General features: G+C 40.8%; 4 protein-coding genes, 1 long non-coding RNA gene and 2 pseudogenes across 11 annotated transcripts in view; 4 read left to right on the forward strand and 3 right to left on the reverse strand.

Annotated features, from left to right (window-relative positions):
• The first annotated feature begins 3,413 nt into the window (after nt 1–3,413).
• LOC121750313 lies at nt 3,414–4,986 on the forward strand (annotated as a pseudogene).
• Nucleotides 4,987–15,352: 10,366 nt separating this feature from the next.
• LOC121751247 lies at nt 15,353–17,442 on the forward strand. 2 transcript variants are annotated; one of them, XR_006040036.1, is made up of 3 exons: nt 15,367–15,767; nt 16,637–16,701; nt 17,208–17,442. It is a non-coding gene; the product is annotated as an uncharacterized LOC121751247 (long non-coding RNA). The 2 variants fall into 2 exon arrangements; XR_006040035.1 differs by lacking the exon at nt 16,637–16,701 and having other exon boundaries at nt 15,353–15,767.
• A 6,920-nt stretch (nt 17,443–24,362) lies between these two features.
• LOC121750625 lies at nt 24,363–29,837 on the forward strand. 5 transcript variants are annotated; one of them, XM_042145197.1, is made up of 6 exons: nt 24,369–24,741; nt 25,611–25,675; nt 26,182–27,005; nt 27,382–28,244; nt 28,478–28,924; nt 29,071–29,837. In XM_042145197.1, the coding sequence occupies exons 4-6, from the start codon at nt 28,161–28,163 to the stop codon at nt 29,236–29,238; spliced, it is 699 nt and encodes a 232-aa protein (XP_042001131.1). In that variant the 5' UTR covers nt 24,369–24,741; nt 25,611–25,675; nt 26,182–27,005; nt 27,382–28,160; the 3' UTR covers nt 29,239–29,837. The 5 variants fall into 5 exon arrangements, 4 of the variants coding, with proteins under 4 accessions (XP_042001134.1, XP_042001131.1, XP_042001130.1 ...); XR_006039901.1 differs by lacking the exon at nt 25,611–25,675 and having other exon boundaries at nt 24,363–24,741; nt 28,312–28,924; XM_042145200.1 differs by lacking the exon at nt 25,611–25,675 and having other exon boundaries at nt 24,363–24,741; nt 29,005–29,837.
• A 7,551-nt stretch (nt 29,838–37,388) lies between these two features.
• On the forward strand, nt 37,389–39,066 carry LOC121752687 (annotated as a pseudogene).
• Nucleotides 39,067–39,305: 239 nt separating this feature from the next.
• LOC121750586 lies at nt 39,306–42,464 on the reverse strand. Of its 2 annotated transcripts, none has more exons than XM_042145145.1 (7): nt 42,253–42,464; nt 41,259–41,413; nt 40,776–40,881; nt 40,403–40,585; nt 39,807–40,274; nt 39,646–39,729; nt 39,306–39,556 (listed from the first exon to the last, which is right to left on the reverse strand). In XM_042145145.1, the coding sequence occupies exons 2-7, from the start codon at nt 41,304–41,306 to the stop codon at nt 39,495–39,497; spliced, it is 951 nt and encodes a 316-aa protein (XP_042001079.1). In that variant the 5' UTR covers nt 41,307–41,413; nt 42,253–42,464; the 3' UTR covers nt 39,306–39,494. The 2 variants fall into 2 exon arrangements, with proteins under 2 accessions (XP_042001079.1, XP_042001080.1); XM_042145146.1 differs by lacking the exon at nt 42,253–42,464 and adding an exon at nt 42,064–42,178.
• Nucleotides 42,465–46,434: 3,970 nt separating this feature from the next.
• Nucleotides 46,435–49,412, reverse strand: LOC121752688. The gene is made up of 6 exons (XM_042147794.1): nt 49,365–49,412; nt 47,394–47,499; nt 47,009–47,244; nt 46,736–46,934; nt 46,597–46,662; nt 46,435–46,529 (listed from the first exon to the last, which is right to left on the reverse strand). The coding sequence occupies exons 1-6, from the start codon at nt 49,410–49,412 to the stop codon at nt 46,435–46,437; spliced, it is 750 nt and encodes a 249-aa protein (XP_042003728.1).
• Nucleotides 49,413–71,316: 21,904 nt separating this feature from the next.
• LOC121750295 (two-component response regulator ORR9-like) overlaps nt 71,317–72,089 on the reverse strand; it is a 2,131-nt gene continuing 1,358 nt past the window's right edge. The window contains exons 4-5 of the mRNA XM_042144811.1: nt 71,969–72,039; nt 71,317–71,889 (exon numbers count right to left, since the gene is read on the reverse strand). Of these exons, the coding sequence (XP_042000745.1) occupies nt 71,550–71,889; nt 71,969–72,039 (411 nt within the window). The 3' untranslated portion in view covers nt 71,317–71,549. The remainder of the gene's footprint in view (nt 71,890–71,968; nt 72,040–72,089) is intronic.

Raw genomic sequence — 72,089 nt, forward strand, 5'->3', positions numbered from 1 at the left:
CTTCTTTTTTTTGTAATTTTTTTAATGTACCTTCTTTTTTTTAAATTAATGTAATTTTTTTAAATTAATGTACTTTTTAAAATTTAATATATAATTGAATTTTCCGGTATCTGTGTCGTAAATTTAAGAGCACCCACAACCGTGCTCTTGCCAGCGGCACGGTTGTGTGCCCGGGCGGTACTATTCATGCCTGCTCTCTGCCAAGAGCACAACACCCACAACTGTGCTCTTCCGCAAGGACGAGCACAATTAATATAAAATTCAATTACACAAAAACATTTTCATAATACTAAAATTCATTAAAAAAACCACAATAAAAATTACAAATTACAAATAAAATAAAAAGACATAATTAAAATCCTAAAAATTAAAAATTACATAATTAAAATACTAAAAATTAAAAATTACATAATTAAACTCCTAAAAATAAAAAATTACATAATTATTGGCTAATATTACCCGAGGAAGACTACGCATCCGGCGGCACCAACCCCAATTGTTTTTGGAGACCCAATATCATGGACTCGTGCGTTTGAAGTTGTGTGGGGGGTCATAATTGACCTATCGGCCATATTGAGTTGGGCCAAAAAGGTCCACAACGAGTTGTTCGGGGGTGGAGGTGGAACATAGGGTGCGGGTTCGGGAGCGGGGGCAGATGGAGTCGCGGCGCGACGGCGTTCGGCCGCCGCCTTCTTTCTTCCTTGTGGTCGGCGTCGGGAACCGCTTGGTCCGGCGTCGGGGCTACCCAAGTTAGCTTCGGCGAGTTGGCTAGACACTTCTTCGCCGGCGTCGGATAGGGATGCCGACCGTGAGCGTTTGGAGGAGCCGCTAGAGGAGGATGTTACGCCTCCCAGATACTTCGGGTGCGTCCTCGTTTCCTGCCAAACATTAAGGTACTGAACGACTTGCCGTTCATGGATTAATAGGTGCTCAGCGCGGCAGTGATGATGTCGACCTCGCTCCGCCCGCTCCCGGCATTCCGCGACTCCTGGAGGAAATAGCCGTTGAACTTGCCAATTTCGTCGTTGGCTCGGCCGATGCAGTTGCGCACCATACTCTCGTTGCGCTCGATCGTTCCCGGCAGCCGGTTTGCTTTGTACCGCCGAGAGACGCGCCACCAAAAGTGATCGCCGGATTGGTTCGTGCCAACCACCGCATCTTCGGAGATTTCCAAGTACGACTTGAACAATCTATCCCTCTCCGCCGGTGAGTACGGTGTGCGGACACCGGCGCGAGATGGAGGAGTCTGCATTTGGGAAGGGACGGGAGGCCTAGGCTCCGGAGTCCACCCGTATCGCCCATCGGAGCCACCTTGGTCGTCGACCGGGTATGGCCGGTAGCCACCCGGAACGCCCGAATCTTGGGTTTGAGGAGGGGCCGAATATTCCGTATTCGGACTAGGAAACGGTTGCGAACCGAACCATTCGGGGTTCCAACCGTGGGAGCCGCTTGGGTTGTCGTCGTGACCGGACATAGTGGTGTTGTAGGGTGTGAGAGGAAGATGAAAATGGATATGAGAGATTGAAGATGAGAATGGAGATGAGAGAATGATGATGAGAATTGTGTAGTGAAAGTGTGAATTTTTTGGAGTGAAATTGGGGATATTTATAGATGAAAGTGTGTATTTTTGGGGTAAAAAATGAAAAAAAATTAAAAAGGTGTAAAAAACGGTTATAAACGGATATATTTTTTTGGGGAAGTGAATTTTTTTTTTATTTTTTATCGGTTTTTTAATTAAAAAACCGATTTTTTTAAAAAAAAATAAAATTTTTTTAAACTCAACGGCTATGCCGTTGACGAATGGGAGGGCGACACGTGTGCGTCCGCTGGCACGGACGTGCTCGATACATCGAGCAGCGCCGTGCCAGCGGCGCGGCTGCAGCGGCGGCGGTCCTTCGCCTTGCCAACGGCGCGGACGGCGGTGGCGACTTTCGCCACCGCTGCGGATGCTCTAATTCCGTATTTTGGTGTGATTGTTAATTATTTGTTTTATATAATTTTGAGTGATGTGGCTAGGCTATTGCTAGACTATTGATGGGCTATTTACTTGTTTTGATGATGTGACAGGATGATTTTTAGTGCTGATGATGTGGCATGAGGAGTTTGTGGCTAGGCTATGTAGGGGTGTGCATTCGGGTTTCGTTTGGTTTTTTGCCCAAACCGAACCGAAACCGAAAAATCGAATTTAGGCTAAAATCAAAACCGAAAACCGAAAAACTGAAATCCTAAAAATCGAAAACTGAACTAAAAAAACCTAACTAAAATTGAAAAACCGAAATGATGAAAAACCGAGAACCAAACTGCAATCATACAATTTTACACAACATTTATCAAAGAAATCACAATTTTACACAACATCTATGTAACTGAATAATGAAATCATGGCATTTTACACTACAGTGAACATACAATTCCTAATTTCCTATCAAACAACAATCATACAATTTTGCATTAAAATGAACATTCAATTTCATCAAATACAGAAACATAAATACATACAAAAAAATTATATCAGATAGCGTTTATCTTTTTCTCGAGGCGTGTCGTGGATGGGTGTGTAAGGCTGGAGACGATGGCGTGAATCTAGAGCTGAAGGCGTGGAGGGGCGACGGCGTGGGTGGAAGGGTGGAGGAGCGACGGGCTGAAGCTGTCGTGGGTCTTCTGGAGGCGACGACGACCGGCGTGGATGGCTGGATGCTGGAGGGCGGGTGGACAGTACAGCTGGTGGCTGCTTGGAGTGGAGGTGGAGAGATTAGGTTTAGAGAATAGAGTAGGCGCAAGCGTGAGTGAAAGTAGGGTTAGTTTTTAGGATTTTATATTCAGCTACAATTAAATAATAGTAATATATATATATATATATATAATAAAAAATTAAATAAATTCAGTTATTCGGTTTTTTTCTTCGCCTGGACCGAACCGAACCGAAAAACTGAAATTTTTGTATTTTCAAAACCGAACCAAACCGAATTTCAAAATTTCGGTTTGGTTCAGTTCGGATATTCGGTTTCCGGTTTTTTTGCTCACCCCTAAAGCTATGGATGGGCTATTTTTATTGTGGATGCTCTAAGATAAAATGTTGACGTGCAAGAGGAAATGATATATTCATATATTGTGGTATGGGCTATGATATAGACTCTCACCATTGTTAGTGCGCTTATGTCTCGACTATATTATGTTCCCCTGCACTTCTCTTTTGACGTTCTCTCAACTCTACGTCATTTGTTATATTTTTAATTATTATTTCAATTTATTATTATTTTATAAAAAATATTATTGAGTAAAGTAAATGACATTAAGTTAGCTAACCAAAAATCTCCCAAAAATAAAATATAGCACCATATTTTTTTTTGTATGTCGCCCCTGAATTAATTATCAACATCTTTTACTAGTATTCTCTAATTATTCTAGCTTACCATTTCATTTATTTGCTTATTAAGCTAGCTATGCGTATACCAAGTAAAAAAGCGGTAGGAATATTAGCAAAATTTCTTTGAAGGGATTGCTTTGGTAATCTCTTCTCCGCCTAAATCTTAATATAACAAACCCTACATTTCTCGTCGGTTTTTTCGATCGTCAGGCACTGTCAATACAACATGGCCGCCGTTGCGGCCGCCAGAACAGTCCTCCGTTCCGCCGCCACCACATCAACTCGCATTGCCTCGGCGAGACAATCCGCCTCCATTTTCAGGTTAGTTTCTACTCACTGAGCCTTCCATCCATACCTCCTTTAATAATCGCACTTTCATCACCAGATCTCAGAAATTGACACCTGAATTATTGCAATTAGATCTCAACTCGGCCAATTCGGGAATTTAGATGGAAGAAACTTCTCAACTAAGACGAAGAGATTTTGATTTCAGCGCAGAATCGATATGAAGCGAAGCACCTCGGCTACAGGAATCGTGGAAAGGATAGAGTACGATCCTAAACGAACTTCTCGGATCGCTCTAGTACGATGGGAAGGCGGAGCTCTCCAAGGAAAATCCATGGCCGCGGAGGATATCTCGCTGCCGGCGGAGAGCCTCGAATCCACTGTTGCCCCACCCACTGGATGACAGAAGCTCAGCTTATTCTTCTAAAGGAGGAAATAAGCAAACTGCCAAGTCTACATATGTAATGGTTGGAGTACCTTCGTCGAAAAGCTGCTTTAGTGAAGGTTCAAGAAGCAGAATTACTAACGGGAAGGATGTTATCGTCTCTGCTTTCTCTACAAAGGCCAAGGGAGAGAATGCAGGTATATCTGATGGTTTCCCAAGGATAGCGGTGGCTGGGTCGAGGCCGGCTTACTTCGTTTTGGGAGAGAAAGAGGAAGTAGGAGGGAAGGATGCGTTCGCTCTTGGGGAGGTACAGAAGTGGAAGAAGGATAGCGCTCGATGGATGCATAGGATCAAGCGTAAAGGGGCAGTTTCGTGGTCTAGTTTGATGGGGCAAGAGAAGTTAGGGCTTAAGGGATTGAAGCCGAGGAATGGTGGCAAGGCAAAGACTGGAAGCTCGGTGATGATCGTGTTCCTGTCACTTATATCATAGCTAGTCATCAATTGGGAGAGGGAAACTTGGTGATGAATTGGTCCGGAGCTTCGAGTAGCAGCTCGTCTCAATATGCTCAATATGGTAATAGATAGTAACTTTGAGTAGAAGAATAACAAATGCCAATTTTACTTGTGCTTTGGTTAAGCTTTCTAGTTGAGCCGATCTTTATATGATTGTAATATACAATGTTTTAGCACTTCCTTATTGACTTGTGTTACCATTTCTCGATTGCCACTGGGGAACAGTTGTGGAGCGAAAGCAAAGATTGTGTTGGCTTCATCGTTCTCTGTTTCTTCTCGTGGTAACAGTATTTTTTTCTTGAATTCCCTTTCATAGCGTGGATGGTTTGGCATTCTGGCCCAAATGCTAAGGAATAGGGAATATGGATAATGGGTTAATTCATCTGGAGAGAGTGATTATATAAATGCATTGCTATCTTGCAACTGTTGAGGTGAATTTATGGTGTTTCTTTTTTTTTCTCTGAATTATTGTTCTTGAATTGTCTATGGAAGTGTTGGTGCATTAGGTTTAATAGTCTATAACTAGTGCTTGATCTTGTATAATGTGGCTTCCATTGATTTTGAGTTTATTTTAGTGTCTAATCATGTTTATGAAATGTGATTCGTTATAAATACTCACATTTTGTTAACTCGGTCTTCGATGGATAATCCTGGCGGATTGCTTGAATGAAGCTTTATAGAAGCATTTACCAGTCTCTTGTAATTGGATTGTTCAAAGGCCAAGTTTTTAGCAGATTTTCTGCGTGAACAAAGATTCTAGTTGTTTTGAGAAGCCTGTTGTTGATGTTTAGTCTTGTACAAATTACAATAAATCAAAACCTTAAGCCCTAGTTAGCAAGTTCAGATCCAATGCTCAGACTTAAAAGGCAATATCAGGTTGATAATTTGGAGTTTTTCGGATGCGTGGGGCACTCTACTACTATAATAACGAAAATGTACCCATTTTGTTATTTCTTCCATCTATGGGAAAAACGCCACCCGTATTGGCGGTTTAGTAAGTAAAAACGCTAACCATGTTGGCGTTTTACAATGTCTTTTTGATTTTATGCAAATACAGTATTTATCGTAACACACCCACTTGGTTGGCGTGTTTATTTTAAAAAATGCCTATTGTAATGGCGTTTTTATAAGCAAATTTCGGATAAAATAAATCCTAAATTAAAATTTATACACGCCTATCGCGTTGGCGTGTTTAATAAATTTACAAAAAAAAAAAAAAACTAAATTAGAAACGCCAACGTCATTAGCGTTTTTAGACAGAATGAATGATATCAGATTCTCCTCCCCCAAATCGCGAAACCCACACACAGCGGCAGCTTCTCGGTGATTTTGCCCTCCCTCCATCAATTGCATCAACAAGGAGTGAATCAATGCTATTCTTTTACATATTTGATATATTTTTCGGTTAGTATGCTTATTTTTTTACAATATTAGAGTAATTGTTTGATAGTTATTTAGGGTTTGTAACGGGTAGTAAATTGAGTTGAAATTCTGTGTTGCATTATTATTTAGCATATTGGCTTGTTTGAATGGCATTATTGTTGATTAATAGTTGAGATATTGGTGTTTAGTTAGGGTATAAATTTGATTAAAAACCAAACTAGGTAGCGTTGTTCTAGCTTAAAAATTGGGCAACTTGATTTGGTTTATGTGGGTTTTAAATTGGTGTTGCATTATTTGGGTTTAGGTGTTACATTATTTGATATTGGGTTCAATAGTGACAAATTATTGAAATTGTTTAGGTTTATGTATATTGTTTAGTTTGAATTGTGAATGTTGTGTAAGTGAATTGTGTTACAATTTTGTGTAATGTTGTGTAGGTGAATTTGTGTAATATTGTGTAGGTGAATTTGTGTAATGTGGCAGACACGAGCTATTGCGCATTATTTGATATTGGTGTTCCATTTTGTGATATTGGGTTGAATAGTATCCAATTATTGAAATTGTTTAGGTTTGTGTATTGTTTAATTTGAATTGTGAATGTTGTGTAGGTGAATTATGGCAACTTCTTCAACTTCTCGTCGAAGACTCTTATGTGGTCCTGAGGACCCTTCCGTATTGTATCTTCAGAGACAACATGTCTCTCAAAATATATGGGCAAGAGTTGAATCACAAGACGTACGATGTAGAAGATATGAAGGAATCATTTGGGATATTCCCATACATCCCCGTGTTTTGACAATAATAGACAAGATGGGCTTTGGCGGCATATTGAGGTGTGGTCAACCAAAGGACATTGACCACCATCTTATCACCGCGTTGATTGAACGATGGAGGCCAGAGACTCTCACGTTTCACTTTCCAATCGATGAAGCGACAGTTACATTGGAAGACATGGAGGTCTTATGGGGCCTCAAAGTTGACAGTGATGCTTTGACGGGTTACATCCCCACTAAGGATGCCAACTATTGGATGCAACTTTCTTTGGATTATCTTGGATTTACACCAGATACAGTTGAGTTGAAAGAAATGGTTTGGAAACAGACAAGCTTATCAAATCAACTAAGGATTGAGTTGAGTGATGAACACGACCACTATATATATGTTCAACGTGCTCGTGTTTATTGTCTGCTTTTACTTGGTGGTCTGATGATCCCGAACGCCTCCGGAAATAAAATTCAATTCTTCTACTTGCAATTTTTCATGGATGTAGAACGATGTTCTAGCTATAGCTGGGGTGGTGCGACTCTTGCTTGCTTGTATCACAATTTATGTGAAGCTTCCCTTGATAGGAGGACCGATGTCGGGGGAGCTTGTACTTTACTACAATTGTGGGCTTGGGAGAGAATCTCAAATATTAGACCGAAGATGATAAATCCCGTGCATGTAGACTACACACCATGTGCAGTCGCGTAAGTTGTTCACTAATTAATTTTAAGCATAATTTTCATTAATTTTTTTACTATTCGCTCATAATTTAATTTTTTTAGATGGTGTGGTCCGGCGTCATATGTAAAAGCACCCGGGCATTGCATTGAAAATTTCAGAGATCAGTTCTCTAGAATGCACGCCAATCAAGTAATTTATGTAACTTAAATTGTTTTATATTTGTTGTTTTGATTGAATTTATTTTGACTAAATTTATTTCATATGTAGTTTATTTGGAGGTCTTATGTCATGCGAAACTTGCCGGATATTTGTGTTGACTGTCGTCCTATATGGACGTCGATAACATCCCTTATTTGCTGGAATTTGGTTGAGCCACACATGCCACAACGAGTGTTGCGACAATTTGGGATCGTCCAACCGTATATCCCGATTCTCAACCGGTTCCACCCGGAAGAGTTTGTGAAATAGGATTGTCGTGGTAAATCTGGCCGAAATTGGGTTGAGTACCACCATAATTATATACAGGAGTGAGACAATAGGCACAACTTGGTATGGACTGATTTGGAGTACTCAAATGAGCCTATTGCATAAGATGAATATATGAATTGGTTTCGTAGAATAGTTGTGGTGTACTTAACTAAACCTGGCGTGCATGCTCAAGAGGGCTTCCATGAAACGACATCTTCTCATAGCTTCGAGGTAAATTGAAACAAATATTAATTATTTAAATTCATATGATGAAATGTAATTAACTTTGAAAATTTTAGGTGGAAACGCTTCAAAAAATACGTCACTTTCTAAGTGGTGTCGCACACTGTGTTGATGTAATTGACCACTCATTGAATCATTCTATTGTCCTCCAAAATGTCATATCAATGCAAGCTTTGATTGGGAGTTCTCTTGCGCCTCTCAACACATTGTTGTAAGATTCCACCATATTAGTGGTCACCTCACCCCATCTTTTGTGTTTACCATACGCCAAATTCTATTTTTCTAAATCCACGGTATCAAGGTACTGCAAAGCTTCGTTGTTGACGTCTCGAAGTAAACGACATCTTTTCTTAAACTTGCACTTTTTGGTAGCAATACCCATTTTCCAAACCAATCTTTTAACCATGATACCTTTGTGATTCTGCAGAACATTCTTTCTAACATGTACCAAGCAAAACCTGTGATGGCCTTTAGGTTCTTCTTTCCATATGGGAGAATTCATTGCATATATGATTCCCACATGCCTATAAGAAATTACACATATTTCATGCTTTGCTACATGAAGTCTTATGCGTTCCATAAACCAATTCCAACTTTCTTTGGTTTCCTCATCAACTATGGCATATGCAACAGGCAAACATTTCTTATTAGCATCAAATCCAACGGCAATAAGAATTTTACCTCGACATCGTCCACGTAGATGAGTTCCATCAACTGTTAAAACTGGTTTGCATAGTTGAAAAGCCTCCATAGCTGGTCCAAAAGCCCAAAATACGTACTTGAATACATTGTTCATACCGTGGCTTAATCTGTCATCATGCAACCATTCGACAATTGTACCAGGATTTTGTCTTTGCATTTCATTCAAATAAGACGGTAAAACTTTGAATGACCACTCTCATCCACCATATACAAGCTCAATAGCTGACCTTCGAGCATACCATGCTTTCTTGTAACTAATTTTCACATGAAAACTATTTTCAATATCCGCCACAATAGTTTTTACCTTGTATTCAGGATTATTTTCTATCTGATGTCGAACACTCAATGATATCATGGACGACGAAAGATTAGCGTGCCCATTATAATTACGATCCCCCATACAAGTATGAGCAGTGCTAAACACTCTAATTTGCCAGTGTTCATCATGCTTTCTCAATGTTGTTCGACACTCCCACAAACATTTCGGTAATGACTTATCTTCCGAATTTCCTTGTGGCTACTTACAAACCGCATGCCATCTCTTTCCTTTACTTTCAGCAACAGTATATTGTCGGATTTTTTTCAAATGCCAAAAAGTCACGGCTGTCTTCAATTCCAACTTCGTTCTAAATATAGTATGCAAACCGACATTGCTAGGATCTTTTTCACTCCAATAATGCACACTGGGATCAACAACCTCAAAGTTCTTTGGATCAAAACTATCATATGTACCTGGTAAGGTGCGAAAATAGTTCATTCCACACTGTGGGAACTGTGGAACTACTCTTTCTCGAACCACTGTTTCTCCAACCACTGTTTCTTCAATGTTGTTTCTCCAACTAGAATGGATGGTCTTGAATCAACAAATTATTCATCATCAGACGGATCACCATCGGAGTCTGTACTAACAATTATTCATCATCAGACGGATCACCACATGACAATTGTCACTGTCCCCTAAACGCACGCCTCCAACATCAAAATTTTGTGTTGCAGCGAAACTTGGTTCTTGGACTCTCGTAGACGTACCAACATCATAACTTATGACATGATGACTATTTTGTTGAGTAATTGCCGAATACTCAACAAATAATTCAATTTGACCTCCTGAAGCCATACTCTCATTGAACATTAGTGGCATGCATACTTCTTCTAGTAGAGTACCTATAAACGTGACTCCGGATCCAACGCATATAGTACGTTTCCATATTATTTGAAGTTTGTTTTCAAATATGCTTATCCTCATCCTTTCACAAATTGTACCCACAAGCTTATTGTAGGAAACACTTTCATCCAACATAAGAGCATCTGCAACGGTGGACGGACGTCGTCCGTCCGTCAGTGCCGCTGGCAAGGACGATCTCCGCCGCTGGCACGGCGCTGCTCGATGCATCGAGCACGTCTGTGCCAGCGAGCAGCTGACGTGGCGGCACGCGATTGGGCAACGGCTATGCCGTTGCCCTTGAATATTTTGATTTTTATTTTTTAAAATTCGGTATTTAATTTTAAAAATCGATAAAAAAATAAAAAAATATATTTTCTAAATCCCAAAAATATGACCGTTTTTTTGCCCATTTTTCTGAATTTTTTTTATTTTTTTCCCCAAAATCATCTATAAATACACACATTCATCATCTACTTATCACATCAAATCATCTCTCATTCATAATTCTCATACATACTATCTACACCTTCATCTCTCACTCAAAACCTCAAATGGATTTCACCCATCTTATGGCGGAAGCGGAGTACGAAGAACAAGAATACTACGAACAACATCGTGCCGCTTACGAAGCATATGTCGCGGCGAATACCTCCTCCTCAACGAACTAGATCAACTCGCCGCTACATCCATCGTGACCGGGAGGGAGCCCACGAAAGGCTCATTGCCGACTACTTTGCCGACCAGCCGTGGTTTCCGGCAGATTACTTCAGGCACCGTTTTCGCATGTCAAAGCGCTTGTTTATGCGAATTGTCAACACATTATCCGCACGTGTTGAATTCTTCCAAAAGGTCCAGATGCAGCCGACCGGCAAAGTATCACGGCGTTGCAGAAGTGTACGTGTGTCATCCGACAACTCGCTACTGGGCAAACGGCCGACCTCTTCGACGAGTATTTGTATATCGGTGAGTCCACTGGAATCCTTTGTCTAAAAATTTTTTGCGAGGGCGTTCGTTCAGCTTTCGGTGATGAATTCCTTCAGGTACCCACCACCGATGATTGCGAACGGTTGCTTCGTCTTCACGAATCAGTCCATGGCTTTCCCGGAATGCTTGGCAGCATTGACTGCATGCATTGGAGGTGGAAGAATTGCCCGACTGTTTGGAGGGGGCAACACCTAAGCGGTCACAAAGGCAGCGACCCAACACTTATCCTTGAGGCGGTCGCCGACTACCGCCTATGGATTTGGCATGCATATTTCGGCGTTGCCGGATCCAACAACGACTTGAACGTGCTCTATTCTTCACCACTCTTCAATGATGTGATGAATGGTGTAGCACCGGCGATCGACTTCACCATCAACGGAAAATGCATACCACATGGTTTACTATCTCGCCGATGGTATCTACCCAAGGTGGTCAACTTTCGTGAAGACGATCAGCAACCCGCACGACCCGAGACGGGTTCTTTTTGCACAGCGTCAAGAGTCCGCGCGGAAAGACGTCGAAAGAATCTTTGGGGTCCTTCAAGCCCGATTTAACATTGTGAAGGCCCCGGCTCGGCTCTGGTACGTGAATAATATCGCCGACATCATGTACACGTGTATTATCTTACACAACATGATCATAGCCGACGAAGGACCGAGGGCGGCTAGCTTCTACGACGAGGATGAAGCCGGAAGCTCAACCGCGAGGTCTCCCCCACGCCGATGTGTGCATACGACGGTGGGCCAGAGGATCGAGACAAGGCACACAATGCGCGATACCCGACCCACATTGAGCTACAAGAATACCTAATCAAACACATGTGGGCGAAATTCGACAACGAGTAGTGGTTTTTTTTATTTTTAGTATTTTAATTATGTAATTTTAAATTTTTAGGATTTTAATTATGTGGTTTTATTTTATTTGTCATTTGTAATATTATTTAGGTTCTTTAATGAGTTTTAATATTATGGAAATGTTTTTTTTAATTGAATTTTAAATTGAATTGTGCTCGTCCTTACGGAAGAGCACAGCTGTAGGTGTTGTGCTCTTGCCAGAGAGCAGACAGAAAAAGTGGGGTCGGGCCAACAACCGTGCTCGCTGACAAGAGCACGGTTGTGGGTGCTCTAATGAATCATTTTGAAAAAGGAGGATCATATGAAATAACTGCTCCGAGAATTATCTTTCCACCCCAATATAAATTGACACACCACGTCATACTATCTGCAATAATGTAAAACATAAATAAATATATATTATTTTTACATTCATCATTATGTAGAGGAAACTTTATATATCATCATTATTTTTCTATTAATTACACTACAATATATACTATCATAACAATCCATCAAATATTAGTAAAAAATTATATATACTAACCGAATAGGAAGACTAATGTGTGGAAGAATGAGCCAAAACCGAAATCTTCACTCTCAAATCGCCGATTGCGTCGACCCGAGCAAGGGTTTCGCGCAACTTTAAGGGTTTTCACATTTGGGGAGGGTAAAGGATTTCGCGATTTTGGGGAGAGATGATTTTGGGGAGAGATCTGACTGATATCTGTTTCAATGGTAACACGCCAACCAGATTGGCGTTTTACTGTTAAAAACGCCAACGTAATCGGCGTCTATAATTATGATTATGGATTTTTTTTTCTTATATTTGCTTAAACACGCCAATGTAGATGTTGTTTTATAATTAAACACGCCAACTCATTTGGCGTGTTAAAATAAATATTGTGTTTGCATAAAATCAAAAATAAATTGTAAAACGCCTACTTGGTTGGCGTTTTTATTTAATAAGACGCCATCTAGGATGACGTTTTTCTCATAGATGAAAGAAATAACAATCTGAGTACATTTTCATTATTTTAGTAGTAAAGTGCCCCACAAACCCGAAATTCTATGATAATTTGTAGGGTTCTGATTTTTCTTTTAGAAATAGGTGGCATGCTCGTCCGATCTTAAAAGCTGATAAGTCAGTCACCAAAAAAATCAAACGAAAATCATCATCAAAACACAAACAATGAACAAAACTTCCAATTTTTAACTCCAAACAAACCTACCCAACTTTGCCAGACTCCAAGGAAGCGTTTTCTCGCATTTTATACTCTTTATGCATATTGATATACCTAATCTTGAAAGAATTTTATGTATACAGAACAATGGTTAGTTGATTTCTCGCTCCCGCACTTTTCTTGAAGAATCCGTTCCCCTTTTTAATGTTTAATTATTTTCGAGCCACAATTTATGTGGATAATTGATTGAATAAAGATGAACATCTTCTTAGATGCATCTCATATTAAAATATTATTCATAGAGGTGTTCGGTTGGCAAGATTAAATCTCATGATTAAATATGTATCATGTTTGGTTCATAAGATTGAACCCTTCAACTTAATCCTATATGGATAGTCTCATGATAATTAGTCATAGCCTCCCCTCTCCAACTAAAATAATCCCACAACTTAATCCTAGATGGATAGTCTCATGATATTAGTCATGGCAACCGAACTCCACCATATAGTATTAATAATAAGCGCAATAGTATATGGCTATATTAATCTTATTTGTGTATTAAAGAAATTTTTATAGAATTTTTTGGATAAACTTGAAATGTTATTTCTGGTATCCAAATATGAGTAAAATATCATACTCCCTCCGTCCCAAAAGAGTATGAACTTTGAGTTTGTCACGAATTTTAATGTATTATTGGTAAAGTAAGAGAGATAGATAGAGAAAGTTATTTAAGTATTGTTAGTGGAGAATGAGTCCTACCTCATTAGAGAGAAGAGAGTTTCCAAAATTGAAAATTCATACTCTTTTGGGACGGACGAAAAATGAAATAGTGTCATACTCTTTATTAGGGCTGTCAAATCGTGCGGATTGGGTCGTTATCGGGTCAACCTGATAATGACCCAACCCAATAAGGCCTAACCTGAACCCGACCTGTTAAGGAAACTATAAATCCGAACACGAACCCGACCTGTTACCTTCAAATCCGAACACGACCCGCACCCGACACGAACCCGTTATCGACACGATATAATATGGGTTGACACGACACGATAACAACCCGAACCTGATATTACACGATTAAAACCTAATATTACACGATTAAACCTTAATTTTAACCTAATTTACACAATTAAAATTCATTTTATACTATTTAAACCTAATTTATAAGAAATTAAAAAATTAAAGTAATATATATATTTTTAAATAATAATAAAAATAATAATATTATTTCTTAATGGGTTACCCGTATCCGACCCGCATCTGGCCCGAACCCAATCCGAAATTATCGGGTTCTTAATGGGTCAACCCGATAAGGACACGGATCCAATAAGACTTGACCCAAACCCAATAATTTCGTGCGGATTCGTGTCGGATTATCGTGTCGTGTCGAAAATTGCCAGCCCTACTCTTTATGGATGGAGAGTATTTAATATTTGGGTGAATCATTATAATATCATTCTAGATATCCAAAATTTATCCAATTTTTTAAATGACCAAAAAAATAGTAAAAAAAGTGAAAAATATCAATTTTAAAATTAGTGATTATTTTTTGTTCATTTCTAAGATATCATAGTCTATTTATGTAGTTCACTCTTGGGTATAGGCAGTGATGCACTGGAGGGCAAGGAAATCTCGAAAAAGGAATTTTATTTTTCCTGATTTTAGTGCTTCTGATAAATGTTGGTGAATTTTGCAATAAATATTAGGTTAAGTTCTATGGCAATACCAACGTTTAACATGTTCAGATGCAAATTAGGAATTGCTATTCAAGAACTGACTTTCTGGGAAAACTAGAATTGTAACGCCCCACTTTTTGAACCCTAATTTTCGAACCCTAAAATGTTGTATTTATTGCTTTGATTGCAGAAATTAAATGACGAATTATTATGTGTTTACTTTGGTGACCTAATTTTGTTTTGACCAAGTCAAATTCGTTGATTCTATGACGTGGCTTAAATTAATTGATGTGGAATGAAATATATTGCGGTGAATTATATTATCATGGGGAGTGAGATTTAATTAGAGGCATAAATAATCACCTTGCCCTTTTCATTGTGGAATTTTCGACCACTATTAATTTAAGGAGGTGAATTCTATTTTCTTGGATTTAATTATTTGCTTGGGATAATTATCCAATTAAATCCAAAGCTTAATTACCCTATTTCTTGCTTTAGAAAATCGGCCCCCTATTATTTTCCTAAGGAGATTTCGAAATCTCCTTACTTGTGGGAGAAGAAATTGTTCATTATTTATTTTGATCCCTTAATTATTTCTTTCCATGTTTTAATTGGAATATCCTACCAAATCATTCCATATCTTTATTTATTAAAGATTTGGAAATTTATTCCTTGTGGGAGGAATTTAAAACACACGCCTAATCCCAATTGTGGGAGGATTTTTATTTAATTTTTCTTGCTCCGTATTATTTTATTCTGCTCCGTGAAAATACCAAATTAAATTAGAGGCTAATTAAGTAGCCATTTTCAAAATCCTCCTTATTCTCTCCCCAAAAATCACGCCATTCTCCTCCCAAATCTCTCAATCTTTATTTCAATTATTCTCCCATATCCTCTAAATTAATTGTGGAATAATTAGTTTCCCTAACTCTATAAATAGGGACTTAACAAAATCCCTAGCCCTAGCCACCCTCAAATCACACGCCCACTTCTCAAATCACACGCCCCCTCCCACTTTTCATCTCCTCCCACACTTGTTCATCCATTCTACTCAAGATCCCATCAATTCCCCAAGAGATTATTGAAGAACCAAGGTTTTGTTCGCTTTCTACCGATTGTTTCGTCCAAGAGAGGTAAAGATCGGACTCTATTCTTCATTCCTCTCCATCTCAACTCTTCTTTATTTCCCTCATGCATGTAGAGAGTGTAGGGAATGCAGATCTAAAGGTTTGATCGGTGGGAATGTGTAATCGTTTGTGTGAATGCGTTTTGATTTCAATTGGTTGATGATTTAATGAATCCTCGGTGAATGATATGTGATTTCATGAAAATATGTGTCTAAAGACCCTTTTGAGCATGCTTGTATGTTAAAACCATGAAAAGGTTGATTTTGAATAAGTAAGGATAAACCCTAATTCGAATTCCTAAAAGCATGAGAAACTGTGATTTCCGAACAGTGAGTTCCGACTCGTTTTTGACTAACCACATGAACTCCGATTTGATCGATTCTTTTTCCTGAGTGAACCTCTTGATGTCTTCTGTGTTGTGTGTTAATTTCAACTCATTTGGACGAAAGATGAATTTATGGTGAATTTTTAAAGTTGACTGCGCATTTCTGGCAGAAAGTGTTTTCTCGACCAGTAGGTTATGCTTTCTGTTTGACCGACCTAAAAAGGTTATTTTGACATGAAATTTAAACTGGAAGTTATTTGATGAGTCTATTGCTTGGTCGTAAAGTTTTAGCCCCAACGGAAGTCGGATGATTTTTAAATGATTTTTATAAAATGGTTGCGCAGTGCTGCCAGATTCCTACCTTTGCAAATAACTATATTTCTATGTTTTGAGTGGCATACATGATTTATATATGTGACGAGAGGATGTGATATGCAAAGATGTTATGCTATGATGTGATTTCCATTTGTTGTTGGGAAAAGGGAAGAATTAAGGACATGCATAATATTAAGTCCATGTTGGTGACTAATTGAGAATACCTTATCTAAAGGTGATAATTCGTGCGCTAAACGTGATATCAAAGGAAAAGCGATACTTGAAATCTAAACGGTCGAGGTGGGCTTCTTTTCTACCCTACACTATGTGTGGGTTTTTATTTTATTAAAATCTTTTACGTATGACTGTGGAGAGATAAGGGTGGTTTAAAGCGATTATCATGCCGTGATTTGTTTTGACATGCCTATCTGATGTGGCTGTTGCCACTGTTATATAAATCGAATTCGGGTCCTCGTAGGGCCGCAAACCCTACGTGGATTAGTGTACACCTATGGTAGATCGTGTGCTAGCGTACGGGCTGGCCGGTCTAGTGACCTGGTTTGCGGCCGCATTCCTTGTCATGTATTGGCAGATATGGTTGATGACGATGGGGAAAAATGACTGCGCAGTCGCTATTTTGAACAATGGAAAATGTTTCGGTGCCTCGGGTCTTTTAATCTCAAACCCCGATGGTTACCTACGTATGGCATGATAATAATATGTACTCTTACTTAAAATGTTTTCGGCACGAGCCACTGAGTATTTTCAAAAGTACTCAGCCCTGCATATGTTTTCTCTATGTGCAGGTTGAGCAGCGACGAGCGGTTGGTGGTGTTGAGCAGAAATAATAATATGGTTATTTTGAAACTTCGAGTGTCGTTGTGTCTTCACACATGACTTCACTCTTCTCTTGGATGCTTCCGCTGTGATATTATCTTTACTTATATTTTTATTTAACTATGAAACTGTTTGATTGAATGTTGAAATCTCGTACCCTTTTTTTATAAATGTCAAACCTTTGGTCTTTGCTTTTATTTTAAATATCTTTGGCCGTTTAATTAGTAAACTTAAATTCTTGGTCAAACTTTTATTGAAACCCTAGTCTTCTATGTCCTTTCATTTAAACCCCTTTAAGTCGCGATCGCCCGCTTTTATTAACCCTAAGGGGCGGTCGTGACAGTTTGGTATCAGAGCCTCAGTTCTTTCCGCTCTGGACCCAAGAGTCTTGTTTGAGTCAAAATCTATGCATGTGTAATTTGGCTAAATGATAAACATCGGAAGCTCAACACCACAACTCGTCCCTGCCCAACCACGAAGAATGAGGTAACAAGCGTTTTGATAAGTTTGATCTGAACCTGTGAAATGTTGGAAAGTGTGATGGAGATATTTCTTCTAGTGGAAAATGAAATTATTTCGATGGGAATCGAAGATAATATGACGTCTTTGAAAATGTTGTTTGAAGTGTGGGATGATAAAAATACATGGATATGAAATTGCTTAATACGACTATGCCAAAAAATTATGAATATTATTGTGCACACCCCGATAAGAAAAATCGGTGAATATGTGATTGGACTTCTATGAGTTTGATAGATGAAATTCTTAATGATTGAAAATTACATGAATTATGAAACACGAAGTATGATTGTGAACTTGTATTGGTTGATGTTGAGATTTTCTATTACATCCACGAAACTGCGAATTTTTTTACTTGAAGAAAATACATGTTGCTTCCATGAACGACAAAACTTTCATGCCTAGGTGGCTAAAATTCCATGACTAGGAAACTGTGAAATTCAAAGCATGATACGCGTGTAGTTGCGAATTGTGATTGTAATACAGATGAGCATGAACTGCATGATTTATGAAATGCGATTATATGGATGATTGATTGACTGAGTGTTGCTATTCACATATATTAATGTACGATGTTTGTTATGCTATGGAACACCAAATGATTTACACGAATAAATGTGTTGATTGTGCAATATATGGATGGCGTTTATGTGGTGAAAATTTATGACCGATGAAGTACGAATTATTGTGTAGAACCACTATTAGAGTGAAAGGTGAAACTTTTGAATTTTGTTGCAAACGTAGGAGCCATATGAAACTTGAGTTAGGTAATGATCATATATACATTGAAGTACGAGGCTTCTAGCTATGCTTGAAAGTATAGAGTGCCTAAGAGGTAGGCTAGATTGAACGTGCTAGAACTTAGTTGTAAGTTGACAACTGCAATATCACTTTCCTGAGTGATAAAAACAATGAAAAATATATATATCGAACTTTGGTGTATCCTCACAATGGCGAGATCATACCTAAGATCTAATAAAACTATGCAGTCTTGCATACCATGCCAAAATGGCGATGCGACACAAATACGATGATGTTTACGACACCTTAAGACCACGTGTACAGCGGCAATGTTTTTCGAAAACTACGTGGCATGGCAAGAAGACTTTGAAGATGCGACAATCAAAAGAAATTTCATTAATTTCGACGATACGATGAATCTCAACTTGGAATCCACGATTTCATAGAACGACGTTACCATGTTCCGGCTCGCAAAAAAATGTGCGAGGGAGTGCGACCCTCGTAGCTAGAGTGAACGATTTTTAAATCAACAGTACTTACTTGGATTCTAAGTTCATTTCGGGACGTTTGGAATAAACGTCAGCCCTTGTCTATTTAAACACCTTGGTTGACTCCCAAGTAATGTCCATTATTTTTTCCCTATACCGAGTCATGACTCACTTGACTCGAAAATTTGTGTTTGCCTTTGTAACGTTGGATAGCTTGATTGAGTAGTCTTCTTTGATTCATTATTCATGAGGACAATATTTTGGCCTTATGAACTTCCGTCATTGAACTTCATCCCCAAAATTGTTCACAGTTGTGACCTTCAGTATAATCACACCTCCAGACCTATTTTTTTCAAATGATGGAATATTCTTCTTGGAACTACTGGTTCACCTCTTTATTTTGTGACCATGTATGTGGCAAGTTCTTTCTTGCAGAAGTGAAATTTTTTTTTAGCTCGGTTTCACTACATATATTGTTTCATACTCAATGATTTTTCTTTCGGCAACACCAAGTTAAGGCTATCCTGTCCTCTTCTTCCTTAACGGGTTGATCGTGTTAAATTTCAGAAAAGTTCCATTCACTTTGAGTTGTCTTTAACAAACCCGCGAACCCATTGATGCGATTTCATCTTCTTCCAATCACATGATATTGTTGAACCATTATTTGTGCTACTTCATGACATTTGTCTATGTTTCTAAATCCTGCCGCGACTGATTATTTTAGTCCTTGACATGTTTGAACGATATCATTCATTGTTCTCCGGAATTTTTGCAAATTGTGATCTAGCAGTCAACTATGGAATTTGAGAAATTTTGCAGTTTCATCCTATTTCCATGACCTATCTCATGTTCTTCCGAGCTCTCATCAGAAGTAAACTCTCAAATCTCTATGGGTTTTAATTGATACCTCTAAACCATTTAATTCTCATAATGGACGGGTTGAGTCCAATGGAACGCAATCATTGCATTATTGTTCTTGTTTCCTTGATTAATTTTGGAGCCTTCCCGACTAAAGACATCCTTAGCAATGTTGCGACAATTTGAAATCTGTTCATATCCAAGTAAGACTGTTGGGCCAAATTTCGAATCCTTGTTACTAGACGGCAGGGAAATGCAGAAGTCGATTCGGATATACACAGGGAATATGTTTCTATAGTCAGACATGCTCAAAAAAATGACACACCAACCAGAAGCGTCGACATAACTGACGAGATACATACATGAATGAACGATCGATCGAACGATAAGCGAATAAAGAATATGAGAAGATGTATTTACGGTCACCATCGTGCGAGGAAATTGTAGAGGGAGTACAAGCCCCTTCATAGAGTTTATTGCACAAAATAAATATCGTCAACAAGAAATAACCTATGAAAGGTGACGAGAAAGAGCCACGGGACGGCGATATGATCGAGAAGAGAAATGTGTGATAATACCATGAATATTAGAAAAATCGTGTGGAAGTTGGAAGACAAAACGAGGAGAGTTAATAGAAATTTTCATGGGAGAACTTAAGTTAGTCGCTCACGATTTGCAAGTTATGGCGATGAAGGATATCGACGTAATTCTAGGAATGGTTTGGTTAACCACGAATTTTTGCGACGATTCGTTGTAAGGAGAGACATATATCTCTACAAGCCCCGGGCAAGGAACCCACCTTATGCTATGGAATCTTGAGGAACCGGCGAGCATCTATCCTCTCCGCGCTCCAAGCTAGTACGATGGTAAGAAAGGGGCGTCCTGCTCATCTCGTCTATCTACAAGGAGAGGAGAAAGGAGAAAAGAAAATGGAAGACGTAGCCGTCGTGCAGGAATTTCCGGACGTCTTTCCTGAAGCTTTGCCTGGACCACCGCCAGATCGGCAATTGGAGTTCACGATCGATCTAGCACCAGGGTCGGCACCTGTGTCTAAGGCACCATACAGAATGGCGCCTAAGGAGTTAGAAGAACTCAAGATACAGCTCCAAGAGCTCATGGACCTGGGTTTTATTAGACCCAGTGTTTCACCATGGGGCGCACCGGTGCTTTTTGTGAAAAAGAAGGATGGATCGATGAGGATGTGCATCGACTACAGAGAGTTGAACAAGATGACTCTCAAGAACAAATATCCACTGCCAAGGATAGACGACCTATTCGATCAACTTCGAGGAGCCGGTGTGTTCTCTAAGATGGACTTGAGGTCCGGGTACCATCAGTTGAGAGTCCGAAGAGAGGACATACCGAAGACGGCTTTTCGTACGAGATATGGTCACTACGAGTTCGTCGTGATGCCGTTCGGGTTGGCGAATGCACCCGCGGTATTCATAGACTTGATGAACCGAGTGTTTCATCCCTACTTGGATAAGTTTGTCTTGGTGTTCATAGATGACGTGCTTGTGTACTCGAAGAATGAGAAGGAGCACGAAGAACATCTACGAATCGCCTTGGAGACTTTGAGCAGCGAGAAGTTGTACGCCAAACTCAGCAAGTGCGAGTTTTGGCTAAAGGAAGTAAATTTCCTTGCTCACATCGTGTCGAAAGAAGGAATTCGAGTAGATCCCGCTAAGGTTGAGGCGGTGCAACAGTGGAAAGCACCTTCGACACCAAACGAGATTCGAAGTTTTCTAGGTTTGGCGGGATACTATCGAAGGTTTATAGAAGGGTTCTCCAAGATAGTGAGACCCATGACACAACAACTCAAGAAGGGAGTGAAAGTCAATTGGACTCCCGAGTGCGAGGCTAGTTTTCAACTCTTGAAGGAAAAGCTAACTAGTGCACCAATCTTAGCTGTACCGGAACCTGGAGTGAACTACGTGGTATACACGGACGCTTCGAAGGTGGGACTTGGATGTGTGTTGATGCAAAACAACAAGGTGATTGCTTACGCATCCCGGCATTTGAGGCCACACGAGTTGAACTATCCAACCCACGATTTGGAGTTAGCAGCAGTGGTACACGCCTTAAAGATATGGAGACATCATCTCTACGGAGTTCGATATGAGATCTTTACGGACCACAAAAGCCTGAAATATTTCTTCGAGCAAAAGGATTTAAACATGCGACAACGAAGGTGGCTCGAATTGGTGAAGGACTACGATTGTGGCATCAACTACCACCCCGGCAAGGCAAATGTAGTGGCAGATGCCTTGAGCCGGAAGAGTCATTCCCAACTAGCCACATTTCTCACCAGAGAAGAAAGCTTGGTCCGCGAGTTTTGTAAGATGCGTTTGGAAGTGGTGAGAGCACCAGAAACGGTAGAAGCGTGAATCGCCACTTTGGTGGTTAAGCCTGATCTAAGGACAAGAATCGTTGAAGCACAACGAATGGATGCGAAACTAGAGGGAGTTCGTATAGAAGTGCGAACCGGTGAATCCGGAAACTTTAGTGAAGAAGGTGACAACGCGCTTACCTTCCAAGGAAGGCTATGCATACCGGACGACGAAGAACTTAAAAACGAGGTGATGAGCGAAGCTCATGAGACCCCTTATACCGCCCACCCAGGAAGTACGAAAATGTACCAAGACTTGAAGAAGTCCTTTTGGTGGAATGGTATGAAGAGGGACATAGCGGCCTTCGTGGAGCGCTGCTTAGCCTGCCAACAGGTGAAGGCTCTACATCAGCGACCGTATGGGAAGTTGCAACCACTAGAAATCCCCGAGTGGAAGTGGGAGCACATCGCCATGGACTTTGTGACAGCCTTGCCAAAGACGCAAAGAGGGAATACTGCCATCTGGGTAGTTATAGACCGACTCACGAAGAGTGCGCACTTCATACCGATACCCATGACCTATGGATCTAACAAGCTAGCTCAAGTGTACATAAAGGAGATAGTGCGACTGCATGGAGTCCCCGTGACGATCACGTCAGACCGTGACCCGAAGTTCACGTCAAGGTTTTGGATCAGCCTACAACGTGAGCTAGGCACTCGACTGAACTTCAGTACAGCTTTTCACCCGCAGACGGACGGACAATCCGAAAGAACGATCCAAACCCTCGAGGATATGTTGAGAGCCGTGGTGTTGGACCGAGGAGTGAGTGGGAGTCCGCACTCCCATTGATCGAATTTGCCTACAACAACAGCTTCCAGGCAACGATAAACATGGCGCCGTACGAAGCCTTGTACGGGAGAAAGTGTAGATCCCCGCTCTACTGGGACGAAGTCGGTGAGAGAAGGGTACTCGGGCCCGACGCAGTCGAAGAAATGGTTGGAATCGTCCGACAAATTCGTGCAAGGATAAAAGAAGCTCAAGACAGGCAGAAGTCATACGCGGACGCACGACGAACTGACTTACAATTTCAAGCAGGCGACAAGGTCTTTCTCAAGGTATCCCCGTCGAAAGGGATAACGCGTTTTGGTGTCAAGGGAAAATTGAAACCGCGATTTATTGGACCGTATGAAATCCTTGAAGGAGTGGGTCCTGTTGCATATCGCTTGGCGCTACCTCCGAACCTTGGGAACGTGCACAACGTCTTTCATGTGTCGCAGTTGCAGAAATACGTGTTTGACCCAAAGCACGTGATTCACTACCAAGAAGTCGCGTTGAACACGGACATGAGCTACGAGGAGAAACCCCAAACAATTCTAGACCAAAAGGTCGAAAACGTGAGAAATAAAACGGTTGCTTACGTGAAAGTGCAGTGGAGAAACCACGGGCACGAAGAAGCCACGTGGGAGCTTGAGGAGAAGATGATGGAGTTTTACCCGGAACTCTTCTCATGAGAGTACCAAATTTCGGGACGAAATTTCTTTTAAGAGTGGTAGGATGTAACGCCCCACTTTTTGAACCCTAATTTTCGAACCCTAAAATGTTGTATTTATTGCTTTGATTGCAGAAATTAAATGACGAATTATTATGTGTTTACTTTGGTGACCTAATTTTGTTTTGACCAAGTCAAATTCGTTGATTCTATGACGTGGCTTAAATTAATTGATGTGGAATGAAATATATTGCGGTGAATTATATTATCATGGGGAGTGAGATTTAATTAGAGGCATAAATAATCACCTTGCCCTTTTCATTGTGGAATTTTCGACCACTATTAATTTAAGGAGGTGAATTCTATTTTCTTGGATTTAATTATTTGCTTGGGATAATTATCCAATTAAATCCAAAGCTTAATTACCCTATTTCTTGCTTTAGAAAATCGGCCCCCTATTATTTTCCTAAGGAGATTTCGAAATCTCCTTACTTGTGGGAGAAGAAATTGTTCATTATTTATTTTGATCCCTTAATTATTTCTTTCCATGTTTTAATTGGAATATCCTACCAAATCATTCCATATCTTTATTTATTAAAGATTTGGAAATTTATTCCTTGTGGGAGGAATTTAAAACACACGCCTAATCCCAATTGTGGGAGGATTTTTATTTAATTTTTCTTGCTCCGTATTATTTTATTCTGCTCCGTGAAAATACCAAATTAAATTAGAGGCTAATTAAGTAGCCATTTTCAAAATCCTCCTTATTCTCTCCCCAAAAATCACGCCATTCTCCTCCCAAATCTCTCAATCTTTATTTCAATTATTCTCCCATATCCTCTAAATTAATTGTGGAATAATTAGTTTCCCTAACTCTATAAATAGGGACTTAACAAAATCCCTAGCCCTAGCCACCCTCAAATCACACGCCCACTTCTCAAATCACACGCCCCCTCCCACTTTTCATCTCCTCCCACACTTGTTCATCCATTCTACTCAAGATCCCATCAATTCCCCAAGAGATTATTGAAGAACCAAGGTTTTGTTCGCTTTCTACCGATTGTTTCGTCCAAGAGAGGTAAAGATCGGACTCTATTCTTCATTCCTCTCCATCTCAACTCTTCTTTATTTCCCTCATGCATGTAGAGAGTGTAGGGAATGCAGATCTAAAGGTTTGATCGGTGGGAATGTGTAATCGTTTGTGTGAATGCGTTTTGATTTCAATTGGTTGATGATTTAATGAATCCTCGGTGAATGATATGTGATTTCATGAAAATATGTGTCTAAAGACCCTTTTGAGCATGCTTGTATGTTAAAACCATGAAAAGGTTGATTTTGAATAAGTAAGGATAAACCCTAATTCGAATTCCTAAAAGCATGAGAAACTGTGATTTCCGAACAGTGAGTTCCGACTCGTTTTTGACTAACCACATGAACTCCGATTTGATCGATTCTTTTTCCTGAGTGAACCTCTTGATGTCTTCTGTGTTGTGTGTTAATTTCAACTCATTTGGACGAAAGATGAATTTATGGTGAATTTTTAAAGTTGACTGCGCATTTCTGGCAGAAAGTGTTTTCTCGACCAGTAGGTTATGCTTTCTGTTTGACCGACCTAAAAAGGTTATTTTGACATGAAATTTAAACTGGAAGTTATTTGATGAGTCTATTGCTTGGTCGTAAAGTTTTAGCCCCAACGGAAGTCGGATGATTTTTAAATGATTTTTATAAAATGGTTGCGCAGTGCTGCCAGATTCCTACCTTTGCAAATAACTATATTTCTATGTTTTGAGTGGCATACATGATTTATATATGTGACGAGAGGATGTGATATGCAAAGATGTTATGCTATGATGTGATTTCCATTTGTTGTTGGGAAAAGGGAAGAATTAAGGACATGCATAATATTAAGTCCATGTTGGTGACTAATTGAGAATACCTTATCTAAAGGTGATAATTCGTGCGCTAAACGTGATATCAAAGGAAAAGCGATACTTGAAATCTAAACGGTCGAGGTGGGCTTCTTTTCTACCCTACACTATGTGTGGGTTTTTATTTTATTAAAATCTTTTACGTATGACTGTGGAGAGATAAGGGTGGTTTAAAGCGATTATCATGCCGTGATTTGTTTTGACATGCCTATCTGATGTGGCTGTTGCCACTGTTATATAAATCGAATTCGGGTCCTCGTAGGGCCGCAAACCCTACGTGGATTAGTGTACACCTATGGTAGATCGTGTGCTAGCGTACGGGCTGGCCGGTCTAGTGACCTGGTTTGCGGCCGCATTCCTTGTCATGTATTGGCAGATATGGTTGATGACGATGGGGAAAAATGACTGCGCAGTCGCTATTTTGAACAATGGAAAATGTTTCGGTGCCTCGGGTCTTTTAATCTCAAACCCCGATGGTTACCTACGTATGGCATGATAATAATATGTACTCTTACTTAAAATGTTTTCGGCACGAGCCACTGAGTATTTTCAAAAGTACTCAGCCCTGCATATGTTTTCTCTATGTGCAGGTTGAGCAGCGACGAGCGGTTGGTGGTGTTGAGCAGAAATAATAATATGGTTATTTTGAAACTTCGAGTGTCGTTGTGTCTTCACACATGACTTCACTCTTCTCTTGGATGCTTCCGCTGTGATATTATCTTTACTTATATTTTTATTTAACTATGAAACTGTTTGATTGAATGTTGAAATCTCGTACCCTTTTTTTATAAATGTCAAACCTTTGGTCTTTGCTTTTATTTTAAATATCTTTGGCCGTTTAATTAGTAAACTTAAATTCTTGGTCAAACTTTTATTGAAACCCTAGTCTTCTATGTCCTTTCATTTAAACCCCTTTAAGTCGCGATCGCCCGCTTTTATTAACCCTAAGGGGCGGTCGTGACAAGAATTGTAGTGTTAACTTCTGAAACTTATAATGGCAATGACTGTTTCTTAGCTTGTATATTTGCTCATGTATAAATTTTAGCCTATGGTTAATTCTTTTTTAGTTCTACAGTGTTTTTTACATTCCATAAGTGTACTGTGCTTTTTTTAAATTCCGGCTTTGGGAGAGACGCATGAAGGTCATGCGTCATCGTTAAATGAAACGCATGACCGTGATGCGTTTTAGGGTAATACGCATGACCTTAATGCGTCTTTCAATTTTTTTTATTTTAATTAAACGACGCATGACACACATGCGTCTTAGGGTAAAACGCATGACACACATGCGTCTCTCTTTTGAATTAAATCACAAGGCAGAACACAGAACACCACAGAACATAGCGAATTCAAAAAGACAACGGTGATTCTTGGTGATTTCCGGCGACTTCTTCCAATTTTCCGTTTTATTCCGGTAAGTTTTCTTCAATCCTTCAACATTCCTCACTTGTTCGTTGGTTATTGGCGTTTTTGTTTCGGTTTTAGGTGATTTTGTAAATTAGGGCTTTTGATGAAATTCCTCCAAACCATGTCATATGTAATTATTCTTTGTGTAACTAATTATCAATTCATGCTATGTGTTTTTTGATGAAATTCCTTGAAATGTTAGAGTTGCTTGTGAAATTACTTGAAATTATGCTATGGATTCAAATGTTAGAGTGCTTATGAAATTCCTTGAAATGTTAGAGTGCTTGTGAAATTATGCTAAATAGATATTGTTCAGGTGCTTGAGGGATTGAAATTGAGAAACCGGGTGTGTTTGTAATTATTATTTTGTGAATATCTTATAGGATTAGATGGCAACTTCAAGTTCGATAGGACAATTGTTATATGGACCTGAAGATCCGTCAGTTCTATATCTTCAGAAAAACCACACATCAAATAAACTAATGACGGATGGGACATCACATATTTTCAAAGTTCGCCGGACGGAAAGTAAGATATGGAAAGTGGATATTCATGCCGATGTGAGACATTGGCTTAATATGTTTGGTTTCCGAGGTGTGATGGAATGTGGGAAGTCGATGAAGGTCGACAATGAGCTTATCACAGCTTTGGTTGAGCGTTGGAGGCCGGAGACGCACACTTTCCATCTACCGGTTGGAGATGCGACAGTCACCTTAGAAGATGTGCAAGCGTTGTGGGGCTTAAGAGCAGACGGTCATGTTTTCACAGGCCGTGATCATCATGTTGGATATACCGATTGGCCCAGCAAGTGCCGAGGTTTGTTGGGATGGATACCCGATACACAATCAGAGACAAAGCAATGCGGTATACTGATGACCGCTCTGATCAATCAAACGAGGATACCTTTGGGTGATGACCTACCTACTTATGTCTACATCCAAAGGGTACGTATCCATGCCCTAATCTTATTATGAGGACTCATTCTACCTAACACGACGGGGTGTAAGGTTCCTTTTATGTGGTTGAATGCATTTGAGGAACCGGACGAGGTACACAATATTAGTTGGGGAAGTGCGGCTTTGTCGTACTTGTATCATTATCTGTGCGAGGCTTCTATGGATAAGAGGAAAGAGTTGGGCGGGCCTATGATGCTTCTGCAGCTATGGGCGTGGGAAAGAATGCCCACATTGAGGTCGTCGTTTGTAGTAGCGCTCGTGCACGAGCCGTATACGCCATGTGGAGCCAGGTGATATATTTAAACATTTATTTGTTTATGTATCTTGGGTTCTTTTTTACATCAATTTTATTTATAGGTGGAAAGGAACTACACAAATAGGAAATGCTCCTAGATTTTCGGTGGAGCATTACCGTGATCAAATATCCTTGATTAGACATGGCCAGATGAATTTTATTTTTATGTTGACTTAATTTATGAATTTATTATGAAGTTAATTTAGCGTTTGCATTGTTGGTTTGTAGTTTATGTGGACGCCATATGCAGATTGCATACTGCCTGACTATTGCAATGATGTGAATGGATGCTCCATGTGCGACACTTACTTGGTGTGTTGGGCCTATGTCGAGGCACATGAGGCTGGACGAGTGCGCAGAAAATTTAATCGGTACCAGGATATTCCTCAATTAGTAGATAGGATGCTCAAAAATGCTGATCATTTGGGTAAAAATGATCGGCGTGGTAAGAAGGGTAATAATTGGGAAAACACGCATCAGTTCTACATTAGGGAGTGGGACATGAGGTATGAAAGGTTCCAAGAAACCGTAGACGCCGCAACGATGTCCATGAACATTCCATTGAGTCCGGGGTATATGGCGTGGTATAACAGGATTACAGTGACGTACCTGACTCAACCTGGGGTACAGTCAAATGCTGAGATGAACGAGTCGGCTTCTTCAATGAGATTACTTGTAAGTTTGTTATATTAAACTATATGCTTTCATGTGTTATAGATTGTTTCGTATTGATATTTGTATAATTTTTTATCTAGATTGAGGGTTTTTAGTAGGTTTGGCATTTAACTACTCAACAAGAAATTAACCCAAGAATGTGACAGATTCGAGAAATTGCTAGGCATGTCCTTCAGTCTACGAACCACGCCAATGTCATGGAGTACCCGGCTTCCCAACACCAAGATGTGGTCATGCCTTATGAACCACAAGTAATTCCACCACGTCGTGGAGTGACTGGTGTTCGAACTGGTGGACACGGTTTCACAAAATAGTTTAGGATGTCGAAGTCGCATCCCGATTATGTGGTACCAGAGCCTATGAATCCAGAGCATGACCCTCCTCCGTGGCCTTTCTAACTGGCGCATGAGTCTCAATCACAGTGGGATCATCCCCTCTATTCCCCAAGCCAACTTGAGCCTGATTAGAATCGTCGCCCATATTCACAAAGCCAAGATGTGCCGCAATGGAGTAGAGCCCGAGTATCAGTCGATTCATTCTTCCAAAATTATCAGTTTGTGCTTCCTATACGAGTTGAAGAAGAAGACAATGATGAAGGAGAAGAAGAAAATGATGAAAGAGAAGAGGAATATGAGGAAGAAGAGGTTGTTCAGAACATCTATGTCCAACCTCGACCAGTTGCGGAGGGTTCATCACGCACCGGGGTTGGGAAGTACATGAGCAAAGTGATGAAGAGATTGTCAACCAGGAAGAATAGGGGGATTGAACCGTCGAAATACACCCCGTTGTCGTATAAGTAGCTCATTTTTCATTATATATTGATGTTTTTATACTTGATTAACAGGTTTATGGTGACATATTTTAAGATGAATTCTTGCAAAAAAAAATTTATAAGAATGTCTTTTTTGTGTTACGAATAATTTCTCATTTAATGCTTGTACATGTGATGCTCACGCGAAGCCCTTTTGAAGACGAAGACAATGTTTTTGGAGGATTCCAGAGAAAACGCCCGACCGGGCCATTTGCAAGGGGAAAAGCCCTTTCTGACAGTTTTTGGTCGCGAACTCCAGAGAGTTCGCCCGATCTGGCTTTTTGCATGAGGAAAAACGCCCTACCGGGCTTTTTTGCGCGACTTGCATTTTTGGACTCTTTTTGTCTCTTTTATTTAGCACTTTTATCCTCTTGTATAAATACTCATGTCTAGGGTTTTTGTCATGAAGCTTTGAATGATATTGTAAGAACAAAGACTCCATTTGTGAGCACCCATCTTCATTTTTGAAGATTTATCAAAATCCCTTGTGGTTGCATTCCAATCTATTGTCGGGCTTAGGTTGAATGTTAAAGTATGCTTTACTAGTTCTTGTGTTGCTAGTTTTGTGGAGCCATTAGATTCTTGCTTTGGTGAAAGTTGCATTTGGGTTTTCTTTCTTGAACTTTAATCTAAATCATAACACTTATCACCTTCTTCTCCTTTTCCACCATTTTTATTGTCCTATTTCTTATTTGGGTTATTGGGTAGTTTTGCAAAAATAAATCCGGGCACATATGTTTCTTGAATCAACAAGATTCACATTAACGTGTGTTTCAAATATACTAGTGTGATTATAAAATTGTTTGTACATTTTATTTTATGCAAAGTCTATAATTTGAGGCTTAATCAAATACATAATTTAAAATATTTTTGAGAAATTAAGTAAGAGTCGATTTTTCAGCGTCGGTCTTGCTGATAATAGCTACCTCATCTTCTGTCATCCCTGCTGGATATTTGCATACGACATGCCACCTTCTTAATTAGCTCTCAACCACCCTAATTGTTGGTGTTGCCTCAGACTCCACATAGTAATAACAGTCTTCACATGCAGCTTGCTATCAAATTTTATTCCCAAATTAATCCGATACGGGTGTGCTTCATCCCAGTACATAGTACTGTGTTCATTACCAACATCAGGTACCCCAGAAGGACCACTCGGTAGTCTGCGAAAATATTTCCACCCACTGTGAACGTATTCTGAAAGTGGTTGTTCACCTTGCACGACGGGTTTACACACTATCTCCTCATCACTAGAAACATCACCTGGAGAATCATCACTTAAAATAGCATCAGATGATGATGACGACAATGGTGGATCAAGGTCTCTTCGTACAACATCAACATCAACATTATCTTGAACATTCACTTGATTATTCATTCCAACATCAGCAACATCTGCAACATCTGCTTGCTCATTCATACCACAATCAAAGCTCATATGTTCAACCCTCGTAGATGATCCAACACCATAATCAACAACTGGTGGGATTTCTAAATTTCCAACAGACGAATACTCAAGAAATAATTCAATATGATGAGTAGAATTTAGAGCCTCATTGAACATAAACATCACACTTTCATCACTGTCAACCCCAGTACATATATAACTCATACCGGTACCAAAGAGACAATGCCTCCATGATATTTCGATGGAGTGTTGATATGAATCTATTCTTATCTTAGCACATATCATTGCAACTAATTCAGAGAATGAAACACATGAATTCAATACGATGGAGACTCTCGCACGAGGTGGATCATAACCAATACCCACTTGAAGAAGTTGAACTATTCTACCACCCCAATATAAACTCACAAATACTTGCATGATTTATGCAAAAAAATATACAAACCAACAACAATTAGAGAAAATTTTTTCTATAAACCCTAATTTAGTAAATTTAAGATAAATTTATTAGAAACCCTAATATTATGCAAATAAACAACAAATAAGGGAGGAATGTTGAAAGATTGAACAAAACTTACCGAAATATAAGGGGAAATTGCCGGAAATCGCCGATAATCATTGGAAATCACCTGCCCCTTTTCTCTCTTTCTCTTACGCTAAAATGAGATTCTGCCTCTGTTCTCGTTGTTATGTGTAAACAAGAGACGCATGTGTGTCATGCGTTTTACCCTAAGACGCATGTGTGTCATGCGTCGTTTAGTTAAAATAAAAATAATTGAAGGACGCATTAAGGTCACGCGGCTTACCCTAAAATGCATCACGATCATGCGTTTCATTTAACGACGACGCATGACCTTCATGCGTATCTCCCAAAGCCGGAATTTAAAAAAGCCAAGTACACTTATGGAATGTAAAAAACACCATAGAACTAAAAAAGAATTAACTCGGTTCATAATTACCATTCTTGAATAAAATGTACCATGAAATTACCATTCCGCCCTTTCATTATTAATTAATCTAAAAATATTTTTCATGTGGCAAATTCTGGACCACTTATTTAATAAAAATGAGTGGCTGATAATGCATCTCAATTCTCAATTAGGCTTAAAAATCTCAATTGATCACACAACTATATATATATATATATATATATATATATATATATATGGATGTATTAAGATTCTTACACTAAATAATACCAAAACCCAAAACCAATCTTAAACCATTGATTCTTGCCATCTAATGGCTGTAATTTATGACACATGGCTTGTATTTAATTATTTTATTTAATAAAAAAGGGCATTGTTGGTAGGCTTGTCAAAATGGATATCGGGTATTGGATACCCGATACCCAAACCCGAAAAAATCGGGTAATTGGATACCCGATACCCGATCGGGTAATACCCGAAAATCCAAAAAAAAATATAATTTTAATAATGATTTATTTAATTTATCAATTTATTATTTACTTATTGACTTGACTCAATTAATCAATTTGAATTTAGGGAATTAGGGATCTACACATTACACATTTTACACTCCATCCCGCTCCCAGCCCATGTCTGACTCTCACTCTGTCTCCCTCTCGGCTGCAGGCTGCCTCTCACCCACGACCCACCGACGAGCACCACCGCCTGCACCGACAAGCTTGTCTTCTTCTCCTCGGCTCCTCTCTCTCCCTCAAGACTCGGTTCGCCAAGCCCTCTCCGACTCTCCCTCTCGGCCCACGCCGCCCAAGCAGTGGCCGCCGCGCCACCGCCGCCCTCCGCCGCCGCCGCCATCTGAATATTGAAGAAGGTATACATACATTATCCTTATTTGTTTACATTATGCTTATTTGTTGAATTATACACTTTCTAAAATAGCCATAGTTAATTAACTAATTAAGCAATTCCTATAGTTGTTTTGAACTTGAATTATACACATTATAATGCTTGTGTACATGTCGTTAATTATACACTTTCTAAAACAACCATATATATGTTTTGGACATGAATGCGGTTGTTTTGGACTTTCTAAAACAACCATATTACATATATATGTTTTGGACTTGATCACTTGAATTATATGAAAAAAATAAAAGATTTTTTTTTAAATCAGGATCGGGTACCCGATTTTTCGGGACTAGATACCCAAATCGGGTATCGGATAGCAAATTTTGGGTTTTTCAGGATCGGGTACCCACGGGTACTCGATTTGACAGCCCTAATTGTTGGGAGTGATTATTTTGAGAGGTTATTTCACCTCCTTAATTCTCTCCATTAAATTTGGTAATTATATTTTCTGATTTATTCTCCATAATTAATTCTTCTCTCCTCCATCTTTACGGTTTACATTTATGCAAATCACAAAATTCAACTGCAATTCGTTTGCTACATTTTTAGAAGTTACTATCGATTTCTATGAATCGTCTTACAATTCAACTGTAATTCGCCAGCTATATTTTGAGAAGTTAATATCGATTTCCATGAATCGTCTTACAATTCAACTGCAATTCGGCTGCTACAATTTTCGGAAGTTACTATCGATTTCCAAGAATCGTCTTACAATTCAACTGTGATTCGTCTGCTAAAATTCGTTTCCATGAATAGATACGAATTTTTCAGCTTTTACAATATGTGTTCATTTTTATAATGTACAACTTGTGTTTGTATAATGTACATAACTTGAGTCATGGTCAATTCAATAGATCACAGAAAACATTGTATCAATTTTGTACTTTAATGTAGATTTACTTATGTCATGATGTAGATTACTTAATCGCTAATGTTAGTAGAATTCATATTGTTTGTAATGTACAAATAAAGTGATTTAATGTATATGTCACTAGCTAGTAATGTAGATTTTTAGTTGTTTGCTAGGGGCCGGAAGTTAAATCCAATCCCCAAGGGTTTAGTAGTCCATGGGGCTAGGGTGTAGTACCGACTCACTCACAAAACATTGACCAAAGGAAAGGCGTTAGAGTTATTCCCCTAGAGTTTAATAATCTACTAGTGAATGACTATATTAGTTATGTATTTTATGTACATCATTCATTTAGGCAGTAAATGACTACATGATGTACGAATATGGCTTCGTAATGTACGAACGACTTAGTTTAATATACAAAAGGCTTAGTTTAATGTCTTGCAGCACGTTGCATCCATACCTTTGGGTTTACCAATACATCGGGCTAGGTTGTAGTACCGACATACTAACGAAAACTTCACCAAGTGTAGGGAGATAATTCTTTTCCCCTGGGGTTTCTAGGGCATATTACCAACACGTTCCTATAATTTCTGTTTTTATCCTTTGGTTTTGGTTTCATACAGAACTTGATGTGCGAATATGGTTTTGTAATGTACGAAAGACTTAGTTTAATGTACGAAAGAATTAGTTTAATGTCGATGTTAATGTATGAAAATGGTATTTGAATGTATGAATCCCAGACATTAATGTAATTAAATTACTGAATAATATATGTACATATATAGCTACATCTTGTCGCAATGAATGTTATTTTAAAGTCATGTACAATTATGCACGTATAATGTATCATGGGTTGGGGAAGGTTGCATGTCCTCCTCAAAGTCCTCAACACCAAGATTTTTTGGGCGCTTAGTACCTATTCAAAAATATTGACATTGAGGAGATTAGACTACAAGCAATATCAAACCAAAATAGTAGGAGATTACACTATAAGAAACATCAAAGAAAAGTACATCAGATAATAATGTAGATAATAAATTATACGTAATGTACAGAACATGTTTACCAATGTAACTTAAACTACCAGAACACATATTAATGTAGCAGATATCAAGGACTAATCTAATGTTTTCTATCAATGTACTTCTGAAAAACTATCCACATAATAATGTACAAGTTCAGAGGTAAATAATGTACATTCGGGATTGTATAATGTTGCAGTCTATATCAAATTAATAAACTACAAGGTTTTGTTAGTGAGTCGGTACTATACCCTAGCCCCATGGATTGCTAAACTCTTCGGGTGATGGATTTAACTTTCGCAACACTTTAAACCCATTATAATCTAGGTTGTAGTACCGATTCACAAACGAAACCATCAACAATTGCATGGAGTTAAAATCATTACCCTAGGGTTTAGCAATCCATATGGCTAGGGCATATTACTAACACATGCTTATAATTTCATTTTCTAATGTGAGTTTTGGATTTATACATGAAATAATGTACGAATATAGTCTTATAATGTACATGCCTAACAATGACTAATGTAGAAAATTAATCGTATAATGTATACTATTTTGGATTCTGTTTGGTGACAATTATACTTGTTTTTTATGTACAGATGCTAGTCATATTGTCTCCCAAAGGAAAAAGGCTATAAAGGAGGCGAGCAGATCGTTTCGAAAGTGTATTAATGTGGTGCGATGTGCCATCATGATTTGAGATCATGTCCAGAAAATGATACGGATATAGGCAATGAGAAGCATAAGGTGAAGAAGAAATCGTGATAATTTTTTTATTGTTTTCCAAACATATTGTTTCCAACAGCTGTTTTGACATCTACATTATTTAGTACTGAATGATTACATTATTAATGAGTTTTCGTACATATTTACTATTGAATGACTACATTATTTATGAGTTTTTGTACATCATTCGTTTAGCCAGTGAATGACTATATTATTTACTATTCAATTACTACATTATATATGAGTGAATGACTACATTAGTTATGACTTGTATGTACCTCTTCCAATTATTCTATTACAGTGGTACATTACTGTGTCATGATGCGTTACATTATCCCTACATGTACATTACCAACACACTTAATAAATAATGTACGCGTTTTTATACATTTAATGTACTATTCATACAATAAATAATGTACAGTTGCATAATGCACACAATGCTATCATTAATGTACAAAAATCAAATTGTACATTAAAACATAAATGTTATAAACAATGTAAACTATTTAGCCCCACGCTCAGTCACCCTATCCGCAGCCATTTCCTCCCTAAATTGCTGTATAAATGAAAGGGGAATGTCTTCATCAAAGTCATCATCGAAGTCATTCGTTGTCCACTTTGATTCTAATAACACAAGCGTACATGTATTAGTCCAGATGTAAATTGAATGTCTAACAACACAACGTATCAATGCAGAATAAGGATTGTACAGATAGAAATAATCGATGTAATATGATGCTTCAAATTAGGAGACTTGATGTACAAATAAAACTGAATAATGTATCAATACATTGTAATTGATGTACACATTAAATCCTTACACAGGTACATCACTTGCTAATACGCATGTACATTAGTTGTCACTTTTCATACATTATTTACTGTATGGAGTCTAAAACTCATGAAAAAATGAAATTCAATGCATGTGGTGGTACTATATCCTAGCCCCATTGATTGCTAAACCCTAGGAGAATGATTCAAACTCTCTACTCATGGTGATGTTTTCATTTTGTTAGTGGGTACTACAACCTAGCCCCATGGATTGCTAAACCCAAAGGGTATGGATTCAACTCCCCCCAAACATTAAACCCTACATTAAAGGCTAATTTTCGTACATTATTTACCGTATGAAAATCAAAACACACATAAAAAAATCAAATCATATAAAAATAGAGCATATAAAAATAATAATGTACAACATCACACTGAAATAATGTACGAATTTGATTCAATGATGAAACACAAACAAACAAAGAATGTATTATAACTACATGATGTACAGATCTAGCTACATGATGTATCAGAACATAGTAATGCACCATTGTAATAGACATTTTGTCAATTTCAATCAGATATAGGATGCTACTGTAAATGACATTAACTTTATCAAGATTCAATTTTGAGTAAAAAAGGGTAATCAATAACAACCGATGAACTAATGTTGACGGAATGGAAAGGAGAATTACAATGCAACATCAACTAACAAAATTCAAATTTAAACAAAAAATTAGCCACGCAACCATGAAAAAACCTTCATCAACACAAAAAACCTTCATCAACACAAACAACCTAACAACATCAACCTAGAAATCAAAAATTGATATGAAATAATGTACACAAACAACCTAATAACAAATCCTCAAGTTTAGAAACTACTGGAATTTGAAGAAAATTTAAATTTTGGGTCGTACCTTTCACGCCGCCGTCGAAATCGGTCGGTATTTGAACTACTTTTGTTATTCCACCAACTCTTCGTCGTCGAAACTGAAGTTCCTGATTATAAACCAGAATTCCCGCTTCGTGATGGTCACCGATTCGTCGTCCTCTATGTCGTTCGTCGAGATGAGAGTCGGTAGAAGTGATTTTGAGTGAGGCGGCGGCTAGGGTTTTCGTCGATTAGTGATTAATGAGGGAGAAGAGAGGGTGGAAGTAATGGGGGGAGAGTGGGAGGGAAATGAGTCGCTTCTGAAAAGAAATGTCGTAAATTTCGTAAATGCATTTTGAATTGTGAACCGTCTAATGTTTTGATACACAAATTGGCCTTTAACGTATGAAAACAATATCATAATGTACTGACTGATACTTAATCAAAGCCATCAGAGTGAAAACTCGTTTCACTCTAATGGGGTGGGACTCATTTTCCACTAACAATACTTTAATTACTTTTTTTCTTTACCCCTCTTTTACTTTCCTAATTTTGCATTAAAACTCGTGTTGAACCCAAAGTGTATATTCTTAGGGAAATGAGAGAGTGTTATTTTTAATATTATTTAATTTTGTATTACTATGTATTTATTTTATTATATAATTCGCACCCCAATACAAAAAAGTCTAGATCCGCCATTGACTACTACGCCTCTCATCAATATCTCTTCTCCTAATTGTGTTTTAGAAAATCGCCGAGCTTGCACATGCTCGTGGCGCTCTAGTGTTGGTGGACAACAGCATCATGTCTCCTGTACTGTCTCAACCCTTAGAGCTCGGGGCAGGTAACAACAAATGTTCATTGCTGGATGCACGAATGGATGAGGTATGAACCTTAGCGTATCCGATCAATTATCAGATATCGTGATGCACTCACCTACAAAGTTCATTGCTGGTCACAGCGACCTTATGGCTGGTGTGCTTGCTATCAAAGGAGAGAGGTCTGTCTATGAAACGCGTATTAGCACGCTTTCATGAACTTTCTAGGAAAAAATCCAGATAAATTCCTTTGTATCATTCAATGAAAAGTTTTAGTTACTGACCAGTAGATTCACTTTTTTCATGCTTCTTAGCTTGGCAAAAGACCTATATTTCCTACAGAATGCAGAGGGGACAGGGTTAGCTCCGTTCGACTGTTGGCTATGTTTGAGAGGCACAAAACTATGGCTCTACGTGTCGAAAAGCAACAGGTTGTTAGACGAACTTGAGTTCTAACTGAACAAATGTGTTCTGTATGTGGCTACAACTCAGTAGCATTGAATTTGCAGGAAAATGCACAAAAGATCGCTGAGTTCCTCGCGTCTCACCCTCGTGTGAAAAGGGTCTATTATGCTGGTCTTCCCGATCATCCGGGACGATCTTTGCATTACTCTCAGGTACGAATTTGAGTTGTATATATCCAGTACAGTACTGTTATAAAGGCTTACTGCAATCTTTGCATTACTCCAAATCGTGCAGGCGAAGGGTGCTGGATCCGTGCTGAGTTTCTTAACGACAAAGTATTTCAGCATCACTGTGAGCTTCGGTAGGTTCGCTCTCGGTTCATTATCCTATTCGCTCTTCAGTCATTTTAACTCAGCACAATTTTGAACTACTGCCAGGAAGTGTCAAGTCCCTCATCAGCTTGCCCTGCTTCATGTCTCACGCAAGCATACCAGCAGCGGTACACAAGGTACGAGGCCTGACCGAGGATCTCATACGTATATCCGTTGGGATTGAGGATGTCAACGACTTGATCGCTCATCTTGACCATGCCCTACGAACAGGGCCTGCATAACTCATCTGCATCAGGCCTTTTTTTTTGTTTCTGGCAAAATTTATTCGATATAAAACTCTAAAAACATGATTGTAGATGAATTTTTTTTTTCCTTTTTCCAATACCAGTTCATCGAATTGCAGATATGCTAATAATTACAGCTGATATATGTTTTTGCACGATTCCAATGTCTATAAACATATCACTGCAGCACAAAGCATTGGAAGACTAAATTATCACCTAAAAATACCCACCAATGATACCTTGAATATACTGCAATCACTCTTAATTCTTGAATGTATTTACAAAAACTTGTAGTAGCTAAATAAGGAAAAAGAAATTAATGCGGTTTTGCACAGATGAGGCTAGATAAGAATGACTTTGAATCAATTTGCTAGATCATTCTAAAGTTTCAGTCGCTGGCGCCAACGCAAGATCATTCGAAAGATTCAGTTACTGGCGAAATCATCGTAACCCGACCCCTCTGATATGGTGTCCAATCTCCTAACACCTGCCCAATGAGTTATAGCTTTAAAACATCAACAGAGATCACAGTTTCGCGGAACAAAGGAATAACCAAACGCACAAAGAAAACAGTACCTTGTTGTTCGCTTCTGATGTTGGGGTTCAAGATGTTCGCATTTGCGCCCAGAAATGGCGATCTACAGTAGCTCACGAGTATATCTGAATGAGCCAGGTAAACATGAGTTAAAATAAATAAAATGTTTGACGTGGTAAGAGAAGGGCAGCAGTGAACCCACCTGAGCTATTGGAAAAGTCGGCTGTCAAATCTGAGAGACTGAAGTTGCGCGGTATCTGTCCCAAGAATCCGAATGAGCTCGTCTCCTGGTCCAACATGGAGTTGTTCGGATCACCACTTGTGAAAGGTGAAACAAACGCTTCTCCAGTTGTGTTGCGATGTTCTATGAGATTGTTCTCTGCGCCAAACATGAAGTGGGAGTCGCCCGCAAAGCCACCCTCTGATTTAGTCATTACACCGTTCATCCCTTGCACAATTCCAGAGCTGGAATTTTGAGTTAAAAGCATGTTTTCTGGCACGTCGATCCGACCACCATGACCAGATAAGTTGACTGGAACTTGCATGTTAGGTTGCAGGGCGGACGCACCATTAGTGTAGACATTGGGCAATATAACAGCTTGGTGCATGTTTTCCGGATTTATAGGTGGCCCCGCTGGCTGTTGAACCTGATAACCTGAGTTGTTGTGCACTGCCGAATATTGAAAACAAAATTCACTAATCAATCAAACCAATAACAAACTTTGATCCAAAGAAACAAATGTATGCATAAAAGCCTAATGTGGCATATGGTCACTATGACAAATAAAAGAAACTCACTTGAATGCATCTGAGGAACATTCGACAACGACATGGAAGTGACTCTCGTCCGACAGACTTGATGCATTAGCTCAACCTGTCTCTGGAGCAACTGATTAAATCTTAATATCTGGTCCTTCAAAATCAGCCTCAGATGATACGCCCGAAAAAATCGCTGGTTTTCTGATTCGAGCTTTCGCCACACTGGAAGAAAGCAAATTATTAGAATAAATTTAAGCATATAGTATAGTCAATAAGGTAGTGTAAGGGATGGGTACAAATGTTTTTCAAGAATTATCAAGATGAAGCAAGTTTGTTAATTAAAAAATGTGCGACTCGAAATAATAGGCAGATGAAGACTGGACAGACGAATGAATGAGGAAATTGAACTTACCAATTTCAGTGAAGCCAGGTTCAATCTTTGCCTGGTGTGACAACGTATTCACAACCTCCTTCTCACTCATGTAAAGCTGAAGGCATCTTTCGATAAGGGTTTGAACCTGATGCGAGTTCAAAAGACCGGTTTAGCACATACGGTAGAGAAATGCCACAGACCCAAAAGAGGGGCTCAAGATTTTAAAATATAAGGATTTTTTCGGTTTTCTTATAATCAGTGCTTCAAAATACCATTATATGACCATATGCATTAAATACAATAATAGCTCATAAAGTATAGATGCCAAAAATGGTTATCTTATCATTATTCCTTCTCGGTATAAATGACGTGACTGGTCCCACGTGAACACCCATCGTACATTCGGATCATCTATATCTTTAACCTAATAACCGAACTTTCTGATCCCGACAGTTACAGTTACACGACAAGCCACGTGGACAAATAACGTGTTTACGAATAGAAAATAACATTAAAACTAACCATTTGTATGTCCTCGACAGAGACTTGTCTAACTTCGCCATTTGACATTTTGCAAGTTCCAAAAAGAGGGCTAAATACTTTGGCTGGTTAATTCACGAATAGCTAAGCCACAGGGTTCTGAGATGCTCCGTCGCTTACCAGCCTACTTACAATGCCTGAAATTATTGTTCATCAAGAGAAGACATTACAATAGGTGAGTCGTGCAAGTTAAACCCCAACGAAAATGAATCAGCTAAGTACACAACCAACAGTAAACTTTTGTCTTAGCATAATTTGAAGTGCCATATAATCAAGACAACTTCATCCGGCACTTCATAATAGGGGCCATATCCGAGGAACTTCTACCATTGGTGAAGGAATCCTTACCACTACCATGTTTCTAAAATAAACTGAGGGATTCTGGTTTTAGTCTTTTTTCACTTCCCATAGATCATTTATTCTAATAAATCACATACTGATAAGTGATAAACTCATTGTCTCAGCCATAAACTGAAATAGGTGTAAACACGAATACTAACTATTCTCAAGTTTAACCTGACCTACTTCCATCAAACACATAATTTAACCAAACATGCTACAATAAAAGGTCTAAAACAGCTCTTTCCAAACAAGAACAAACACTTGAAAGACATGTCTCTTCTCATCTATCCCAATTCGACATAAATTAACTCTGAAACCTAAATTAAAAGCATGCCAACTTTCACAAACACAACTCCCACAAAACATCACCAGTAAACACAGGCGATGAAACCATAAAAATCATATCTTTAACCAATAGCAGAATTGCCCTTCAACCTCAACTTACAAAATAATCAGTCACCGTTTTAGGGCAGCGAAGAAAAGGGATCACAGATAAACACAAGATCACTCTACTATAGAGAAATTCTCGCATGATTAAACATAAGAATCAGTGCACAAGCACAAACACAACCACAAATCAATTAAAAATGAGGTAAATTTATTACTCTACAAAACGTGGAGTATATTCTTTAACCTGGGTTTGTAATTTGCTGAGTTTGTTTACAGCTCAGAGCCAAAGAGAGGGAATCTATAGAGACGATCAAATATAGAGCGAGAGGGTGATGGCGGGCTCTTCTACAAAAGCCTCAATCGATCACAATGTATTTTATAAATCAATTTATTAATTATATGGATTTTACTATACTGTTTCAAAATGTTTGTGGAAAGATTTTAGATAAAAATAGATATGATTTTCAATTTGGTTGAAAATACTTATGAAGATACGCAATGCGGAGTTTAATTTTTCCTAAATATGTAAATACTTTATTTGGAAAAGTTAATTATTTCCTAAAGTATTGTAGTATAAGAAAGTCAACTGTTTTCCTAAATTATTGCATAATAATAAATATATGATATAGTACTAATTAATTAATATTCATATATCAATTTTAAGTGTAAAATAGCTTATACCTACGATTATACAATATAGTAAGTATAACATTTATTACTACTACTCTTTAATTTCCCCTTACTCAATAATTCCAGAATAAAATTTGTTAGAAAAGAGAAAACTTTACATTAGTTGTAAATGCATAATAGCCTTATTTTAAACTGCTTTATTATTTAAACCGACTTATTATTATTATTATTTCATTATTATATTATCCTTTTCAAAAATATCATTATCAAAATATAGACATAAAACGGATGATAGTAAGCCATAATAATTAATAAGACCAACACAATAATAAGGATTCCGTTTTAATACGGAAACATGGAATTCTAATTTTGTACACAATTTGTGAAATATGGAATTCTCATAAACACAAGCAAATCGAGTTTTAGGTGCCGTTTTATATATGTGAAGTGAAGATATCCCTTATGCAAAATTCTTTTAGACTAATAAGTACTATCTCCATCAATAATAAATAATCTTATTTTACATTTTTAGGATGTCTATAAAAAATAGTCTTATTTTAAAAAATGAAAAGTTTCTTTCTCAAACTTTACCTATTTTTTCTTGCATCTCCCATACTTTACCTACTTTTTTTCATTCTTTCTTATTTTACAAATTTAGTATTAAAACTTGTGTTGTCCACAAATAAAATTATTTTTTGCGGACAGAGAGATTATAACTTCTAAATTGAAGTGACCTCAAATTCAAAATTATGATATTTCATATACATATTATAGCATTTAAGAAATATGTATGGCTAACATATGAACGCAAAATATAAGTAGGTACAAATGAGTCTAACAATGCTCTAAGTTTAAATTTGAATTTAAAATTTTTTTATGAAGATTACACAAACTTAAAAGACGAGATGGCATACGAAGCTTACACACAACTTAAAAGACGAGATGACACGAGGAGGTATTTGTCAATTAACTATAAACTAGTTTATACATTATTTTATTTGGATGCACGAGTAAGTGTATTAGCTTTCCCAACTATAAACTAGTTTATACATTATTTTATTTGGATGCACGAGTAAGTGTATTAGCTTTCCCACCTAATTTAGGGAATAAATTGAAAATCTTAGGTCATCCGTAACGCTGTCTCTTATCCGTCTCTTAACCGTCTCATCTCTTCACTATTCATGGGCCCCACTGTACTTTTCATTTTATCTCTTAACTAAGAGACAGCACTTGCAACCCTCCATCTCTTAACCATTTCTTAACCATCTCATCCCTTAACTATTCATTCAATTTCATTTTTTGTTTTTATTTCCAACAAATTCAATTAATAAAACCACACTTTATTAAATAAAATAAAATTACAATTTAAAATCCTAAAAAAATAAAAAAAAAACACATAATTAAAATCTAAAAAAATAAATAAAAAAGACATAATTTAAAATACTAGAAATTAAAAATTACACACTTAAAAACTACTCCGCCGGCGAATCATCCCCCGAAGGCGGTGGCGGTGCACTCAAGCTACCTGGAGGCGGAATACCAATTTGTCTTGCCAGATACTCAATTCCAACAAGATGGGCTTGATATTGGGGAGGCGTATTGCGGGAAGTGTCAGCCATCGTGGCGACCAAGCACATGGACATTAGGTTGTTCGAGCCCGAGCCCGCCTGGCTTGATTCGCCTCGGCCCCTCCTCCCTCTAGCCACCTTCGCCGTCTTGGTCCCTTGCGGCCGACGGCGCCCACGGGAGGACCCCCTGCATCGGTGGCCGTGCCCTCAACCTCCTGTGAGGCAAACTCTTGTGCGGCGCTGCCTGAACCACCCTCACTAGACGAGTATTGGCCACCCGCCGTGTGCTTCGTGCGTTTCGAGGTCGAGCCTGTGCTGGACTGGACACCGCCAGCCCACCTTTCCTCGTCTCTGACCACCTCCCAATCAGCGACATGTTTGAATTCTTTGCCATTGTCGTAAAAAAAGACTCGCAAAGCCGCTCTCAGAATGTCGGTTCCACTGGCTCCGCTTTGGTAAGTCGACGCTTCATTCTTGTAGATCCCGCAAAAATTTTTGACTTGTCTGTCGACTCGGTCAAAATGACTGCGGAGCATCTTCAATGTGCGGCAGCGGGACCCCTTTGGCTTAATCTCATTGTAGGCGTCGGTGACCCTTTCCCAAAAACACTTACGGGTTTGTTGACTCCCGACGATGGGATCGTACGAGACGTTGACCTAGGCATTGTACAGAGCCATCGTGTCCTTGCGGCTGTATGGATGACGGCCTACATCCTCCTCCTCCTCGGCCGCCTCCTCCTCTTCCTCCACGGTGTCAAATGCGCGAGCCCTGAAGCTTCCACCGCCTTGTCCTTCTTCCGGATTGGGTTCATCCGGATAATCCTCCCTAATTTAGGATAATCCCTGCGAATACCTCGGGGCGGAGGGACGAGCGTATGCATCCACATCAAAATGGGGTGGTTGGTACGTCGTCGGCGTCGACGAGCCTTGGGTGCCCGACGTCGACGAACTGGAACCGGAACCACCCAAGACATTGTACATGCCCCCCCCCATCGCCAAACGCATTTATGTCAAAGCCGCCGGAGCCGCCAGAGTTTCCGTCGCCGGACATTTTGTGATGAAAATTGGAGAGGTGAGATGAAAATTGGAGAGGAAATAGAGATGATTTGAGAAAAATAGATGCGTGTTTGTGTGTATAATGAGGATGAAAGGGGAGTATTTATAGAATAAAAAAAAATAAAATAACAGTTGAACGGTCATATGACCGTTTTTAAATTTTTTATTAAAATCGAATTTTTTTAAAAAAAAAGATTTATTGCGTCAGCGTGACGACGCCCACTCGCGGGCCTGCAAGTGGGCGTCACGCCTAGCGCCAGCGCGCGCCACGTGGCGCTGGCGCGTGGCGAGCTAGCGCGCCAACCGTCTCACTGGGACGAGACGCTCGTTGAGACCGGGACGAGCCGCGGGGCTGCAACGCCGTCTCGATGCCGTCTCGTCTTGCCGAGGCGAGATAGAGATGGCAACGAGACGCGTTGCGGATGACCTTAGTAAGCACATGTTGAGTTGGTAGGATATTGGTGTTAGAATTTGTAATTTAGTCATTTACTTATAATTTGGAAGGGTAGCACTTACTATATAGTTTAGCTTTAATTACGCTTTTCAGACTTCCTACATCATGTGTTGAAGAATCTTAGAGTATGATTTTTCTTTCAGACTTCCTATATCATATGTTGAAGAACCCTATGGTTTTTCTTTAAGATTGGATTGGATCGGATCTATATTGTACTTAAACTTAGTGTATGAAATTTGTTGTTAAAATTACATACTCTATTAACAAAGAGAAGAAAAATAAAGTGTACACAAGATGATGATTTGAAAAGAAATGATAAGTTGGTAAAAATAAGTTCGAGGAATATGCAGTGTGTTTGGGCTTGTTTAATTGAGGCTATTAATGAACTGAACTACACAACAAAACATATATTGATAGTATATGATATTTTGCAAGATATATGTTTGATTGATTATTAAGACGCATGCACAATAGTTCAATTGGTCACCATAATTTATCATACTAACTAAGCAAAGACGTGAAATAATTCATCCATCAATGATACCTTGAATTATTCTTGAATGTATTTACAGAAACTTGTAGTAGTATATAAGTAAGGACCAAAACCAATAAACGCAACAAGGAAGAATAAATTACTGTGGTTTTGCTTAAACAAGGCGAGATAAGATGAAGAATTATTTTGCATCTAAATTTCTTCATGCTCGTACCAGTTTGCTAGTTCATTCGAAAGATTCAATCCTGGCGAAATCATCGTAACTCAACCCCTCCGATACGGTGTCCAATCTCCTAGCATCTGCCCATCGAGTTGTAGCTTTAAAACATCAACAGAGATTGCCATTTTCAAGTAACACGGAATAACTGAACGCACAAAGAAAATAGTACCTTGTTGTCCAAGAAGTTCGCTCCTGAGCCCAGAAATGGCGATCTAGAGTAGCTCTCGAGTATATCTAAACGAGCCGCTAAACATGAGTCAAAACAAATAAAACGCTTGACATGGTAAGAGGACAGTGGAGAACCCACCTGTACTATTCGAAAAGTCGGCTGTCAAATCTGAGAGACTGAAGTTGCACGGTATCTGTCCCAAAAATCCAAATGAGCTTGTTTGGATCACCACTAGTGAAAGGTGAAATGGGAACTTCAATTGTGTTGCGAGGTTGTATAAGATTGTTATCTGTGCCAAATATGAAGTTGGTGTTGCGAGGCCAGCTGGCTGTTGAACCTGATAACCCGAGGAGTTGTGCACTACCCAAGTTTGAAAAAAAAATTCACTAATCAATAAAGCCAATAACATACTGTTTTGATCCAAAGAAACAAATGTATGCATAAAAGCCTAATGTGGCATATGGTCACTGTGATCTGAGATTCATTCGACAAAGACATAGAAGTGACTCCTGTCTGACCAACTTGACGCATTAGCTCAACCTGTCTCTCGAGCAACTGATTAAATCTTAATATCTGGTCCTTCACAATCAGCCTCAGATGATACGCCCGAAAAAATCCCTGGTTTTCCGATTCGAGTTTTCGCCGCACTGGAAGAAAGCAAATTATTAGATAAATCCAAACATATAGTATAGTCAATAAGGGAGTTGTAAAGGACATGTACATACATTTTTCAAGAATTATTAAGATGAAGCACGTTTGTTAATACAAAAAATGTGGGACTCGAAATAAAAGTTGCCAATTTCGGTGAAGCCAGGTTCAATCTTTGCCTGGTGTGACAACATTTTCACAACCTCCCTCTCACTCATGTAAAGCTGAACGCATCTTTCGATAAGAATTTGGACCTGGTATGCATTAAAAAAAGAGTTTAGCACATATGGTAGACAAATGCCACAGACATAAAAGAGGGGTACGAGATTTTAAAATCTAAGGAATTTTTCTGTTTTCTTATAAATCAGTGCTTAAAAATGGCAAACTGCCTTAAAAGTCACAAACTTTTTCCATTTCCGGTTTTTCCCACGAACTAAAAAATTAGCGTATAATGTCATGAACTTTACATTCGGTTGCCGTTTTCCCATGACTGGTTTTCTGGCCATAAATCAAGCCGACATGTCTTTTTAAGCTGACGTGGTTGTTGAGTGTATTAGTTGACGTGGCTGCTGACGTGTTAAACTGCCCCAAAAGTCACAAACTATTCTCATTTTCCGGTTTTTCCACGAACTAAAAAGTTGTCCTGCTGACGTGTCCTTTTAAGCTAACGTGGTTGCTGAGAGCGTGATGAGTGTGTACTGACGTGTTAATATTAAGCTTACTCGTATTTTAGCCCACAAAATCCCCAAATTTAGCCTAATTCACCTCCATTTTTACCCTAAATTCATCCTCAAATTCCTTTCACTTCACTCTCAAATCGGTGCCGACGACAATGAGCACGATGGCGGCGAGGGGCTTCTGCGCGCCGGTGGAGGAGTCACTTTCCTTTTTTTAAAGCCTCCACGTCGACTGACCACGACTTCTTCCTGCTCTGCTTTCTACACATGATAAATAATACTCCCTCCGTCCCAAGATAACTGAAGCACTTCTTTTTGGCACGAGATTTAAGGAATTCATATTTAAATAGTTAAAGTGGAGGGAGTAAGGTATGAGAGAGAGACGGAGAGAAAAGTAGAGGAGTGAAGAGATAATAAAGTAGGTGGAGAATAAAGTAAGAGAGAGAATTTTTTACTAAAAAGAGAAATGACTCACTTATAGTGGGACATCTCAAAAAGGAATACGAGTCGCTTATCTTGGGACGGAGGAAGTAGTAACAACAAGAGAAACCGCCCTAAAACAGATCCAATTGCATTTCCCGCAATGGCGCCGCTAGAGAGCTTCTTCTTCCCTTCGCCGCCGCCACTCGTGGCAATAGCCAGAGTTTTGGGGCACACGGTGTCAAGAGGCTTCCCACAAAGAGAAGTGTCGAGAAGTTATTCCTTTGGTTTTCCTACAAGGCCTTTTGGAATGGAGTCGTTTAATTTGTTGAAAGATACGTTGAATTGGTTGAGATTTGGGAGCTAAAGTAATTATTCTAAAAAAAATTGAGATTGAAACCATACATTCAAATCAGAAAATTGACTAATTTCGAACAAATAAAAAAAAGCACATTCAATCAAAATTGACCAAAAATCGATTCTTTTAAATGGAAAACATTGAAATTGGATTACGACAGAATTCCGGTGAGAAGAAATCGCGACGGGAGGATGGGAAAAGTTCGTGGGAAAAAACCGGATAATAGGAAAAGGTTGTGACTTTTAGGGCTAATGAATTTCGGCGTTTTCCACGTCAGAATTCAGGCTTGCCACGTGCGCAAGATTTCGACCGGAAAACTCTAGGGTCGGGTCAAATGGGAAATTTCAACAACCCGATAAAATTCATGACTTTACACGCTAATTTTTTAGTTCGTGGGAAAAACCGAAAAATGAAAAAAGTTTATGACTTTTAAGGCAGTTTGCCGCTTAAAAATGCCATTATATGACCATATGCATCAATTACAATAATAGCTCAAAAGATATAGATGCCAAAATTGGTTATCTTATCAATTTATCATTATTCCTTCACGGTATAATGACATAAATGATCCCACATGACCACCTGATCCTGACCGTTACAGTTGCACGACAAACCATGTGGACAGATAATGTGTTTACAAATAAAAAATAACCATGAAACTTACCATTTGAATGTCCTGTACGGAGATTTTTCTAACCTCGCCACTTGTCATTTTGCAAGTTCCAAAAAGAGGGCTAAGGCCATCTAAAATGTTGTTCCTATACCGTTCCTAAACTGTTCCTTAAACTACTATTTGCGGGCATCACTGTACTTTTTTACTCCATTCCTTAACTAAGGAACGGAACCTGCAACCCTCCGTTTCTTAGTCGTTCCTTAACCGTTCCTTAAATTACTATTCATTCAATTTCATTTCTTATTTTTATTTCCAACTCAATTCAATTAAAACAAACACACTTTATTAAAAAACACACAACATTAAAAAAAATTACAACTTAAACTTAAAAAAATAAAAAACACACAATTAAAATCCTAAAAAAATAAAAAACACACAATTAAACGTGGGAAAATAAAAAAACTACTCCGCCGGCTAATCATCCTCCGGAGGCGGTCGAGGTTGAGGGGGAGTCGGAAGGCCAAGTTGTGCTGCCATATGCACAATTCCGTTCCACCAGGCCGCGAATTGGGCGTACGAGAAGCGGGAAGTGTCCGCCATTTTGGCGGTCATGTACGCCACCATAAGTGTGTCCGAGCCTCCCCGCGAGCCCGATCCCGAGGCCGGCTGGCTTGATTCGCCTCGGCTGGCTTGATTCGCCTCGGCCCTTCCTCGCTCTAGCCGCCTTCGCCGCCTTCGTCCCTTGCGGCCGACGGCGCCCACGGCTGAATCCCCCGTATTCGCTGGCCGTACCCGCAAACACCTGCGGTTCACCCTCGCTGCCCTCCCCGGTGTCACCAGACGAGTAGTTGCCGCTCGTCGTGTGCTTCGTGCGCCCACGGCTGGAGCGGACACCGCCGGCCCACCTTTCCTCGTCCTTGACGAGCTGCCAAATATCAACAAATTTGAACTGTAGACCGGTGTCCTGGTGGAAGGTGCGCAAAGCCGCCCTCATAATGTCGGCGCCCGAAGCTCCTCTTTGGTAGTGCGCCGCTTCGGCCGAGTAGATGCCGCATAATTTTTTGACCTGTAAGTCGACTCGGCCAAAGTGAGCACGGAGCATTGTATATTTGCGCTTCCGGGCCCCTTTCGGCTTAGTCTGGTGGTAGACATCACGGACCTTTTCCCAGAAGCACTTGGCGGCTTGTTGATTCCCGACGATGGGATCATACGAGACGGTGAGCCAGGCGTTGTACACCGCCTTTGTTTCTTCGTTGTTGTATGGATGCCGGCCCAGATCCTCCGGTTCCTCCTCCTCCTCGGCAGCCTCAGACGCAGCCCTGGAGCTTCCACCGCCTCGGCCTCCTCCCTGGGTGGGTTCAACGGGGATATCCTCCCGAATCTGGGACAAGCCGCGAGGCGGAGGGTCGAGCGTATGCATCCACATCAAAAGTGGGTGGTTGGTACCCACCCGGCGTCGCCGACCCCTGGGTGCCCGGCGTCGACGAACCGGAACCACCAAGTGTGTTGTACATGGTCTCCCAATCGCCGAACGCGTTGAGATCCCACCCACCGGAGCCGCCACTGCCGTAGCTGCCGTCGCCGGACATTTTGTGAAGAGATTGAATATGAAAATTGGAGAGGAGATGAAGTTGATTTAGGAAGAATAGATGTGTAGTTGTGTGTGAAATGAGGATGAATTAAGAGTATTTATAGAATAAGAAAATAAAAAAAAAATTAAAAAAATTTAAAAACGGTAAAAACACCGTAATAATACCGTTAAAATTTTTTTATAAAATCGAATTTTTTTTAAAAAAAATAATTATTGCGTCAGCACGTGACGTAGCCCACTCGCGGGCCGGCGAGTGGGCGTCACGCACGACGCTGGGGAGAGCCACGCCGCCGAAGCGCGTGGCGGCAAAGACCGTGCCGCGAGTCGTGCCGTCGGCACCCGGCACGGCATGGGAACGGAACCTTGACGAATCCATGCTCCGCAACGCGTTCCGCTGCAAAGCCGTTCCGGCGGAACGGCACGCGGAACGCCGGCGGCCCGCATTGCGGTGCTCTAAATACTTTGGCTGGTCAATTCACGAATAGCTAAGTCACATAGTACTGAGATTCTCATTCGATTACAAACCTATACATATAACTTACAAAGGCATTACAATAGGTGATTCGTGCAAGACAAACCCCAACCAAAATGAATCAGTTAAGAAACACGACAAACATTGCCTGAACAGAATTTGAGTGCCATAAAATCAAAACAACTTCATCCGGCACGTCACAATATAATAATGTGTTTCTTTCCCTTTTCTTATTTTTATTCAGCTCAGATTTCCTGCAAAGAGAAAACCGCCATTTTTGCAGTGAAAGTAAAAGCGCTACTTTTACCCGAGCATTGTAAATCTTACCCAAGTGAACTTTGAGAAACGTAATAGGGGCCATGCCATATCCAGGGAACAACTACTATTGGTGAAGGAATTGTTACCACACTACCATGTTTCTAAAATAAACTGAGTAATTCTGGTTTTAGTCTCTTTCCACTTCCCACAGATCATTTATACTAATAAATCACATACTGATAGCCTCATTGTCTCAGCCATAAACTGAAATAGGTGTGATGGGGTGCGTACTAAATAAGCCCAACAGCAATGACGGCCCATCAGCCCAAAGCCCAAGGAAGAGTATGAGTTCGGCATTACCAAAGAGTTCGGCCTCAGCCTACAGCTCGGTTGGCTCCTGCTCTCAGGTCGGCATCAAGCTCTACTCTCAGATCGGCTACCAAAGCAGTTCGGTCTCAGTATTCGACCGAACAAGGAGTTCGGCCTCAGCCTACAGCTCGGTAAAAGCCAACCAATCAAGCTCTGCTCTCAGGTCGGCATCAAGCTCTACTCTCAGATCGGCAACCAAAGCAGTTCGGTCTCAGCATTCGACCGAACAAGGAGTTATTGGACCCATACTGGATTTCCACAACTTCCAACACACCCACTACCACGTGGTGTCAACTCAGGCCACGATCGTAGGCCATGACCTACACTACATCCACGATCTTAGGCCATGACCTACACGACATCCACGACTTAGTGGTGATGCAAGCCACGATCTTAGTTCAATGTATAAATAGAACTTAGATCAGATAGAAAAAGGTTAAGCTCTCTAGAGATAAAATCATATAGCAAGTCTGTGTTGTAAGCGGTAATCCCAGATCAAGCAATACAATCTTGCCCTCCCTTCTTCCCGTGGACGTAGATTTACTTCAGTAAATCGAACCACGTAAATTCTGTGTGTTGTAGTTTTCATTCTCTACCAGCATTTACTAACATCAGAAATTCGCGGATCCATCACTGGCGCCGTCTGTGGGAAACAGAGAACAAAATTTGTGATAAAGCGAATTTTTGATCCATTTTTTCCACCCAAAAAATGCATACCAGATCGCAGAGTACCCGTATTCCTGCCCGTGAGAACCAGGAGGAAGCCAATCCATCCCATAGGTCTGGAAAACAGCCTAGGGATAAATCCACCACCAGTTCTCATGGCGAAGGAACAGGCCGCTCCAAAAATCGTCCCACTGAGTCTTCCCAGCAGCCTGATTTGAATGAGGCTGTCAAGCTGTTCTTGGCTGAGAAGCAGGATGAGTTCTTAGCCTTCCTGCAAAAGAGCCAAGAGCCGAAGACGAAAACGGAGGATTCTCCTTCCTCATCCAGACATGAAAGTCACTACCGCAGTAGTGCCGTGTCTTCCAGGAAGAAGAATCCTCAACCCCGACATATTCCTGTTCCTCCTCGGTACCGGAATCACAGGAGAACTCAATCTCCTCCATACCGACGAGATATCGGATTCGCCGTGTACGGAGCACTGAAGACTCCGTTCTCGGACGACATCACCCGAACTCCCCTACCACAGAACTACCGAACTCCGTCGATGACTTACGACGGGCTCGTGGACCCTCACGATTTCTTGGGGCGCTATCAATATAACATGGCGAACCAGGGTCTCAACGAGGTCCACATGTGCAAGCTGTTTCCCGAGCTGCTCATCGGGAACGCGAGAAGGTGGTTCGATAGCCTCCCCCAGGGCAGCATCAGATCTTACCGAGATCTAATGGATGCCTTCCACAGGAGGTTCTTTCAGAAAGCGGAAGCCCGAATCACTTCGGCTCAGCTGCTTTCCATTCGTCAAGGTCGCGACGAAAAAATCAGCGACTTTATGACAAGATTCCACAAGGAATGCTTGCAAGTAGACGATCTCAACGATCTGCTTGTCATCTCGGCATTCCAAAATGGAATCCTGCCCGGAGCTCTCTACAGGAAGCTCGTTGAGTGCGGTCCGCAGACAGCTCAGGAAATGTGGGACATTGCGGACCAGTACTCCCGGGCCGATGAGGCAGACCGTCGCAAACGGTCGTTAGACAGCTCATCGTCCCGAGGAGACAGGAGGAAGCCCGATCATAGCGATCAGGGACATCCTCGCCGAACTCCTTTTGGCGATCAGGGACATCCTCGCCGAACTCCTTTTGAAAGGATTCAAAGGACTCCGGTGCAAGACAGATTGGGCCCCCGTCTCAATCCCGAGAAGCCGCCCGCTCAGTTCGTACCGCTGAACAAGCCGAGAGCGGAAATTTTCGAACTGCACTCTGACCTGTTCGAAAAGCCAAAGCGGATGACGAAATCAGCCGCGCGCCGACCCCAGGATAACTACTGCTCCTACCATCAAGACCACGGTCACGATACCGAGGAGTGCAGAAACTTGGCTGCAGGTATCGATGTTCTTGTGAGGGCAGGGACATTGAAGAAATACCAAAGCAAGCAGTCAAAGAAGAATAAGAAGCAGAGAGGTGCGAACTGCGCTCCTCAGGATCCGAAAAGGCAGCCGGATCCCGAAGACGATGACGAGCCGCAATATGATGGAGTAATCCTGACTATTGACGCTCTCCCTGCCGGGAAGACCAAGTCGTCCCTGAAGTCAGAGCGCAGAGGCTCCAATCGAGAGGAGCCAACGCATAAAAGGCTGAAGCAGGACGAAGTGATTACGTTCTCGGATGCTGATCCCGTCCCGGCCATCTCTCCTCACCAAGACGCCATTGTCATCCAAGCCGGAGTGGCAAACAAACTGATCCACAGGGTGTTTGTGGATACAGGAGCGTCAGTCAGCATTCTTTTTAAAGAGTGCTTCGACAAACTAGAAGTGGACCCAGCTCGGCTCAGTCCGGCTCCGCTTCCCCTGAAGAGCTTCGCCCAGGAGGACACCCGCCCTGAAGGTATTATCAGCCTTCCGATCACGGTGGGGAAAGCGCCTACTAGCTCCAGTACGATGATTGAGTTTTTCGTGGTGAAAGCTCGGTCCCCGTACAACGTCATCCTGGGAAGAGACTGGCTCAACACAGTTCGGGCCATTTGCTCCACTTATCACCTCACCATCAAGATCCCTACTAAAGGAGGGATAGCGGTCATCCGAGGTGACCAAAAGAGAGCAAAGGAATGTCTGCAAATTGCGCTTAGAAGTGCCGAGCATTCAGATCGGCACCACCAAGCATAGCAATCACAGCAGCCGGAGTCAGAGGCAATGACCGAAGTCATACCGGAGCCGAATTCGATGACAGTTCAGCTGTACGAAGACGATCCATCCAGAACGGTTAAGATCGGCTTCGCGGGAACGCCTCTACTTCGGGAAAAAACCATCCAGCTCCTCAAGGAGTACAAAGACGTCTTTGCATGGTCTCCGTTGGACATGACCGGAGTGCCCCCCGAGGTAATCACTCATCGTTTAAATATTGATCCTTCGGTCCGGCCGATAAAACAGAAGCAAAGACTCTTTGCGGCAGAACGAAGTCAAGTCATCCATGACGAAGTCCGTCAATTATTGAAGGCGGATGTGTTATTCGAAGTGAAGTATCCTTCGTGGGTGGCCAATCCTGTCATGATCAAGAAAAAGGAAGGAGGATGGCGGATGTGCATAGATTTCACCGATCTAAATAAGCACTGTCCCAAAGATTGCTATCCCCTTCCGAACATAGATAAAAAAGTAGAAGCTCTGATAGGCTTTGAAATTTTTTGTTTTCTTGATCTATACAAAGGATACCATCAGGTTTTAATGGATGAGATTGACGCTTCAAAAACGGCCTTCATTACTGATTTCGGCATTTTCGCTTATAAAAAGATGCCATTCGGTTTAAAGAATGCCGGAGCCACTTATCAAAGGATGGTAGACAAGCTTTTTCGGCACCTGATTGGAAAGGAGGTCGAAGTGTATGTTGACGATATAGTCGTCAAGAGCAAAAGCACCTCGGAGTACGAGCACAACCTCAAGTCCACTCTCAACGTGCTCAAGAAAGCCAACCTCAAACTTAATCCCCAAAAGTGTACCTTTTTGGTAGATTCGGGAAAGTTTCTGGGTTGTTGGGTTTCAAAGGACGGACTCAAGGCAAACCCCTCAAAAGTTCAAGTCGTTCAGAATATGGCAATGCCGAAGTCCATACATGACGTGCAAAGGCTAACCGGATGTCTAGCCGCACTGAATCGATTCCTTTCCCAAGCAGCCGAAAAGCAACTGCCGTTCTTCAAGGTGTTGAAAAAGGCACCAAAGTTCGAGTGGGGAGCCGAGCAGAAAAAGGCCTTTGACGAGCTCAAAAGTTATCTAGCCGAGCTTCCTATTCTCTCTGCTCCAACCGAAGCCGAAGAAATATTCTTATACTTAGCGGCATCGAATCAAACCATCAGCGCGGTGCTTATACGAGAAGAAGGCCTAAAGCAGCTTCCCATCTATTTTACAAGCCGAGCATTAAGAGGTCCAGAAACCAGGTATCAACCTCTGGAAAAGATTGCTCTAGCATTAGTAAATGCAGCAAGGAGACTGCGGCCATACTTCTATGCTCACAAGGTATGCGTCTTAACTGATCTGCCACTTCGGCAAGTGTTGACCAAACCAGAAGCATCAGGCAGAATCGCCAAGTGGGCTATAGAGTTGGGAGAGCACACAATTGAATATCTACCTCGGAAAGCCATCAAGGGACAAGCCTTGGCAGATTTTCTTGCAGAAGCAAAGTTCGATCAAGCAATTCCTGTTATTGCCGAACAGAAGAATTCTGCCAATGCCGAACTAGCACAGCCCTTGGAATCCGAAGTAGAACCGCCGGACTGCTGGAGCGGATTCGTAGATGGAGCTTCAAACAAGATGGGAAGTGGAGCTGGTATTCTACTTGTCGCTCCCGACGGACACGAGGTAACCTACTCACTTCGGTTCCTATTCCCCACTACTAATAATGAAGCTGAGTACGAAGCCCTCCTGGCCGGACTCCAGTTAGCGCAAAGTCTGCTCGTCAAATCTCTCAAAGTCCATTGTGATTCACAAGTCATAGTAAATCACATGTTGGGTACAAGTGAAGCTCGTGACGAGAGAATGAAGAAGTATTTGGACAAAGCGCAAAGCATCAGCCGAAGTTTCTCCTATTTTCGGATAATCCGCATTCCCAGAGCGGAAAATAGCCGAGCAGATACCTTAAGTAAGTTGGCCTCAGATCCGAGCTCAAAGGCGGAAGAATTAATGCATCGAAGCATTGATGAAGCCGAGGTACATTCAGTATCCAGCTCGCCGAACTGGATGACGCCGATCTTGCAGTATCTGGATCAAGGACAATTGCCCGAGGATAAGAGAGAAGCTCGGAAGATCACGTGCCGAGCACTTCGGTACGAACTTCATGAAGGAGTCCTCTTTAGAAAGTCTTACCTCCAGCCGTTATTGCGGTGCGTAGGACCAGAAGAGACGGACTACATCCTCAGAGAAGTTCATGAAGGATCGTGCGGTAGCCACATCGGAGCCAGAGCTTTAGCTAAAAAAGTTCTGAGATGGGGATATTATTGGCCAACCATGGTACAAGAGGCAGTGCAGCTCGTCAAGAAGTGTAAGAAGTGCCAAATTCATGCAAATGTCCCAAGGATGCCGCAGACCGATCTATACACTATGCAAAGCCCTTGGCCTTTCATGCAATGGGGCATAGACATAGTGGGACCACTTCCTCAAGCTCCTCGGCAAATGAAATTCCTTATCGTTGCCGTGGACTACTTCACGAAGTGGGTGGAGGCTGAACCATTAGCTACGATAACGAGCTCAAAGGCATTGGACTTCGTCTGGAAGAACATAGTGTGCCGATTTGGCATACCCCACATCCTCATCTCGGATAATGGGACTCAGTTCACCGACAAGACGTTCAAGAATTGGTGCCAAGAGCTGAACATTCAACAGCGGTTCACTTCGGTCTCCCATCCCCAAGCAAACGGACAAACGGAAGTAACGAACCGGATTCTGGTGAAAGGGTTAAAAGCTCGGTTAGAACAAGCCAAAGGACAATGGGTAGAAAATCTCCCTCAAGTCCTATGGTCCTACCGAACTACACCCAAAACCTCCAACGGTGAAACTCCGTATAGTCTGGTGTACGGCACTGAAGCCGTAATTCCAGTGGAGATCGGCGTACCCAGTCCCCGAACTCTAAATTTCTCCTCAGAAATGAATGACGACGGACTGAGAGCAGAACTAGATCTCGCCGAAGAAAGAAGAGAATTGGCGTGCATAAAAGCAGCCAAGTATAAGGAGCAAGTAGCCCGGTATTATAACCAAAGGGTGAAAAAGCTTCAATTTCAAGTGGGAGATCTCGTCTTGAGAATCAACGAAGTAAGCCGAGCAGAAAAGCTGGGCAAACTCGAACCCACATGGGAGGGTCCATATCGGGTGTCAGAAGTCCTCGGCAAAGGATCTTATAAATTGACTCACATGTCAGGAGAACAAGTACCCCGAACATGGCACGTCTCCAACCTCAAGAAGTTCCACTTGTAAGAGACAAAAGTCCGGTCAGTCCGTCTCGTGTCTAGTTCGGTCATAGGGGTATATGTTTTTATTTGTTTGTTTCTTACTTGTACCTTTTACTTGTCGTTTTTAAAAAAAAAAAAAAAAAAAAAAAAAAAAAAAGGTTTAAAGTTTTTTTCCTTCGTCTTTTTCCTTTTTTTCTCTATGTGTTTTGTCTCTATGTGCTTGTCGTCTCTTACAAATGGTACCAAGGTATATCGTTCTTTAAGGACTGATCCCCTTTTTTAGATCGATTATTAAAGACTATTGTGAGTCCAAGCTTCTAAGGAGGATATAAGACCACAATTCAGCTTAACAAGCAGTCCGTCTGAAACGAACTGCAATAAGCCAACGATTGTGAGTCCAAGCTTCCAAGGAGGATACAAGACCGCAATTCAGCTTAACAAGCACTTCGTCTGAAACGAACTGCAATAAGGGAAAGTCCGATCCACGCGATAAACCTCGCCGAATTAGGACGACCAAGTTCGGTCAAAGAAGTTTACCTCATAAGACCGGGGACGACCATGTCTAGTCAAAGAGGTTTACTGCATAAGACCACTTCGGTTAACTGGGAAAGTCCGATCCACGCGATAAAACTCGCTGAATTAGGACAAGGGAAAGTTCGATCCCGGCGACAAAAATCGCCAAATTAGAACACAAACCAAGTCCGGTCAAAGATGTTTATTTCATCAGACCAAAGACGAGTCCGGTCAAAGATGTTTATTTCATCAGACCAAAGACGAGTCCGGTCTAAGATGTTTATTTCATCAGACCAAAGACGAGTCCGGTCAAAGATGTTTATTTCATCAGACCAAAGACGAGTCCGGTCAAAGATGTTTATTTCATCAGACCAAGGACCAAGTCCGGTCAAAGAAGTTTACTTCATAAGACCGAGGACGAGTACGATGAAATTTTTTCGCTAAGCTGTAAATACAGTGTTAGAAGCGAAAACAAAATTTCATTTTTCAAATCTTGTTCGGCATACAACTCAGCTACCCTACAAAATGGCGTTACGCTATTACAAAGGACTATTCTACTGTCCAGGGTTGCTGAAGTTAAGCCACCTATCTGCAAAATCCTCTGGAAGCCGAGTTCGGTTGTTCCGAGCAGATGAAGAATAAGCAGGTCGACGAGATGCTATCCTCGACCCAACACCTCTTCCGCGAGCCCCAGAAGCTCTAACCCCTCGGCGATGAAGAGTCTCTGCAATAAGCATCTGCTGATCTTGCTCGCTCATAGTCACAACTCCTCGGCGAATTTCAGTCCGTCCCTGTCTTGACGATTCCGGTTGCTCCTGAGCCCGTTCTCGTCTTGACGTTTCCGGCTGTTCCGGAGTTCGTTGTTGACTTGGAGTAGGATTTTGAACAAGGGAACCAGAGGCTTGATCTGGAGTGCGAGCATCTGTTGGCGGGAAATGCCTAAGGAATCTCTCGATTGCGGGACGCCGGGAAAGAATGATGTCGTACCGAGAAGCCCAGCGCCGTAAGGATTTCACAACTTGTTGGCAAGCCGAGCTCTCCAGCGCATTGTTCCTCCGGAGTACATGATATTCCTCCCACAGTTCGTCAACTCGACTCTGAACATCTGATATGGTCACTCCCCCGCGCACACGGATGTAATCCTCGTACGCAGTCCTCTCAGCAATAGTCGTATTCAGCTCGGCCTCCAGATCCTTCTTATCGGACTCTAAGTCCTTATTATCGGCCTCCAGCTTCACTAAACGAGCCAGAAGCTCGTCATTCTTCGTCTGATCGGCTATAGCTCTTTTCTCAGCTTCGTCTAAAGCCGAAGAGTACAGCCGTTTCCAGTGAAGTATCTCCATCTCCTTGAGTACAAAGCAGCTATATTAGTTCGGCAGCTGTACCGAGCAGATAGTAAAATACAACAAGAATAAAGGCGAGTATGAAAAGCTATACGAAGACAAGTGTAGAGAATTTTTCATTCACAAGGAAAATTTTTTACACTAGGAGGGCTTCAAGGCCATTTTACAAAGAAGAAACTAGACTAAGAGAAGGGAGACGAAATCATACTCCGCCAGCTTCGTCTCCGGCTCCTTGGTCTGGTTCAGCTTCTTTCTCCTGAGCTACCTCAGCCTCGGCCTCGCATCCTGCCGGCCTCGCCTCCGCCTCCTGATCGGCTTCCTTCTCCGGATGCCCGGCCCGCTCGACTTCGGCCTCCAGCTCCAGCGGCTCGGCCTCACCCTCTCCGTTGTAAGTCGAAGCGGGTGAAACGGGTCCCACGGAGGCAAAGATAGCCTCCAGGTTCTCGTCCCGATCAGCTCGACAACTCCGGACTCGGTCTGCAGAAAGCAGGACCGAGGATGAAGCGAGCTCCTCAAGGAGCGGCAGATTCTGAAGCCGAGCTGCTATCTCTCGGCTGTACAGAGGCAGCACGACGTCGGCCCCCTGCTCGCCCTTATCGGTAATTAGCCTTACCAGACTACCGACAAAGGCCGAGAACTGGCTGCTCAAAAAGAGTTTCTCCGTGTAAACACGGAGAGCCTCCCCCTGGGCAGCCACGGCGGCAGCCTCCTTCTGAGCTTCCCGGTGCTTCGTCTGCTCTTGCAGGATGATGAGCTGGTTTTTGGCTGACCGGGCTTCATCCTGAGCCGAGATCCTAGCAGCTCGGGCCCTCTCAAATTTGGCCTCAGCCTGTTCGGCCACACTACGAGCAAGATGCAACTCCTTCTGCATCTCCTCGTAGTCGTGGGATGCTTTGGAGAGCTCCACGGAGACGAGCTTGGCTCTCTGAAGATGAACAAGGAAAAAACTCAACAGAATGGCCATCAAAAAATGTGGAAAAGAAGCCAAGTCAGAAAGCTTACCTCCACAAAATTCGTCGGCCATTGAAAAGGCTCGGGGACGTGTTCCGGGATGTCTGCAACCACCTCGGAGATGACCAGGTCTTTCCCCGGCACTCTTGGGGACTCATGAAATTTCCCCTTCCCTTTAGCCGAACACGACTCCGGCTCTTTCGGATCCGAAGAAGAGGTTCTTTGCCTCTTCGGATTCTTCTCGGCTTCAGACGCCGAGCGAGGGGCTCTCTGCCTCTCCGGCTCCACAAGCTCGGAGGACTTTCGGATAGCCTTGTTCAGCATATACACTGCCAAAAAGTAAGAAAGCAAGGTTAGTTTTCTTCGTTAAAGCAGTAGAGCATAAAGATAAAGAGAAATCCTCACCCTCGGCCTCTTCGTCCGAAGACGAGATGTCGAACACGACGTCGCCCTTGACGAGCTCAGACTCCGTGTATTGTTTCCTAACTATGGGAATCTTGTTGAGCTCGCCATCGAGCTCGTCCAACGGTTCAGGCCGAGGATGACGGATAACGGACTTCGGCCCTCTCCAGGGAAAACTAGGAGCCGCGGTCCTATCATAGTAGAAGAAGCGGTTTTGCCACTTCGGCCACTTCGTTTTACAAAAGGCCCTAAAGGGCTGTACAGGGATCAAGTAAAACCAAGACCCCTTCCTCTTAAATTGAAAGAATTTAAGGATCGCCTTCAAAGACAAATCCCTTCCTAACCTACGGAGTTCGGCAGCGAAGGCCGACAAGTGCCTCCAGGAGTTCGGAGTCACCTGGCCTAAAGGAAGCTGAAAAAAATCTAGTAAATCTATAAAGGCAGAAGGGAGGGGGAAACGAAGCCCGCATTCTAAGCAGGCCTCGTACACGGTGGCATAACCCTCCGGCGGGGAGTCAGCCCTATGATCACCGTCAGGTACCACCGCCTTCCCCCCAGGAAAAAAGTATTTTTCGGGTAGGGATATCACAGTATCCTTACTCAAAATACTATGGAAATACTCTACGGTCTTCTCCCCGGACTCTTTCCGGCCAGAAGACCCCTTACCGCCTCTCCTAACGCTACCCGACTCCGAAGAAGAAGAAGAAGAAGACATTTTTCTTACTTTTTGAAGGTGAAGAAAGTCTGAAGAAATTCTTGAAATCGGAGAGAGAATTTTCGCAAAAAAGAGAGAGTGCAGAAGAAGCAGTCGCAAAAGTGCTTCAATGATGAAGAAAGGAGGTATTTATCAGATTCGGCGAAGATTTCAAAATCGTCGCACCGTTTCGAATCCCACCTTTTCAGGATTCAACGGCCGGATTTTACTGTCGCATTTAATGCAAGGCACGTCCCCTGACATCAGCCTCCCCCTTTGCCTTTATCCAGAATGCCGAAGTGACTCACTTCGCCGAAGTGAATCACTTCGCCCTTCGGGGGGGGTAGTGATGGGGTGCGTACTAAATAAGCCCAACAGCAATGACGGCCCATCAGCCCAAAGCCCAAGGAAGAGTATGAGTTCGGCATTACCAAAGAGTTCGGCCTCAGCCTACAGCTCGGTTGGCTCCTGCTCTCAGGTCGGCATCAAGCTCTACTCTCAGATCGGCTACCAAAGCAGTTCGGTCTCAGTATTCGACCGAACAAGGAGTTCGGCCTCAGCCTACAGCTCGGTAAAAGCCAACCAATCAAGCTCTGCTCTCAGGTCGGCATCAAGCTCTACTCTCAGATCGGCAACCAAAGCAGTTCGGTCTCAGCATTCGACCGAACAAGGAGTTATTGGACCCATACTGGATTTCCACAACTTCCAACACACCCACTACCACGTGGTGTCAACTCAGGCCACGATCGTAGGCCATGACCTACACTACATCCACGATCTTAGGCCATGACCTACACGACATCCACGACTTAGTGGTGATGCAAGCCACGATCTTAGTTCAATGTATAAATAGAACTTAGATCAGATAGAAAAAGGTTAAGCTCTCTAGAGATAAAATCATATAGCAAGTCTGTGTTGTAAGCGGTAATCCCAGATCAAGCAATACAATCTTGCCCTCCCTTCTTCCCGTGGACGTAGATTTACTTCAGTAAATCGAACCACGTAAATTCTGTGTGTTGTAGTTTTCATTCTCTACCAGCATTTACTAACATCAGAAATTCGCGGATCCATCAAGGTGTAAACACGAAAACTAAATATTCTCGAGTTCAACCTAACCCACTTCCATCAAACACATAATTTAACCAAACATGCTACAACAAAAGCTTTAAAACAGCTCTTTCCAAACAAGAACAAACACTTGAAAGACATGTCTCCTCTCATCAACTCCCTATTTGACATAAATTAACTTCAAACCTAAAATACAAGCATGCCCCCTTTCACAAACACAACTAATATATAACATCAATGAAACCATAAAAATCAAATCTTTAACCAACACCAAAATTGCCTTCAAGCTCAACTACGATCAACCACCAAAACACACACAAAAATCAGCCATCGTTTTAGGCCAGCGAAGAAAAAGGGATCACGGAAAAAACACAAGATCACTGTACAATAAACAAATTCTCGCATGATTAAAGAAAAGAATCAATGCAGAAACACAAACACAAATCAATAAATAAAGAGGGGGAAATCATTAATTTACAAAACAAAACATATAAGAGCATCCGCAGCGGTGAGCAGGACGTTGTCCGTCCGTCCGTGCCAGCGGCACGGCACCGCTGTCCGCGCTGCGCTCTTGCCACTGGCGCGGCGCTGCTCAATGCATCGAGAACATCCGTGCCAGCGAGCAGCTGGCGTGGCGCGTTCTGATTGGCCAACGGCATTTCCGTTGAAAATTCAATTTTTTTTAAATCGAAAATAATACCAAAAAATATATATATATATATTTTCAGATTCCCAAAAATCTTGCCGCTTTTTTACCGTTTTTTGGATTTTTTTATTTTATTTTTTTATTATCCCAAAATCATCTATAAATACACACATTCATCGTCCATTTTTCACGTCAAACCATCTCTCATTCATATTTTTTCATACAACTTATATCTACATCTTCCTCTCACTCAAACCCTCAAATGGATTTCACCCATCTCATTGCGAAAGCAGAGCGCGAATAACAAGAATACTATGAACAACATCGTGCCGCCTATGAAGCCTATATCGCAGCGAATACCCTCACCGCTCCTCCTCAACCAACTAGATCAACTCGCCGATACATCCATCGTGATCGGGAGGGAGCCAACGAAAGGCTCGTTGCCGACTATTTAGGATTTAAATTGTGTAATTTTTAATTTTTAAGACTTTAATTATGAAAATTTTAATTTTTAGGATTTTAATTATGTAATTTTTAATTTTTTTTAATTTGTAATATTATTCCGGTTATTTTTAATGCATTTTAATATTGTGAAAATGTTTTTATTTAAATTGAATAATAGAATGGTGGGACTCCTGAGCTTGTCCTTGCGGAAGAGCACGGATGTGGGTGTTGTGCTCTTGCCTAAGAGCATGGAGTAAAAGTGGATCCGGGCCCACATCCGTACTCGTTGACAAGAGCACGGATGTGGACGCTCTAACCTATAATTTGTTGGGTTTATCACGGCTCTCTATCGGCAGCGGCAGCGGCAGCGAGAGGGAATCTAGAGTGACGATCATATATAGAGCGAGAAAGTGATGGCGGCCACTGGCAGAGTGGCAGTGCTATAAGGGCATCATTAACCCCGTCCCCATTTCCGGCCCCAAGTCCCCTCCATGTCATCATTCCTCTACAGTTGCGGCCCAGGCCCCAACTGCTGTAACCCTGCAGGTTGCGGCCCGGGCCGCAACTAATAAATGACACTATTCACAACTCCAACCTATTTAACTCGTAAAATAAAAAACCCTGGAAATTTATAACACGGAAAATTTAATTTCATCGAATACTGCAAAATTACAACATAGAAATTTTAAAACTGAAAATAAAATACATAAAAACATAACGTCAATTCTGGAAAACATTGGTGCGAGTCCAAATTTCTTCGATTAGATCGGCTTGGAGGTGAGTGTGTTGTTCCTCTTGGCGCATCGCAGCTGAACGGGCCATGACATTGCGGATGTCGTGAGGAAGGCCCTGCACGGGCGGCTCGGTGACAACGTAGTTGCTCCCGGTGCTGGTGAGCGGATCGTCGCTCCACAAAGTGACGTTATCTTGCTCGTCCTCAACGATCATGTTATGCATTATGATACATGCATACATTGTGTCGGCGATGTTTGACCGCTGCCAACCACGGGCCGCTCCCTTCACGATAGCCCACCGCGCTTGGAGGACTCCGAATGCACGTTCGACATCTTTCCGAGCCGCCTCTTGCCTTTGGGCAAACATTGCCCTCCGATCGGTTGTCGGAGCTGTGATAGTCTTCACGAACACGGGCCATCGAGGGTAGATCCCGTCTGCCAGATAGTACCCCATACTATACCGACGGTGGTTGGCCGTGAACTCTACGTTCGGTGCTCGCCCAGCACACAAGTCGTTGAACAATGGAGACTCGTTCAACACATTGAGGTCGTTGTTGGACCCCGCGACACCAAAGTAGGCATGCCAGATCCACAATCTGCAATCGGCAACGGCCTCCAACACAATCGTGGGATGTGTGCCCTTGTGCCCGCTAGTGTATTGTCCTCTCCAAGCCGTTGGACAATTCTTCCACTGCCAGTGCATACAGTCGATGCTTCCAAGCATCCCCGGGAAGCAGTGGGCCCGCTCGTGCATGTCGACCAACTTCCTAACGTCGTCGGTCGTTGGCTTTCGCAAGTATGTATCCTTGAATGCTTCGACGACTGCCCGACAGAATCTAGCGAGGGACTCCCGGCTAGTAGGCTCGCTTACATGGAGATACTCATCGAACATATCTGATGTAGTTCCGTAAGAGAGTTGACGAATGGCAGACGTGCATTTCTGCAACGTCGATATACTTTCCCGGCCCACAGCATCGGTAGTTTGGCAGAAATACGGGTCACGTGCTACAACTGCGTTGACAATGCGTAGGAACAACGGCCTCCGCATCCGGAACCGGCGACGGAACATCTGATCACTCCATCGCGGATCTCTAGAGAAATAATCCGTGAAAAGCCGCAAGGCAGCTTGTTCACGGTCTCGGTGAATATACATCCGGATACGTGGTACCCGGGTTTGTTGTTCGTTCCAAGCTTGAATAACAGCTTGGTAGCGTTCAACTTCGTTGTTGATTTCTTCTTGGATTGCCGGTAGCGCCTCTGCTAACGACCGGGACATTTGATCTTCGAATATTCTTTGACGTGGAGGCATTTTTTCAAATTCTAGGAAGAGATTTGAAGTTGAATATGAAGTTGAATGTGTATGAAAATGAAGTAGTATTTATAGAAAAAAATTTCGAATTTAAAAAAAAAAAAATTGGTTGCGGCCAGGTCCGAGGAGCGTGTAACGCTGGGCCGGGACTCTACAGTTGCGGCCCGTCACCGTGCAACGCCATCCCAGGCCTGGACGCAGGACGCGCGACAGGCCGGGAACGCGGCCCCGGGACGGGCCTGGGCCGTGACTCTTCTCCGTGCAACGCTCGGGACGGGCCGGGACTCGCGAGATGCGGCCCGGCCCGTTGCGTTACAGATGCTCTAAAAGCCTCAATCGGTTGCGTCTAATGTATTTTAAATCGATTTATCAATTATACGGAGGAATTACACTGTTTTTATTTAAAAAAAAACTCCTTAGTTTTAAAATGTTTGCTTGGAAGTAGTATTTTACATGCAGATGTTAACCGAACCCAAATCAGTAAATACATAATTTGGAAAGAGTGATGCTAAATGGCCATAATGTGGCCGACCATAAAGAGTTAATTTAGTCCATTTACATGTATAAAAAATTTGAATTACCGATATAAACTTATATGTGTGTGAATGGACTTGTGAGTTGATACTTATCTTTGAATTTCATTACGTAAAACACATTAATATCACGAATTACTGTATACGTTGAGCAACAATCAAGAAATGACAGTAGTAATAAGTTGAGCAAAAACTACGAAAGAGCAACACTAACATGTTGAGCAACATATAATGAAGATATATAAAAGTAAAATCAAGTAGTATTAAACAAAAAATTTGAAAAAAAATCTATTTTTTTTATTATTTAATTAATTTATGGCTGGCCATAATGTGGCCGCATAGCTTTATTCATTTGGAAAAACTATCATTTCCTAAATTATTGCATAAGAAAAGTTAATTGTTTCCGAAACCCCTGTTGCTTATAAATAAATATGTGGTATGCTAATTTATAAATCAATTTTAAATACTCCATAATAAACTAACGTCTCCAATTATATAGCACTAAGTGCTAGACAATTTAGAGCATCGGGAATGGGGCGGCCGATAGGCCGCCCGATGCCTTGAGCGCGCCATCGTCCGCCACTGTGGGTGTGCGGACGATAGGGCATCGTCTGTGCCATCGTTCGCCCACTGTGGGCGAAGCGGACGATGGCTCGGACGATGCAACGCGTTTTTATTTGTTTTTTTTAATTCGAAAATTATTTTTATATAAATACCCCCTACCCCACATTCACGTTTTTAACATTTCCATTCACATTTCCACTCTCAAATTACACTATAAAATGGATTCCGGTGAATACCCAAGTCCGAATAGTCCGGTGCACTTTTTTTTAATCAATGTAGGATTTGCCGTTTTTAATTAATCGTGGTGTTTTTTAATTATTTTGCATTGACATGTTTGAAAATATTTGAATTAATTAACAAAACAATAGTGAAACCTATAGGGCGGCCTTTAGGGCGTCCCACTGTAGGTGGAAGGGTAGGAGGATAAAATGATGATGTGGCGGTGCATAGGGTGTCCTATAGGGCGCCCCATTGCTAAGGGCACCCACAGTGGGCGGACGATAGGCCGTCCGATGCCTCGGGCGCGCCATCATCCGCCACTGTGGGTGCGCGGACGATGGACGATGCGTCGTCCTCGGCCGACAGATAGTCCGCGGAGGAAGCGCGGACGATATTGCATCGTCTGCCCACTGTGGGCGACGCGGACGATGCAACGCGATTTTGTTGTTTTTTCGAATTTCGTCTATTTATTAAACCTCGTTTCTCATTCTATTTTTCATACGAACATTTCTCGCATCTCTCATTTCTCTCATCTCTCACATTTCTCCATCTCTCACAAACCAAAATGAACCACGACGACGACCGGAGTTCCTCGGAGGGCGGGAGTCCGACCTTGACTCCAGCCTTAAATGCAGCCGTTCAAGACGCAATGGCGGAATGCTTAGCCAAAATGCAGATCGTAACCGTCGTCGCTGAGTTTGCGTATTTTTTTTAATTCGTATTGTAATGTATTAATTTTATAAATGAAATGAAGGTTTTTCCCAATTTTTGTATTTATTTAAATATTCAAATAAAAGAAAATGTTTAGAGCGCCCCATTGCAGGTGAAAGTGTAGGAAGATAAAATGCTAATGTGGCGGTGCATAGGGCGGGCTTGCTCCCCATTGCTGATGCCCTACCCTTATGTATTGCACACATTTCAAGAATGCAATTTGTTATTACTCCTACAGTCCTATTTACCAACAAATAAAGGTACAACCTCAGATGTGGAAAGTACAATCGTAACAGCGGTCAACTCAGCTGGCATACATAAATTCATTTGAAAGGAAAGTGACAAACGCCAGACAAGAATTCATTCAATTTTATGCTCCACATTTAACCGACTATACTATTATCTGATGATGTAATATTATTAATAATAAGTTTTATATTTCTTATTCGACCCCATTCCCCCCATTCCCCAATTTGCAAATTGCTGATTTTGATGGAAAGTTAATGAATATGTAATCAAATTTCTAAACTCATTGATCGATCTTTCTGGAGAAGTAGAGTAAGTTAGAGCATACAATAAATTCGAGGACCTAATTGGGGGTTGAGAATGATAACACATTCATTATAAATTTTGAACAGCTAAAGATTGTGATGTAATTTAAGTTGTCACATATGCCTATAAATCATAAAGGGAATATGGATTGTTGAGGGTGCTTGCTTGCAATTTTTAACCAAAAAATAATGTGTGTTTTTGTACATATTGATTTTCAATTAAACTAGATTAATCATTTATCGTTTGTTATGAAATACTACTAATTATGAAAAATACTAGATAGAAAATATTTCATAATTAGAAGATAAAAAATTTCAAAACCAAAGATTACTTATTCGTCCGTGGCCATGTCTCGATTTGAGTTTATACTATCAGGCCATAAATGGTTTTCATTCGAATAAATATTTATTAGATTAAGTTTCTGAAAACTAAATTCCATTTTGGGTAGTATAAAAATTATTTTATGCTTGATGCATCTAAAATTATATTGGTGTTATATTTAAAAAATATATTGGGATCGAATCTTAGAATATTAGAGCAAACTTATTGGGCTTTAAAAGTGATCCATTTAACATATGGGCTGAGTCGAAGTATATGTCAAATTTTAGCCAGTGGGGTTGAGGAAGATAAGACATCAACTGACTTATCTTGTTTTCAATCCTACAAAGTCATAGCCCGTAACTTTGATGGCCCAATTCTTGTTGAGTTGGTAACAGATTTCTACAAAAAAAAATGGGCATACAAAAGGGGGGCATGGCAATAGCTAGTGTGTGATTGAGTTTGAGAAAAGATTCCTTAGATTCGCTAGACCAACTCGATGAGGACACAAGTCACACAACCTCCTTACCACACGGAATTCACACCTTTTTGGAATTAGATGTATATTTATTTGATTGAAAATTGCATGATTTTACTTAGGGATGGATCTAGCATGGGCCAAGATGCCGCTCCAACGGCTGGCCCGGTCCTAGTAAACCATGCACTATGTTGCCCCTACCTATGTCTCTTTTATGCTTTTTTACAATGAAGGAATGAGGGAGAGGGAGAGGGAGAGGGAGAGGGAGACGATAAGGACAAAAACAAGGATTATAAGTTATTATCATTAAATTTATAGTTGTATGGGTTCCATACGAAAGTACTACCCTCATCCGTAAATAGAAAATCCGGTTAAATTTCAATAATATTTGTAGTGGAGTTCATGTTTTAGAGGTGTCTCGCTGGGTCTCATAGTTGGCTTTTCCACGATAAATTACATGTCTTTTTTTTGTAATTTGTTGTAGCCACGGTCATTACAAATTTTTTTTATCTTATCCTTATCTTTATATTAGTATTTATCTTAAACCCTAATCAAAATTTATTAATGTTTTCATATCCTAAATGATACGCCATCTTAAATAAGCCCAATACTATCGATTTATATATATTGATGAAGTCGCGGTGATGAAATTCAAATTTGTCACAAATTTAGTCACATATCCAACTTTCAAAACAGCCAAATCATGATGCTAAGGAATTGATGTCTTACTATTCAAATTTTAGGCTGATAACAAAAATTTGAATTAGAATGAGCATAAAATATAAAAGTATTAAATAATATGATTGTCCTGAACCCTACTGACCCAGGTCCCTCTCAAGAGAGATCCAATAAAGCTAAAACGAATCTAAGAAGATATAAAAGGATTGTACAAATGGATTATCCACATATGATTAATTGTGTATAATGTAGAGAGAGCTAGGAAACCCATGTGCAACTATATACCCTACATGCCCAATACAACTAATCTTGATTGCCACTAAAGCTGACTTAAGATTCATAATAAAATAAAATAACTATAAGAAACTGATTTATGATTATCATTAATGGGTTGCGTTAAAATGACAACACCTCTTAAAGTGACACTGTGACATCACGTATCCTACAATATTATAAATGCTATACTGCAATAGTATAAACGCTACACTGCAATCTATAGATTGCAGTCTAGCATATTGGATATTGCAGACGGGAAAAAATTGCAGTCTAGCGTATTGGATATTGTAGTCCGAGAAAATTTACTTTTGAGCATTTTTTATGATTGTCACATGGCAACTGATTATTCGTCTACATGTAAAAATGATTGGCTAGGAATGGTGGTATGATATCACTTTAAGAGGTGTTGTCATTTTAACACAGACCTATACTTATATTTACATCCACCCTTACATCTCACACCATTGATAAATAAACTCGCCCAAAAAACTCAACCAATGAATCAATCACCTTTTATTATTTGATGGCTGTTTAAAGTCCACTTACACTCATAACTATTGGGCTCAACTCGTTTAAGAGTAATTTGGGTCGAAAAGTCAGATACAAATTAATCATACATGTATCACATAAATTATTGAATTTCAATCGTATTATAGGAGTAGTATAAAGTTTGATGTAGTATTTTTATATTGCATATAGGCGCTACTGCAAGTTTTTCTTCACATGGTTTCTTCATTTCATCATTTTAAAATGATCATATTTCCAAATTAGTAAAATAAATAAAAATAAAAATCAGCATCCAAAAAAGCATATTGATTCACAATCACAACTATTTCTTCTGTCTTTTCCCACTTTCCACACTAAAATTAGTAAATACAAAAAATTGGGTCCAAAATTTTCCCAAGTAAGATTCCCAAATAGTTTGTCTTTAGCCCTGTACATACATACATATCTCTTCATCATGCCAAATTAAAAAAAACTTAATTATAGAAATTTAAAAAAAAAGAAAAAGAAAAAGAAATATTAATTGGACATCACAGTGAGATCACTGTATCTGGGCCTAGTTCTGTCTGGTGAAAGCCCTTCTTCCATAGATTTCCTCTTGTTGTTGTCGTTGTTGTTATTGTTGTTTTGTGACGTCTGCTGTTGCAAAGATTGTGCTGTCTGAAACTGCTGCACCTCTGAATCTGCTTCTCCTGTTGTAATAATCTTTTCATTTTCTTGCTTTTCCTCATTTTCTGGCTTTCCATTTTCAATAATGTCATTCTTCAATTTGGTTCTCATCATATGAGGCCTCAATTTATTCACATCTGATAATTTCATTGGCTTCAGGAAAAATTCCTCTGCCCCTTCTTCTAAACATCTGTAACCATTAATATTTATATGATCAGAAATCAGATATTTAGATGTATTTATTTTGTTTTTATTTAAAAAATAATTACCTGGTTATTCTTGAAGGGACATTTTCAGAGGACATGATGACTACTGGTATATCTCTCAAAAATGCAGATTCCTGACAATTTGAAGTAGAGCTGATGATTTAGTATAAGATAAAGTAGAGAA

The sequence above is a fragment of the Salvia splendens genome, chromosome 10 (genome assembly GCF_004379255.2).
Source record: "Salvia splendens isolate huo1 chromosome 10, SspV2, whole genome shotgun sequence".
Classification (NCBI taxonomy): Eukaryota; Viridiplantae; Streptophyta; class Magnoliopsida; order Lamiales; family Lamiaceae; genus Salvia; species Salvia splendens.

Coding starts and splice junctions, on each gene's coding strand:
- LOC121750625 (XM_042145197.1), top strand. CDS start 28,161: ATGGGCGTGGGAAAGAATGCCCACATTGAGGTCGTCGTTTGTAGTAGC. Junction 28,245..28,477: donor TATACGCCATGTGGAGCCAG/GTGATATATTTA, acceptor GTTGGTTTGTAG/TTTATGTGGACGCCATATGC. Junction 28,925..29,070: donor CTTCTTCAATGAGATTACTT/GTAAGTTTGTTA, acceptor AGAATGTGACAG/ATTCGAGAAATTGCTAGGCA.
- LOC121750586 (XM_042145145.1), bottom strand. CDS start 41,306: ATGTCAAATGGCGAAGTTAGACAAGTCTCTGTCGAGGACATACAAATG. Junction 40,882..41,258: donor CTGTCGAGGACATACAAATG/GTTAGTTTTAAT, acceptor AACTCGCATCAG/GTTCAAACCCTTATCGAAAG. Junction 40,586..40,775: donor ACCTGGCTTCACTGAAATTG/GTAAGTTCAATT, acceptor GCTTTCTTCCAG/TGTGGCGAAAGCTCGAATCA.
- LOC121752688 (XM_042147794.1), bottom strand. CDS start 49,412: ATGACAAGTGGCGAGGTTAGAAAAATCTCCGTACAGGACATTCAAATG. Junction 47,500..49,364: donor CCGTACAGGACATTCAAATG/GTAAGTTTCATG, acceptor AATGCATACCAG/GTCCAAATTCTTATCGAAAG. Junction 47,245..47,393: donor ACCTGGCTTCACCGAAATTG/GCAACTTTTATT, acceptor GCTTTCTTCCAG/TGCGGCGAAAACTCGAATCG.